Source organism: Geotrypetes seraphini, chromosome 9 (assembly GCF_902459505.1).
Source record: "Geotrypetes seraphini chromosome 9, aGeoSer1.1, whole genome shotgun sequence".
NCBI lineage: Eukaryota > Metazoa > Chordata > Amphibia > Gymnophiona > Dermophiidae > Geotrypetes > Geotrypetes seraphini.
The window spans coordinates 176,193,017-176,253,964 of NC_047092.1; the positions used below are offsets into that span (position 1 = coordinate 176,193,017).

A 60,948-nucleotide genomic window follows, 5' to 3' on the forward strand; every position below is an offset into this window, starting at 1 on the left:
TTGTTCTTTTATGTTTTGAAAGTTTGAAGAATCTGTCCCTCTCTACTCTCTCTATGCCCTTCATGATCTTGTAGGTCTCTATCATGTCTCCTCTGAGTCTCCGCTTTTCCAGGTTAATAAACGGACGTAACACAATTTTATGTGAAACAAATCATAAATACAGAAAAAACGGAGAAAAACAAACCTCAATTGCAAGCAGCCGGGACTACACAAGTACCCTAAGCCGCTTGCATCATCACAGGTTCTCGAGAGGTGTTAGCCCTATTATTGGTGTCTTACAAAAGTGTGGAGAAGATTGGACATTAATGGATCCCCTGAAGTAGCCAGTTTGGCGAAACGGGAAGACTTTTCTGTCGGGAGAAGAAGTCAGATTTTTGGATAAGAAGATTTCGGTTGAGAATATTTGGAGATAAGTGATTGCATTTCCTTTTATATCTGACATTAGTACTTCGGGTTCCGTGCTGTTAGACTCTGTTTAAAGCCTGAATTGGAGTTGTTGCCTCCCTTCATATTTTAGATTGGGCTCTCATTCACTTTTTTTTTTATATTTGAAGATCAACGGAACACTAAGAACATAAGGCTTGTTGCACATGAATGAAAATATTGCACATGAATGATTGAAAGTGAAATATAAGTGTACGGAGATTTTTTTTAGAAATCTGTGATGATGCAAGCGGCTTAGGGTACTTGTGTAGTCCCGGCTGCTTGCAATTGAGGTTTGTTTTTCTCCGTTTTTTCTGTATTTATGATTTGTTTCACATAAAATTGTGTTACGTCCGTTTATTGACCTATGTGGTATGGATGAATGAGACCCTTCTACTAAATCTAATTTACAATACGTTTTGAATCATATGATTATCATTTTATACGATTGTATCGCTTGATATATTTACATGTTTATTTGAAAACATTACAAGCATGATTTTCAGATTTGTGTCCTTTATTTTTGCCCCCTTCTTCAATCTTGTCCCTGGTAAGCCACCATATCCTTCAGGCAGCTGGAAGGATTCCATTCTCCTATTAATTGATTTAAAGGAGGTTTTGCTTTGGAGCAGTGATAATAAAGCAAAAATACCAAGAATCTATACAAAATGCTGCAAGGGGTGTACCAGTCAGACTTTATAAAGAAAAACGGCACAGCTACATATCAGAGACCTCATTTCTTCTTTTGAAAATTTGGAGATATTGATAATCTATTCTGTATCTTCCGGGAACATTGCAGGGATTCTGCCTAAAAGAAAAACAAGAATACAATACTGTCCTATTTGGGAGAGAACCGAATGAATGAAACTAGGACCATTAATCATTGCCAATAAATTGCTTTGTGTGCAGTGAATTAGGGGGAATTAGCTGAGCGGGTTTCCTCCAGCCACATTGTTACCTGTAGGGGTGATGCTTCAGTGTTGTGTTTTGAATTGCTGGGGACAGATAGGTTCCCTGGAGTTCTGCAGAGCTTGCCTGTCCCTCACTATTGGAAAATGTGATAGTGAAACAGCGCCCCCCACTGGCAGGACTCCTGCTCAGCTCAGTGGGGACAGTAAAGGGAGTGGTCTAGTATTTAGAGTGGTAGACCCAGGGAAGCCAGGGATCAAATCTTCCTACTCCCACCAATGCTCCTTTACAACTGCGGCTCTGAGTAGGGTTACCCTTTGGAAAATCCGGACCCCTAGACCTGTCCCCCCCCCATGCCCGCCCAGTTCCACCCATGCCCGCCCTTGTATGCACGTAAGTGCATCCATAACTTACGCATACACAGGTCACTTTAGCTTCCACTGCAGATTTAGGGAAATCTCAGCTCTATGTGCCAGGAACTCATCTTGGATTCAAGTCTGGACATATGAGCAATTAAATCCAAGTCCTTTTACAGAAGGATGACCACAAATGTTCTCATTAAAGTGGTATAGGAAACTGTGGCATTAAAAAGCCTGTTTACAAAACAATCTGTCCTTTTACTCGTGGGCATGGTCTTGCAGTCCTGGAAAGTTGGCATTCTACTGTAGGCTTTCTGTGCTGTGACATGAAACATCAAGCGGTGCTTCATTAAAAGCGTGAAAAGCAGGACTGCTTTTTTTAAATGATAACAGTATCCCTGTGTAGTAGCATTCTTAAAAATAAAGGTGGCTTCAATGACAATATGGAAATAATAAATGTGAAGCTAGATTTATTTTTATTTTTTACAAAGCTCATCTTATCTGTTCCTTCTGCCTTCCTCGTATTGCGCTTACCAACCTGCCCTCCAAACCTGAGCTAACCAACCAGTCATCCCATCTCACTGCCGGTTTCCAGCAGCTCCCCTCACCCCCAGCCTTCCAGCCCCCTCCCAGACTCCCTGCCAGTGTACCAATCCCTCAGCCCCCCCCTTTCTCACTTTGCTCTGATGCATATTTGCCACCTCTGCCCCCTGCAGAGTAGCTGTTGCTTCCATTTTCACGCGGCCTTTAGTGAGTTTGAGTGGACCCACACTTAGGAAGTGACATCACAGGAAGAGCTGACGGTGGGGGCGACAGCAGCTTGGGGGTTGCAGCTTGCACCAGGAATGTTACAGAGGTACAGGGAAGGGAAGTGGCGCGCGTCCGGCAGGAGGGGGCGAGGAAGGAGCGTGTGGAGGTGGGGGAGGGGCACCTCTCACCCTTGCCATGCAACTGTGTGTCATAACTTCTAGGTGCACCTATTTAGGCCAAGGAAAACCTGGCCTAAATGCCTCGGCCTAAGTTGTGTGCAGATCGGTGCATTATCTTAAAACTTGCACGTAACGTAAAAGAGCGCCCATGATCTGTCCCTAGCCATGTCCCGTTTTCCACAAAGCACACTTGAAATGATGCAGCTGGCAAGTTGTGTGCGTAATTTTCCATTCAATTCCTATTAATGTTAATTATGAGGTATTAATTGACAATTATCGGTGCTGATTAGGCTTCTTAAGCAATTAATTTGTGCATACACACAACTTCAGGCACTGTTTGTAGAATTTGGGGGTGTATGCGTAAGTTATGGATGCACTTGTGTGCATACAAGGGCAGAACTGGGCGGGCATGGGGGGGACAGGTCTAGGGGTCCGGATTTTCCAAAGGGTAACCCTACTCAGAGCCGCAGCTCTAATGGAGAGGTTCTTCCCAAATCCCCCAATGACAGCGCCAACACTTCTAAGTAAAGTGGGGGGTTCCCCCCCCACCCCCTCTCGGAGCACTTTAAAGTTACCTTTTAATCCGGCGCTCTGACGTCTTGCGCGCATTTGTCATAGCGGCTTTGTCCTTGCGCGTTTTCATCTATGAACCTACCTTTCTACCTCAGGGAGGAGATTGCGTTAGACAGATTTAAAGGTTCTCTCAAAAGCTTTCTCTTCAAGGATGCCAGTGAAACTCAGCTTCATTCCACTTTCTTTTGGTGTATATTTTCCTAACTTCCCTTTTCATTGTTTTTTATTGACCCCCCTCCTTTTGTTCACACCTTCAATGTCTCCTGTCCTTTAAAATTGTAGTTCCTCCCTTCACCCCCCCCCCACTTGTTTCAAGTAAGTCTAGTTTTAGTGAATGTCCAGACATGTATGGGTTTCGTGTCCCCCACTTTTTATTGATGTACATCGCTTAGAAATATTAATAAGCGTTTGAATCAAATTTTAAATAAAACTTGAATCATACTTAGTGGCACGTAATCAGTCTTAGACACTGTGGTCACCACTTTAGCCTAACACAGGCAAGGCCAAGACACAGGTGACTACAAACACAGTACTTTTTGCGTGTGACCCGGACCGGAGTCACCCTGCAGGCTGGATTGGAGTTCAAATACAAAACAACAAAAAAAACTTAATCAAATGGTTGAAAATATCTTTCAGCTTTACTCTGGATCGATATACAGGTAAGTCGGTCATCAGCAGTGATATCAATGGCAATGGCCAAACTAACAGTCCCAAAACATGTCCAAAACACGGAAAAATAAAGTTCAACACAAACTCAGGCTGAAAACTCAGCTTCTCTTTGTCAGTCCAAAACTTTCAAGTCATTTGGGTAGCAGCACAACACACAGTCCAGTGCACTGCTTTGCAAAACAACAGTGCTTCAAACAAAGAAAAAACAAGCCTCTGGCAGGTTTGAGACAAATACCAGGAAGAAGGAGATAGCTCTAGGTTTTGCAATTTAAAGCAAAAAAACAGCTTTACAAAATTCCCACCCAGCTGGAAGCAAAACCTCTCCCCGTCTCTCCAAGTTTTTCACAGTAATTCTCAACTCGTGTGTTATATGGCAAAAAAAAAACAAAACACTACCCAAACATTTCACTGTAAATTCCACTCACAGTTTGTGGCAACAAGCTAAGTCCACCTGCATTCTTTCAGGGTAATCAACTTCCACAGCAGCACAGGTTTCTTCAAAATCCATAGGCTCTTCCCTGAGCCTGGACAAGTCCTCTGCTGGCTCAACTTCACTCCATTCCATAGGGACAGGACGATTGACCCTGTTTGGCTTGGGAAGCACCCTAGGGAGGCAAGGCACAAACTTCCTCCCTAACCTGTTGCCCTGTTTGAAAGCCACTGTTGGCTTTTCTACTCTTGGGGAGTGTCCTGACCTAGCAGTGTCAGCTGACGACCAGGGACCTCTAGAGCTCCCCTGGTGGTGATTCCTATTATCTTCCTCACCTTCATCTTCCCAGATCCTGGACTTTCTCTGCCGGGTTTCTAGTTTAACCCTGGGGTTTTTTATTTCAGCTAAAGCTTGGGTCGGGCTTACATCTGCTTGGTCACAACACCAATAGGCATTGAAATCTTAGTTGCACCTAGGCTAGGGTTTTCTTGGTCTAAATGAGTACGCCTAAGGTAGGTACTACTGGTGCTTAAGTCATACCATGTCCAAAATCCACCCACAATACATCCCTTGGGATAGATGTCTACCTTAAAGTGGTAGACACCTACTAAGTTAGGTGACTACCAGATAATTAATTCTGTAACATAACATAAGAACATAAGAACTGCCATCACCGGATCAGACCCTGGGTCCATCAAGTCCGATGAACCGCTCACGCGGAGGCCCAGCCAGGTGTAACCTGGCGAAAAACTTAGTCACCCGTAACCCTCTATGCGCCTTCCGAGAAGATGTGCATCTGACTTGCCCGTAAATCTTAGAACGGTGGGTTCCGCAGCAATCTCCACCGGATGCCTAAGTGTGAATGACATGCAATAGGCACCTATCTTTTTTGGACGCCAATTACAGAATCCGGCCCTGAGTGCATGCTGGGTAAAGAGGGTGGGAACTAGCAGGTTAGGCATGGAGAATGGGCATCAACTGTGGATTGCTCGTGGTACTTACTACATGCCGTCAGTGTGCAGCTAGCCTGGCTGCTATCGACTTCCTCAATTGCAAATAGTCTTCATGTGTTGTAAGGAACTTTTATGTGCAGCAATTGTAAGGGGCTTTAGGAGAAAGGTTCGTTACTTTCACGGTGTGTATAAGCAGCCAATGAAAAGGGAGGTCCAAAAAGTGAGAGTCCACAGACGTGAGGATCACAACAATTTATTTGTAGATAAACAGTCACTGGAATATGCAACGACGCCTGAAGACATAGGACTCAACACGACCATGTTTCAGCATGGAAGCCTGCATCAGGGGTCAATTAAGCTATAGGTACTGTAAGTTCAAATTCAGATCAAAGGAAATACTTACCCCCTCTTTTACTAAGGTGTACTAACCGCGTCCATAGACTAACATGCATGCGTTAGCGTTTAGCGTGTGCTAAATCAATTAGCGCACCTTAGTAAAAGAGAGCCTTAGGTGCTGAGTGTCAAGATAGAGAGTCAGACTAAAGAGGTTAGGGCTGAGGGGGAGATACAAAATCCTGAGTGGTGCAGAACGGGTACAAGGGGATCGATTTTTCACTCCGTCAAAAATGTCAATGACTAGGGGACACTCGATGAAGTTACAGGGAAATACTTTTAAAACCAATAGGAGGAAATATTTTTTCATCCAGAGAATAGTTACCGTAAAAGCTCTGTAACGCGTTACACAGGATGTGGTAAGAGTGGCTAATGTAGCTGGTTTAAAAAAAAAAGTTTGGACAAGTTCCTGGAGGAAAAGTCATGTTGAGACAGTCATGGGAGAAGCCACTGCTTGCCCTCCGTAGAATGCTGCTACTATTTGGGGTTTTGCCAGGTACTTGCGACTTGGATTGGCCTCCTAGAAGACGGAATACTGGCCTAGATTGACCATTGGTCAGAACCAGTAAGGCTATCCTTATGCTCTTATAAATTTCAGCACCAGCGATAGAGGTTTTGCAAAAATAACCTATTTGGAGACTTTGTCCCCTTTGCACTTAGCTTTACTTAAACACTTTTCTAAGGAAACCTATAACACTTTTTGCATGGACTTATTAGGAGTTTGCAGAGGAAATGTTTTCTTTGCAATATTATTTCATATATGAGATTTTCTTTTGCCTGCTTCATTTTGCTTTAAAACAAAATGAAAATGCTCATATGTAAGATTTATCCTGAGAAATAAAACTGGTTTTGTCTTCAACTGAGGCCTTAACTAGATGAAAAATCAGCAGACCGATTTCTAAGCAGAAGTTATCTTCAGCTTCCTATAGTCAAAATAATGTCACACAATCTGCAATGAATATCACAGAAAATTTAAGAATACTTTGTAGAAATTATCGATAATAAAGCTGGGTAACCAGTAGAGACCACTTCAATTTTCTGTTCCGGATTTTGAAGCTATCTGATCATTGCTCTGGGTGTGATACAATCGGTATTCTATATTCTATTTAAGTATTTTATCCATTTTGCAATCAATCGACTCTTGTAAATTACAAGAAATTTCCACACGTGGCACAATTAGATTGACAATAGCACAGTCCACTTGGAGATGGATAAACCAATCTGAAGTTGTCCCTGATTGAATCCAATAGAGCCCCTCCTTTACAAAGCCACGCTAGCGTTTTTAGCGCTGGCTGCCACGGTAACAGTTCCGACGCACACCTATTCATGTGGATTTTGCAATTTTAATATTTTGCAATTTTAATATTAATAGATGTGCATTGGGCTTTCACCAACACTATGGGTTTCTTTTACGAAGGCGCGTTAGGGCCTTAATGCGTGGAATAGCGTGCGTTACAATGCTGCTATTCCACGCATTAGTTTTTCGGCAGTAGTTTTTCGACTAGCGTGTGCTAATCTTGTGCGTGTGCTAAAAATGCTAGTGCACCTTCTTAAAAGGAGCCCTATGTTTTATTAAAGAGATCACTAGTCTCCTCGTGGACTTTAATATGATGGCATCGGTCACCCCCTATATTCTTTAGATGTTTCCACATTCTTCTTGTCATTTGGATCCTATTTTATTTCACTCTCACACAGCACATATTACATTATATATATCATTTATACTTATTTACCACATATTTTTATCTATAGGACCCCTGAAGAAGACAATAGTGTCGAAACACGGACTGTGTTGGGTCCATGTTTCCAGAGGTTCAGACCCTAGACATTTTTATGTGGATTATTTATTTGTGTTAATAAAGCCTTCATCTTGGACATCGACTCTCCACAAGTTTTTTTTTTTTTTTTTTGCTTTGGCTTGTTTTTCCTTTTGTGGAGGAATCAGGGTCAACTTTCTTGGTTGGCATAATATTCTCTAATCATGGCACATCTTAGTGAGAACGCTGAGGCTTCAAGTAGCTTACGCGATATTAGTATAAGATTCTCTTTAGATTTTTTAAAATTGAAAATCAAACACTTATCTGTGAAGAAAAACATCCTATAGCCTTTTAATCAGATCCGGAAACCTCCACAACGGCCGGGCTTGGAGCTCATGGGAAAGGCCTTGGGCAATGTTTGCACCTCATTCCACAGGAGCTGGCTTCAACCACAGCAGTACTGAGTGCCTTCTTATAATAAAATTATCAGGCCATGTTTACCTCCTAAACGCACTCAGGATGGCAAGTAATGGTACATGTTCCCAAAATATGACACTGATATATATTTCTAAAATATGAGGTTACATCTGGGTTATACAGAATGGATAAAACCAAGACATTTATCATACAGAGGAGAAAAAAACAGGTCATGGGAGTTCTGGCCAAAGGCTCAGTCTAAACAACAGATCTCTCACATTCAGTTCCCAGCCAGCACCAAGCACAAACAGGCAGTCTTAGTTAGTGTCAACTAGAGAATGGCGCGGGGACAAATTTGTCCCTGTCCCATTCCTGTAAGCTCTGCCTTAACTGCACAAGTTTCAAGTTTCAAGTTTTATTAATTTTGATATACCAACCATCAAGTTAATATCTGGCTGGTTAACAATATGTTTAAAAGAAAGAGAAACTAAAAAAAAGAGGTATTGTGTATATACAAATAACATTACAGGACGAACTAGACCGTGAGGATAGAAGGGAAGGGAGGGTGAAGTTACATATTTGAGAAGAAAATGGAGATAGTGGGGTTAGGATAAAACATAATGGAGAGGGACGCTTTAAAGAAAGCAGTTAGTGTTGATGAATAGAATAATAAAGAAGAAAAAAAAAAAAAAAAAAAAAGAGATGATGGCTCTAAGTGTTAGCGAAGGCATCGCAAAATAAAAAAGTCTTTAAATCTGTCTTAAATTTATCGAGTCGTGATTCGTCGCGGAGTTGCTGTGGCAGGGAATTCCAGAGGGTAGGGGCAGTTACTGCGAAATTTACTTTACGTGTATTGTAGAAGTCTTTAATAGAGGGGATAAAGAGAAGTTTTTGATCGGTTGATCTTAGAGTGCGTGAGGAGCAGTAGGGAATGAGAAGTTTGTCAAGGAATGAGGGCAAATGAGAGAGTTTTATTTTAAAGGATAGTAAGATAATTTTAAAGGTGATGCGGTGAGTAATAGGGAGCCAGTGTGCTTCTTTTAAGAGAGGGGTAACATGGTCGTATCTGCCTACTTTATGGATAAGTTTTATTGCAGTATTTTGTATTAGTTGTAAACGACAAATTTCTTTTTGGGGGAGGCCATTTAGAAGAGAGTTACAGTAATCGAGATGAGAAATTACTAATGAATGTATCAGGATAGTGATTGAGTTAGTTTCAAGGATGGAAGTTAGGGATCGGATGATGCGTAATTTATAGAAACAAGTTTTAACCACTGAACTTATGTGATCATGAAAGGTAAGGTCTCTATCAATGATTACACCTAAAAGTTTTATCTTAGTGTCCATTTGGATTGGTGTAGATTTAATAGAGATATTGTCCAATAAAAATTCTGTGGAATTGATGGGGAGTAACAAACTTCGGGATTTGTCTAGATTGAGGGAAAGCTTGTTTGTGTACAACCAGTCATATATGGTGTTTAGTTTGTTATTAATGTCTTTGATGTCTGAAATGTTTAAAGTATTGATTGGGTGGAGGAGTTGTATGTCATCGGCGTATGCAAAAATAGTAAATCCGATGGATTGAGCTAATGTAAGGAGAGGAGATAAGAAAATATTAAATAGAAGTGGGGATAGGATAGAACCTTGAGGGACACAAGCCTCGAACACTTATGATTTTAAAGTGTTTGAGGTTTGTGCAGATCAAGACGGAGCTTGCAGGAATGGGGCAGGGACAGGAAAAGAACTCGTGGGTACGGGTCGGGAAAATGAGTTCCCATGGGGATGGGGAAAAATTTGTCCTTGTGTCATTCTCTACTTGGAAGAATAGTATAGAAAATTTAATAAATAAATATTGTGAAAAGCTTCAGACTCTGATAACCAGAGCTGGTATTGTGACATCATAATGCCTCATTCCACCAATAAGAGCCAACCTCATCAATGATGTCACAATGGCTTGATTGTTCTATACTTGGCTCACTTTTACTCTATTTTGATTTCTAGAGTGGTGCAGTGTAGAGAATGACATGGGGACAAATTTTTCCCCATCCCTGAAGGAACTCAATTTCCCCATCCTGCCCTCTCAAGTTATGTCGTTGTCCCTGTCCCATTCCTGTAAGCTCTGTCTTAACCACACAAGCCTCAAACACTTATGATTTTAAAGTGTTTGAGGCTGGCGCAGATGAGGACAGAGCTTACAGGAGTGGGGTAGGGACAGGAAAAGAACTCGTGGGGACAGGAAAATGAGTTCCCGCGGAGAACGGGAGAAAATTTGTCCCTGTGTCATTCTCTAATTGTAGCTGACAAATGCTGTGATCACAGAGTGCCCTCTTGTGGACTACCAAAACATCACAATCGTGATAGAATTTAAATGACCAAGAGCTGATAATGATCAATAGTGGCAATATCTACATAGGTTACCATATTCAGCAGCTTAACCTAACTTTATACAGATAATTTTTTCATATAAAGTTAGGCTGCTACAGTATTTTTGCAGTCTAACTTACATGGTTACTTTATATGGGCAACAGTCAAATATTGCTACTATGCCTGAAGGTTCTGTTCTTGGGCGTTTTTTAAAACATTTTTATAAATGATATTGCTGAAGGGCTGTCGGGTAAGATTTGCCTCTTTGCGGATGATACCAAAATCTGCAATAGAGTAGACACCCAGAATGGTGTGAATAACATGAAGAAAGACCTGGTGAAGCTCGAAGAATGGTCTGAAATTTGGCAGCTAAAATTTAAAGGTAAGAAATGCAAGGTCATGCATTTGGGATGCAAAAACCCGAGGGAACGGTATAATTTAGGAGGTGAAGAATTTATGTGCATGAAAGAAGAGCGGGACTTGGGTGTGATTGTATGTGATGATCTTAAGGTGGCCAAACAGGTTGAAAAGGTGACGGATGCTAAGGTGCCTAGGGAGAGGTATGGCCAGTAGGAAAAAGGAGGTATTGATGCCCCTGTAGCGTCTACTACTACTGAAGGAGTCTGGGACTGGTTTTCTTAAGTGTTGAACTAAGTTTTCTCTTTAATAAAATGCTGAATTATGTTTAGCTGCAGACCTAACTTATCTCATGTTCTAGCCTGCCTGTCTTGGGTGTTAGCTTGGACATTCTAACTTCTTATGGCTATCTCAGCATAAACGACATGTAACAGAAAGACTGCAGGGCTTAGATAAGTGACCTGCTAATGACCTGCTAGTGTGAGCTTAGCACCAATGATTGTTAAGAAAAGTAACACGTGAAAAGTTTTTTCTAGAATTCAGGTGTATAGCCAGAAGAATGTATAAATATCTCTGTAACGTCCTGTTTTCAGGACTTCTGAAGCCAGCTTGGAGCTCAGGAGTCGCATATGTATGCTAATAAAACCTGTTGCTTTCTTCAAGTCTCTAAGTTTTGTGGCTTCCCAAAGTGAGCTTTCACTTCATGTTGGCATCTGAACAATGTATTGAATACTTATATAAGTGTTCTTTCATTTTTAATCGATTCTTAATATACCACCTTTCTGTAGTAGAATCAAAGGTGTTTATATATAGGTACTTTCTCTCCTTTGAAGGCTCAAAATCTAACAGATCCTCTTACAACGCTACGTTACTCACCAGTGCACCTTTGTAAAAGCTGGCCTAAATTTTGTACCTGGGGCAATGAAGGGTTAAATGACTTCCCCAGGGCCACGAGGAGCAGAAGTGGAAATCAAACCTAGTTCCTCTAGTTGTCAGGCCACTACAATAACCATTAGGTTCAAGTTTCAAGTTTAATTAATTTTAATATACCGACCATGTTGATATTTTGGTTACCTGTTTATTTCTCACGCACTAAAGCAGTGGTCTCCAACTCAAACCCACATTCTGGATTTGTAGGTACTTGGAGGGCCTCAGAAAAAATAGTTAGGGCTCCTTTTACTGAAAGGTCACTTGGACACACAAAGTCAGAGGCGTGAAGAAAGTACAAGAGGTTTATTACAGCATGCCGGACTCTAGTACAGTGAACAGCCTGCTTACTAGAATGTTAGAATCAGGAAATGCACGGACTTTTATGCTCTTTTCACTAAACATATGCTAACTAATACATGCAAAAACTACAACTTCTCATTTGTTACTTCTATAACTTTTCTACAATTATTATTGGTCCTAAGCCAGCACTTATGATAGATTCAGGGCTACAACTTATAGTCCTATAGGAAACTAGCTCATTTCTCTGCTTATCTAAATCTTACAGTTCTAAATGTTACATGTACAGAAGGGCAGGGTACATCATGGCTCAAACTCTTATCTATTTAGCTTACAATGTGGTAAGGCAGGGACATACATTTTAGGCAGATGAGGTCAGTAGATTGTACACTGTTTTCAGCTATGTAGGCCAGAGCAATATTTTAAACAACAGTTAACCATTTCATGACCCTACATTACGAAGCCGCGTTAGTGGCTTTATCGCACACACCTTTTTAGCGCACGCTAACTCCCGCGCTAGCTGAAAAGCTACCGCCTGCTCAAGAGGAGGTGGCAGCAGCAAGCGCGGCCAGCAAATTAGCGCGCGCTATTGTGCGCGTTAAACCGCTAACGTGTATTCGTAAAAGAAATCCTTAATGTCTTATTAATAAAATGACAATTTTGCAGGAGATAAAAACTCTTCCTAGTTTATAAATCTTTCCTTTTATTGTCATTGATAGCTAAAAAGACATATGATCAAGAAATTCTTTGATTTTACTTTGGTGATTATGATAAACAGACCGAGGGACCGCGAGCTTGAGACCACTGCACTAAAAGAAGCTTTTTTTTTTTTTTTTTTTTGGAGGGCCAGAATGAGGCTTGGAACGCACTGACAGAAGCTATTGGTCCACCAGAACGAGGCTTGGAATTCAAAGCAAAGACAGCCGGAACAAGAGGAATGAAACAGTCATTGGTGGAATAGCGAATGACCCCACCCCCCGGAACAACCGCACACGCGGCAATATAGTGTATTCCCCCCCCCCCCCTCCGCAATTCCCGTCGCCGGCCTTCGGCGCGAGCCCCCTTTGGCGGGAAGCGCGCTCGCCTGAGCAGCGGCGTGTAGGAGCCAGAGCGAGGCTAAGGCGCGCACGTTCCCGGGCTTAGGGAGCGAGGTGAAAGTGCCCCGGGAGCCGGGAAGCGCGCGACGCCGCCATGGACTGGGACCTGCTGCGGCAGTGCCTGGCGGCGCACGGGCCCTCGCTGCTCTCCCTGCTCCGCTGCGAGCAGAACGAGACCCTGCCCTTCCGCAGCCTGCTGGGCGACGTCTCCAGAGGGCCGCCGGGCAGGTGAGGGGGCGACTGAAAGCAAGGCCTTTCTGATTGGACTCTCTTCCCCGGTGGAAATGGCGATTTTAGTCATTAATTAGGCTTTATATCCTCCCCGGGGAGCTCGGAACGGGTTTCCAGTTTCTCTACATGTTAAAGGGTTTTTATACAAGGTGTTGGCAAACGTGGCATGGCAAAGCACAACACAACATGGTATGGGGAGACATTGCATGACATACCTAGTACTGCATTATATATACATCCGTAACATGTACACACGCATAGCATGACATACCTAGTACTGCATTATATATACATCCGTAGAATATACACACACATAGCATGACATACCTAGTATATATACATCCGTAGCATATACACACACATAGCATGACATACCTAGTATATATACATCCGTAGCATGTACACACGCATAGCATGACATACCTAGTATTATATATACATCCGTAGCATGTACACATGCATAGCATGACATACCTAGTACTGCATTATATATACATCCGTAGCATATACACACGCATAGCATGACATACCTAGTATATGTACATCCGTAGCATATATACACACATTGCATGATATACCTAGTATTATATGTACATCCGTAGCATATACACACACATAGCATGACATACCTAGTATATATACATCCGTAGCATGTACACACGCATAGCATGACATACCTAGTATTATATATACATCCGTAGCATGTACACACGCATAGCATGACATACCTAGTACTGCATTATATATACATCCGTAGAATATACACACACATAGCATGACATACCTAGTATATATACATCCGTAGCATATACACACACATAGCATGACATACCTAGTATATATACATCCGTAGCATGTACACACGCATAGCATGACATACCTAGTATTATATATACATCCGTAGCATGTACACATGCATAGCATGACATACCTAGTACTGCATTATATATACATCCGTAGCATATACACACGCATAGCATGACATACCTAGTATATGTACATCCGTAGCATATATACACACATTGCATGATATACCTAGTATTATATGTACATCCGTAGCATATACACACACATAGCATGACATACCTAGTATATATACATCCGTAGCATGTACACACGCATAGCATGACATACCTAGTATTATATATATATCCGTAGCATGTACACATGCATAGCATGACATACCTAGTACTGCATTATATATACATCCGTAGCATATACACACGCATAGCATGACATACCTAGTATATGTACATCCGTAGCATATATACACACATTGCATGATATACCTAGTATTATATGTACATCCGTAGCATATACACACACATAGCATGACATACCTAGTATATATACATCCGTAGCATGTACACACGCATAGCATGACATACCTAGTATTATATATACATCCGTAGCATGTACACACGCATAGCATGACATACCTAGTACTGCATTATATATACATCCGTAGCATATATACACACATAGCATGACATACCTAGTATATATACATCCGTAGCATGTACACACGCATAGCATGACATACCTAGTATTATATATACATCCGTAGCATGTACACACGCATAGCATGACATACCTAGTACTGCATTATATATACATCCGTAGCATATACACACGCATAGCATGACATACCTAGTATATGTACATCCGTAGCATATATACACACATTGCATGATATACCTAGTATTATATGTACATCCGTAGCATATACACACACATAGCATGACATACCTAGTATATATACATCCGTAGCATGTACACACGCATAGCATGACATACCTAGTATTATATATACATCCGTAGCATGTACACACGCATAGCATGACATACCTAGTACTGCATTATATATACATCCGTAGCATATACACACGCATAGCATGACATACCTAGTATTATATGTACATCCATAGTATATACACACGCATAGCATGACATACCTAGTACTGCATTATATATAAATCCATAGCATATACACACGCATAGCATGACATACCTAGTATTATATGTACATCTGTAGCATATATACACACATAGCATGACATACAATGCAGGCGTTAGCGGCTAGCGTGGCAGGCGGTTTAACACGCGTTAAACCCCTACCGCAGCTTGATAAAAGGACCCCCTAGTATTATATACATCCGTAGCATATACACACGCATAGCATGACATACCTGGTATTATATAAACATGCATAGCATACCTAGTATTATATATACATCCGTAGCATATACACACGCATAGCATGACATACCTGGTATTATATATACACGCATAGCATGGCATACCTAGTATTATATATACATCCATAGCATGGCAAACCTTTCCGTAGCATATATACACGCGTAGCATGGCATAAGTAGTATTATATATACATGCGTAGCATGGCAAATATAGTTTTATATACTACATGCGTAGCATATATACATGCTTAGCATGGCAAATCTAGTATTAATTACTTAATTAATTTTATTAAAAACAATCTGCCCTTCCTGAGCTGAGCCATGGTTTTTTGAGTTAAGGACATTCTTTGGGAAAACTGGGTTAACTTACACATTAAAAAGTGGACGCCTTTAGAGGTAACCTTACTATGATATATGAGTTGCTGTTGGATGTGTTCTCGAGGCTGCAGCTTTTTTTTTTTTTTTTTTTTTACTGAGTTGCATGACATTGCTTTTAAATGTCTCCATTTGTGCTTTGGCATGCTGTTTTGTGCACCAGTGGAAGTGAGGGTGCTTTCTACGGAGCCATTACCACCCTGGGCTATGACTGTGATTTCTACTTAACTCTGATCAACTCCTGAACAAGCTGGTCCAGTGTTATTGATACCAAAAAGTACGTGGAGATTTAGCCCTACTTTTTCACAGAAAATTGGAACTACAAATTGGAAATGGGTAAAACTTGGATCCTCCAGATCTTATGCCTTCCATCTTTAAATGCCACTAGAGCTATACTGGATTCTCTGGGTCACAGCTTCAGCAGCTTTTCAAGTTGAAAGCATAAGATCTGAAGGATCTGATTTCCTTTTGTTTTCCGCTGGCTTCTAACCTTTTTTTTGACAGGCTGCTGGAGAAAGCAGCACTGCTCTGTCAACTTTGGGGGTTCCTTCTTTTAGTCAGATCCACTGGTGTACCAGAATAGTATTAACTATATCTTATATTTTGTAATTCTAAAACGGGAATATCCAAGTCTTTTGAAATCCAGGTATGTGTAGAGTGTGTGTGTGTGTGTGGGGGGGGGGGGGGTGTGCATGAAAATCTTGTCCTGTTGTATGATTTATACTCATGAAAAATGTATAAATCTCTCCTGAAACTGACGTTAATGCTTCAAAATCATGTCCTTGTTTATTAGGAAAAACCATTTGGGCTAAAAATCTCAAGTGGACTGCTTTCTAAAGTGGTGCATGTGAAATGGTGCTTCGTGTCTTGTTGGTACATTTATCCCAGGACTTCAGCTGTGCCACTCGTAGAAACATGATGGCAAATCAATGCCAAATGGCCCATCCAGTTTGCTCATCCACAGTAACCATTATCTCTTCCTCTCACTAAGAGATCCCACATGCCTATCACAGGCTTTATTGAATTCAAACATAGTCTCTGTCTCCACCACCTCTTCCAGGAGACTGTTCCACGCATCTGCCACCCTTTCTATTAAAAAAATATTTCCTTAGATTACTCCTAACTTAATTACATTACATTAGAGATTTCTATTCCGCCATTACCTTGTGGTTCAAGGTGGATTACAAAAGAGTTATAGACGGAGGATTACAATGGAAGATCATTGGTCGCTTCTAGAGAAGGTAAAGAGTAGATCAGATAGTATCTGTGAGGAAGGAGGGTATTTGTGATGTTAGAGCTGTTTCAGGAATTTCTTGAAGAGTATAGTTTTTATTTCTTTTCTGAATATCTTGTAGGCTGGGGTAGTTATCAGTAAATTGGAGATCTGGTTATCTAGTTTTGCTGCTTGGGTAGCTAGGAGGCCATCGTATAGTTTCTTCTGTTTAACTTCTTTGATTGAGGGGTGTGTGTTTTTGTATGCCTAGTTGAGATAGTTTGGATGAGGCGGTTGTTCAGGTAGGTTGGGCTGTCTCCATTTAAGGTTTTAAATAGCATACAGTAGAATTTAAATAGTATTCTTTCTTGGATTGGTAGCCAATGTGAGTTGATGTATGCGTCTGTAATATGGTCGTGTTTCCTCAATGAGTAGATGAGTCTCAGAGCTGTATTTTGGATTGTTTGTAGTTGTTTGGCCATTGTAGCAGGGAAGGGGAATTAGAGGATGTTGCAGTAATCTAGTAGACCTAGTATTAGGGATTGTACTATGAGTTGGAAATGTGTTCTTTCAAATAATTTTCGGACTTGCCTTAAGTTTCTCATGACTGCGAAGGATTTTTGGATTGTTTTATTTATTGGCGGTTGCATGGTGCAGCATCTGTCTATAGTCATTCCTAGTATTTTTAGGGTGGTTTGAATGGGGTAGTTGATTGAGTTGATTTCTATGTTGGTTGTGGTTGAGACTTTGTCATTTTCGAGGAGGATGAATTTAGCTTTGTCTGGGTTGAGTTTCAGTTTGTGATCTTCCATCCAGGTCGCTACAGTTTCTAGTGTTCGGTGTAGTGGGTTTGTCATGACGGTCTTTGGTTTATCAAAAGGTATGAGAATTATAATGTCATCCGCATAACTATAGGTGGTTATGCCAAGATTGTCTAGGTATGTCCCAAGGGAGGCAGTGTATAGGTTGAAGAGAGTAGGGATAGTGGGGATCCTTGTGGTACGCCACATGGACTGGACCATGGTTCAGATTTTACTTATTGGATTTTACTCTATGTTTTGGATTTTAGGAAGCCCTCAAACCAGGAGTATACTTTATCTGAGATACCTATTGTGTCCAGAATTTGCAGTAGGATGTAATGGTCTACCAGGTCAAATGCTGTGGTCAGGTATGATAAGCATTTTTTTCCCCTGTGCTGAGGTGTTGTCTGGCTGTGTCAATAAGGGAGCCTAGTAATGTCTCTGTGCTGAAGTTGGTTCTGAAGCCAGATTGTGTGGGGTGAAGTATGTTATGGTCTTCTAGATAGTTGGTGAGGAGTTTGGCTACTAATCCTATGCACTCTCATTCCAGAGCTTCCTTCCAAATGAAAGAGACTCGACTAATGTGCATTTACGCCACATAGGTATTTAAATGTCTTTTATCATACCTCCCCTCTCCTGCCATTCCTCCAAAGTATACATATTGAGATCTTTTTCTGTCCCAATGCGCCTTATGATGAAGACCACGTACCATTTTAGTAGCCTTCCTCTGGACCGACTCCTTCCATTTTATATCTTTCTGAAGGCTTCCAGAATTGTACACAATATTCTAAATGAGGTCTCACCAGAGTCTTATACAGGGGCATCAATACCTCCTTTTTCCTACTGGCCATACCTCTTCCTTTGCACCCTAGCATCCTTCTAGCTTTCGCGAAGGAGATGTCTCGCATTGGGACAAGAACCTTTTCAACCTGTTTGGCCATCTTAAGGTCATAACATACAATCACCCAAGTCCCGCTCTTCTGTTGTGCACATAAGTTCTTCACCCCCTAAACTGTACCGTTCCTTTGGGTTTTTGCAGCCCAAATGCATGACCTTGCATTTCCTAGCATTAAAGTTTAGCTCAAGGCTTGGAATTTCTCATAGCTTTAAGCTTTATGCACTATCATTGTCATTAGTCCCTTATTACTAATATTCATCCCTTATTTTCTTATATAAGAATGCTTAAATATTAGTTTATTGTTACCTATCTTTTTTGTTATGATCTTAACGACCAGGGAGATAGCTTATATGGCTTTATCAAGGACATTCTCTGCTAATAATACAAAGCATTATCTTAATTTTCATATAAATTTATACAGTATATACATTTATATATATATATATCTTACATAGTAACATAGCATAGTAGATGATGGTAGATAAAGACCCGAATGGACCATCCAGTCTGCCCAACCTGATTCAATTAAAAAAAAAAAATTTCTTAGCTATTTCAGGGCAAGAATCCAAATCTCTGCCCAGTACTGTGCTTAGGTTCCAACTACTGAAGTCTCTGTCAAAGCTCACTCCAGCCCATCTATACCATCCCAGCCGTTGAAGCCCTTCCCAGCCCGTCCTCAACCAAACGGCCATATAAAGACACAGACCGTGAAAGTCTGCCCAGTACTGGCCTTAGTACTTAAACATTTGCTATTATTTTCTGATTCTAGATCCTCTGTGTTCATCCCACGCTTTTTTGAACTCTGTCACGGTTTTCCTCTCCACCACCTCTCTCGGGAGTGCATTCACTCTTTTAAATTTCACCTTTTAACATTGCAAACACCATACTCGGAAAATAGTTAAGCTCTGGAACGCGTTGCCAGAGGTTGTGGTAAGAGCAGATTGTGTTGCTGGCTTTAAGAAAGGTTTGGACAAGTCCCTGGAGAAAAAGTCCATAGTCTGTTATTGAGAAAGACATGGAGGAAGCCACTGCTTGCCCTGGATCGGTAGCATGGAATGGTGCTACTCCTTGGGTTTTGGCCATGCACTAGGGATCTGGATTGGCCACCATGAGAATGGGTTACTAGGCTATTCTTATGTTCTCCCCAGCTCTCATGAGGTCAGAATGGCAGCGGTGAAAAATGCTTTTGAAAAATGTGCTCCACCCATTCACTACCAAAAGTCATTAGTCCCTTATTACCAATATTCATTCCTTATTTTCTTATATAAGAATGCTTAAATTATTAATTTTAAAAGCCTCCTTTTTTCTCAAATTGCTTTGTTTTTGGTGGAAGTAAATTATTATGGACTCCTCAGGTGGTTTAGACCCCATATCACGCCAGTTTTGTGCTGGATTTCCGGCTGAGGAGCATACATGCCCTGCGAGCTGCGGTGCACACAAGAGCGGGGGGGGGGGGGGGGAAGAAAGAGCCATAGCTCCCTGTAGACTCTCCACAGGTCAGGAGGGCAGAAAGCTCAAGATCCGAGTCATAAAACCCTGTTAGAGCCTCTAAACCATGACTCGGCGTTGTCAGTGAAGTGCTTCTGCGCTGATGCCCCTGACCCTGAAAGGAGACGTGTGGCAGACTTGACAGAAGTCCCTGTAGCTTCCAGTTCAGGCCTTTGACCAAGATTTCATGTCTCTGATGTATGCAGCTTACCAGAGGCATAAAAGGTTGTCAGCTCTCTCTGTGAGCCAGCCGGTCAGTGCTCAGAGGAGTTTCACTATAGAGCAAAAAGGTAAAAAGGGTCTGTGTGCATTTCTGTACAAAGACTGTGGAATACAATGTTCTTGAACTGTCCTTTATTGTAGGATAAAGTCAAATAGATCCACCGTGTTGAACAGCTGACCTTGTTGGTGGTAACGGACCCGACACAGTCCGTGTTTCGGCTCAAATGAGACTTCCTCGGGGGTCCAAAGCGGTCAAAAGGAAGAGTGGATGTATGTGCAAAATCAAAAGCCTCCTTACGCGATGGAGATGTCTTGAATTGGGACAAGGCATCGCAGCTGCTCCTTGTCCCAATTCGAGACATCTTCTCACAATCTATCTAACGTACCTGGGGCTATAGAGGACTGAGTGACTTGCCCAGGGTCATAAGGATTATCCATAAGTCTTGCAGTTTGGGGGGTTTCAGAAAATAAGCCAAAACCATAAAGGTGAGCAAATAAAAGCTAGCAAGAGCCACAAGAGAAATTCAGTTTTTCTCCACAGAGCGAGATCTTGTGACAGGCAGTAGCCCAGGGGTTGATAGTAGCCCTAGACCAGGGAGAAGATCCAATGCTGTGAAGGCTATTTAGACTGGCGGATCTAACTGAAGTTATTACAGTCTCTCAACGGGAGTTGGATTTAGAGTCCCCACAAGTTCTTGCGGCCCAGCAAAAGGAAGAGTGGATGTATGTGCAAAATCAAAAGCCTTCTTATGTGAAGATGTCTCGAATTGGGACAAGGAGCAGCTGCGATGCCTTGTCCCAATTCAAGACATCTCCATCGCGTAAGGAGGTTTTTGATTTTGCACATACATCCACTCTTCCTTTTGACTGCTTTGGACCCCCGAGGAAGTCTCATTTGAGCCGAAGCACGGACTGTGTCGGGTCCGTTACCACCAACAAGGTCAGCTGTTCAACACGGTGGATCTATTTGACTTTATCCTACAATAAAGGACAGTTCAAGAACATTGTATTCCACAGTCTTTGTACAGAAATGCACACAGACCCTTTTTACCTTTTTGCTCTATAGTGAAACTGAATTTCTCTTGTGGCTCTTGCTAGCTTTTATTTGCTCACCTTTATGGTTTTGGCTTATTTTCTGAAACCCCCCAAACTGCAAGACTTATGGATAATCCTTATGACCCTGGGCAAGTCACTCAGTCCTCTATAGCCCCAGGTACGTTAGATAGATTGTGAGCCCACCGGGACAGATAGGGAAAATGCTTGAGTATCTGATTGTAAAAACCGCTTAGATAACCTTGATAAAGCGGTATATCAAATCCTAATAAACTTGAAACTTGATAATCTCAATGATGATTTTAAAGTTGAACATTTTACAGTACTCACAAATATGAAAGCTGAGAAATTAATACAGTTCAGAGAGAAAATGCCTCACAGGTACAAATCAGCTAAAATGTATTGCACTCAGGCCTGTGGGGTACTAGGACAGGTACTACTCGAAAGGGTCCAGAGAAGAGCGACAAAGATGGTTAAAGGGCTGGAGGAGTTGCCGTACAGCGAAAGATTAGAGAAACTGGGCCTCTTCTCCCTCGAGCAGAGGAGATTGGGAGGGGACATGATCAAAACATTCAGGGAATAGACTCAGTTGATAAGGACAGGTTGTACATCCTCTCCAAGGTAGGGAGAACGAGAGGGCACTCTCTAAAGTTAAAAGGGGATAGATTCCGTACAAACATAAGGAAATTCTTCTTCACCCAGAGAGTGGTAGAGAACTGGAACGCTCTTCCGGAGTCTGTCATAGGGGAAATCACCCTTCAGGGATTCAAGACAAAGTTAGACAAGCTCCTGCTGACCCCGAATGTACTTAGGTAGGGCTAGTCTCAGTTAAGGCGCTGATCTTTGACCAGAGGGCCGCCGCGTGAGCGGACTGCTGGGCACAATGGACCACTGGTCTGACCCAGCAGCGGTAATTCTTATGTTCTTATTTGTTTGTTTCTTTATTAGGAAAGAAAAGAGAGTCGATAATATTGAGATACAACAGTTTATTGCAAGAAAAGCAGATCTCCTTTTTTCTGTTTCCTGGAAGCCTACTACTGCAGCAACCTCTGAAGCAAGGGAAGAGACTGAAGGTGATGGAAAATTGTCAAACTACAGTGGTACCTTGGTTTATGAGCATGCTCGTAATCCAAAGTACTCGTATATCAAAGCACATGTCCCCATAGGCCACAATGTAAACTGAAACAATTCGTTCCACAACCAAGGTTTACTATGGTGGCCCAGGGGTGGGTACCTGCCTGTGGGTGCTGCAGCCCTTGCAGCGTGGTGGTTTCCTTTCCCCCGGGGTCCCCGTGCGGCTCTGCGGCCGATGCCTCTGCCGTCCACCAGCGCCTCCCAGCTTCCGATTCAAGCCGGCCGCCATCCTCCAGACACATGCGCTGGACCTCTGAACTCCCCCCGTCAAGCCGGCGCCGCTCCAACAACACGCGCACCACGTACAAGCACCTCTGGGCCACCATAGCGAGAGCTCGTGTAGCGAGTCAACACTCGTTTTGCAAGACGAAAGTTTGCTGAGTGTTTTGCTCGTCTTGCAAAACACTCGCAAACCGGGTTACTCGCAAACCGAGGTTCCACTGTATAACCAAAATTAATTGTGTGGTTCCAAAATAGTTAAAATGCTTTCCTCTTATATATTTGCTAAAATAGCAAGTGCTTAGAATTTTAATAAGAAGGAGTGAATCGAAATTCTCAGCATGACTAAATAATCCAGATTATCTAAATTCATTTAGTTTTCTATACTATTCTCCCAGGGGAGCTTGGAACAGTTTTATTTAGGTACTCAAGCATTTTTCCCTGTCTGTCCTGGTGGGCTCACAATCTATCTAATGTACCTGGGGCAATGGGGGGATTAAGTGACTTGCCCAGGGTCAGAAGGAGCAGCGTGGGTTTGAACCCACAACCTCAGGGTGCTGAGGCTGTAGCTTTAACCACTGCACCACTCTAGAAATCGAAATCTATTAGAAGTAAGCCAAGTAAAGGGCAATCAAGCCATTGTGACATCACTGATGAGGTTGGCTCTTATTGGTGGAATGAGGCATTATGATGTCACAATACCAGCTCTGGTTCACACTATTTATTTATTCAGTTTTCTATACTGTTCTCCCAGGGGAGCTCAGAACAGTTTTATTTAGGTATTCAAGCATTTTTCCCTGTCTGTCCTGGTGGGCTCACAATCTATCTAACGTAACTGGGGCAATGGGGGGGGGTTTAAGGCCCAAATTCTGTAACCAGCGCCTAAAGTTAGGCACCTATTTCGGAGGCGCCTATCTAAATTGAATAACAAGCTCAATTAAGCTTTTTAATCGGCACTGATTGAAACATAGGCGCCTATCAAGAAAGCGCAATTCTGTAACAAGGCACCTCTAAAAATTTAGGCGGCCTTCAAAACAATAGGCGCTATGCGCGTTGGGCGTGGCTACATGTTAGACACCTTGTTGCAGAATCACTGCTCTTAAGCGTGCATATGCGCTCAGCTTGGCGCCTAACTTCTAGTTGTGCCTAGAGCTGGCCTATTTCTTGGGCGCCTCCAAAATAGGTTCCACTCAGCGTGATTCATTAAACAGCACCCCAATTTTACTTGAATCGCGCTGAACAGTGTCTAATTAGGCGCCTAACTTTTGGGCGCTTCTAATAGAATTTGCCCTTAAGTGACTTGCCCAGGGTCACAAGGAGCAGCGCCGGGTTTGAACCCAGAGCCTCAGAGCTCTAGTCACTGCACTACTCTAGAAACCAAAATGTAGTAAAAATGAGCCAAGTGTAGGACGATAAAGCCATTGTGACATCACTGATGAAGATGGCTCTTAGGCATTGGTAGAATGAGGCACTATGACGTCACAATACCACCTTTGGTTATCAGAGGCTGAAGCTTTTCACACGGGAAACTGCACGGGGACACCAGGAAATTCTTTTTCACTGAAAGGGTGGTTGATCGCTGGAATAGTCTTCCACTTCAGGTGATTGAGGCCAGCAGCGTGCCTGATTTTAAGGCCAAATGGGATAGACACATGGGATTTATTCACAGAGAAAGGTAGGGGAGGGTCATTGGGGTGGGCAGACTAGATGGGCCATGGCCCTTATCTGCCGTCTATTTCTATGTTTGTTTATTTATTCAATTTTCTCTAGTGTTCTCCCAGGGGAGCTCAGCATGGTTTACATGAATTTATTCAGGTACTCAAGCATTTTTCCCTGTCTGTTTTGGTGGGCTACAATCTCTCTAATGCCTTGGGCAGTGGGGGGGGGGGGGATTAAGTGACTTGCCAGGGGTCAGAAGGAACAGCATGGGTTTGAATCCACAACCTCAGGGTGCTGAGGTTGTAGCTTTAACCCCTGCGCCACACTCTCCACCAAATTGTCACTAGAAATCAGTTCTCCTAGTACTACAAGTAATCTTAACTGCTGTGAAACATGAAGTTCTTTCTGGTCTATAATATAGACATCTTCTATGTCCTCTTAATTTCAGATTTATATGCCATCATGCCACCACTGGAGCAGTTCATGGAAGTTCCCGTAAGGGACAAGCGAGAGTTGTTTTTCCGAGACCTGGAACGTGGTGATGTCGTGATTGGACGAATCAGTTCCATTCGAGAATTTGGGTTTTTCATTGTGCTGGTCTGTCTAGGCAGTGGGATTGTCAGAGATGTGGCACTGCTAGAGATCACTGTAAGAAATCTTTGCGGGATAAGAGAGCGACTGGTCTGTGTCTTCATTAATGTGTACAGAACAAAATTGAAAATACCGGGGAAACCTGTGAAAAATGTCATGGTAGGGTCTGTGGCTTCGCTGCTGTCCAGTCGCAACAATGGGGGTTTATCTACTAAAATGTGCTAAGTCCTAATGTGTGCTTAGCTCGTGCAAAAATGTTTACCTCAAAATGTGTTTTACAGTAAGTAAGTTTGGGTGGGGTATTCATTTTTTTTTTGGTTACTTTTCTGGGAGGGGGGGTGTCAGTGGTGAATGGGTGTGGATGTAGTTTCCAGCTGGCCTGTTCTGAATACTGCAGATCCATAAAAAATATACTGTACTATAAATATCTATTAGACTGGCTGAACTACTCAGTCGAAAAAGGAATACAGTGGAACCTTGGTTTATGAGCATAATTCGTTCCAGAAGCATGCTCGTAAACCAAATTGCTCGTATATCAAAACAAGTTTCCCCATAGGAAGTAAGGGAAACTGCTTTGATTGGTTCCACCTCCTCCCCCCCCCTCCACGAGGCTACCAGCGCTGCTCCATTCTCCCCCTCCCCCTTGAGGAATCCAACGCTGTTCCAAACCCCTCCCCGCGATCCAGCTTCCCCCCCCCCCTGCGAACCAGCATCACCCCCCGCTCGCGTTGCCCCCCTCCACCGCGATCCTACTTTCCCCCCTCCCGAGCAGTCAATGACACCCTTTACCCGACTTGGCGCCCCCCCCAGCGATCCGGCATCCCCCCCCCCCCTGCTCGCAGTCAATGACACCCTTTACCCGACTTGGCACCAGTGCCGGTGCCCGAAGATCCTCTTCTGGCGCGGCTGGGCGGTGCGTCGGAGATCCTCCTTCTTCTGGGCTGGGCTGGGCTGGACTGGCTTTGAGCATTTGCACATGCTCAAAGCCTTCTAGTCTTGCTCTCTCCAGTTCAGCCCAGCCCAGCCCAGCCCAGCCCAGAAGAAGGAGGATCTCCAACGCACTGCCCAGCCCAGGCCGCGCCAGAAGAGGGAGGATCTTCGGGCACGGGTGCCAAGTCGAGTAAAGGGTGTCATTGACTGCTCGCGGGAGGGGGGGGGATGCCGGATCGCTGGGGGGGATGCCGGATCGCTGGGGGGGGGGCGCTCGTACAGCGAGGCAAGCTCGGTTTACGAGGCACCAAGTTTGCGAATGTTTTGCTCGTCTTGCAAAACACTCGCAAACTGGTGCACTCGTAAACCGAGGTACCACTGTATTCCCCAACCACCTGCAAAAAATCATTCTATAACCCATCCCAGAAGATCAAAATGGAGAAAAGCTCTGTAACGTAAATAGGCCATACACACTTCAATTCAGGATTGATTCATTTAAATATTTCTAGCCCACATTATCTCTAATACTAAGGGAGCTCATTTTCAAAACACACACACAAAGTACCATATGTTTCTGTAGTACTTTGTGTGCCTTATGTGCTTTAATAATGAGCTTCAAAGTGAGCTAGTAAAGCTTCAGTGCTTTTGTGCTGTGTCAGATTTGCCAACTAGTAGTCAGTCCAGTTGAAATCCTTAGCATTGAGCTTCAAGTGAAAAGATGGGAGCTAATTCAAACATCACAAAGAGGTATATGCAATTCATTTAAAAATGTCATTGTTTAAATATAAATATCAAAAGAACTAAACTATATATAAATCTCAGAATATCAAATCAATGTAAAGAGCACTCTCAAAATTCTAGGAATACAATTAGACAGACGCTGCACTATGCAGACACAGATACACAAAGTCATACAGAAGGCATTCTTCACCATGCGAAACCTAAGAAAAATAAGAAAGTTCTTTACCAAAGAACACTACAAGATCATTGTACAATCCCTCACACTCAGTACCTTAGATTACTGCAACAGCCTCTACCTACCATGCCCAAACAACATGATAAAACAACTACAGACCGTTCAGAACACAGCCATCAGACTCATCTACTGTCTCAGCAAATTTGACCACATCACTCCCGCCTATGTAGACTCTCACTGGCTTCCGATAAAAGCAAGAACTCAATTCAAGTTCTATTGTCTACTATTTAAAATAACCCATGGAACTGCCCCCTGTTACCTAAACAACCGCCTATACCGCTACCACTCATCCAGATCAAGAAGAACTCAAAACCTATTCACCTTCCCCCCCTCATAATGGAACCCGACGTAAGAAACTATACGACAGCCTTCTAGCGACACAGGCAGCGAAAATTGACCCCACCATCACCAAACTAATGATCAACACAACAGACATCAAAGTGTTTCGAAGAGAAATCAAAACATTTCTATTCAAAAAACACGTCCTTACCAACTAATATCCTCCCCTTTCGCACAAGCTCTCCCTCTATTGAATAACACATTAGTCATCTCCTAGAACCTTTCCTTCCAAACATATTCTGACTCCTATATAAGCATTTACCTCACTATCCAACAAACTTCTTACGTCATTATTAGGTAACTTCTAGTCTGTAACCCGTATATACTGATATTCTCTACTGTATCCTGTTATCACTTGATTCTCTGCTATGTAATTCTTATAATTGAATCCTCTACCACACCATGTAAAGTACATGAATCACTGTTATGTAATTTCTCTAGATAATCGTTGTTACGCAATTCTCTCGGTAATGTCCAGATCTCTTATAATTTATAATCCGCCTAGAACCGCAAGGCACAGGCGGAATAGAAATCACTAATGTAATGTAAATGACTCCTATAGGAAGATTACAATCGTCCAAAAACGTAGAGAAAAACAGACCTCAGAGAAGTGACCCCCACACCATATAGTACATTAAATCGTGCAAACTAGGGCTATAGTACAGACATTGGTCTAAAAAAACCTCCACCAACCACATAACTTCAAAACTACCGCTCAATAAAGATTGCAAAACAGTGTTCTTTCACACGGACATACTGCAGGACAAATCCCTTCACAAAGGGAAAAAAAAACCCTCTGTTGTAAGGAGGCAGTCCCCAAATCCAAATTTTATCAGCCAGACCTCAACAGCGGTCCTGTTGCGCCCACGGTTGTCTCAAGAGTCCTGGCCTCTTTACTCCTCACAAAAAAAAACCCTACAAAGAGCAAAAATAAAAAAGAGAAAATGACCCCATAAAGCAGGGCTGCCCAAGTCCGGTCCTCGAGATCTACTGGCAGGCCAGGTTTTCAGGATATCCACAATGAATATGCATGAGAGAGATTTGCATACCAAGAAGGCAGTGCAGGCAAATCTTTCTCATGCATATTCATTGCGAATATCCTGAAAACCTGGCCTGCCAGTAGATCTCGAGGACCGGACTTGGGCAGCCCTGCCATAAAAGATCATTTGCTCATTATGGGGATAGCTTCCTTTTTGCATGTTTTGAACTACTGCATTAAGCAGGATATCAGATGTACAATAAACAATATAGAGATGTGTATGGACAAAAAATATTTTGCTCTATTGACCTTTTTGCTCAATTTTCAACTCTTTGTGCCTACAAATCAAATGTATGAGTGTTACAACTTAGGTTTATGCCTGTACAATTATAGACCCCTCAAAAACAAACAAAATTGCCATCCCTATAGTTTAGAATTTTGCAGCTGCTGTGTTAACTCCATTTATATGGGTGGTTCATTCGTACTTCAGTAGAGTTTATTTTCTATTTCTTTTATGCTCCACCTTCATAATTTTTATCTTTACTTTTTTTTAATGTTATTCTGAGGAGCCACATTCAGTTAGATGATAGTGTCTTGTAGGTTCGTCCCTTCCCTGCCTTACTACAAAGGAGGGCTGTTTCCCTATGACCAAAGAATAATGCAATGATATCTTTTGGAGTTTGTTCATGTTTTTGATGTTTTCCATTGCAGGCTCTTTGCCCACTAAGAGATGTGCCTTCCCATGGTAGCCATGGTGATCCGTTGTCATATTATCAAATTGGAGATCTTATACAAGGTACCTGCTTTTATTCCAAAACGCACGTTCAGAGAGAGGATGGAATGCCCTTTCTGGCATTTAGAGATTCTGTGGGAACTTAATACAGTTTAGAAAATAATTGAAGACCCATTTTTTTGCCCAAGCTTTTATCTTGGTATGAAGAGATTAGATTTATTTCGGCTGATGAAGTTTTGATACCTCTATGTCTTGTAAAGCTTTAATGAGAATGTTCTTTTCATTCACCTTCCACAGTTTTATTGTTTTTGTTTCTTATTATTGCTATTGTTATGTATTTTTATTGTTTGTTTGTTTATTTATCGCTCACCCTTAACCAGGGCGAGTTACATGTTAACATACAAAATAAAACATAACATTTATCATACAAATCACATCGAGAACACTATAACAAACTATTCTGTTCAACTTTTCTTGTATTTGTTATAAATCAGTTTCGGGTTTGTTACCAGATTATCTTGTGTCTCATTTCTCTTTGAGTCACGCCAAAAAGACCCCACGTAGAGTGCACTTGTTTTCATACCCCTCCATAAAATCCTGTCGTTATAAGAAGTTCCTTGAGAGGACCCTCTCATTTCAAGCCGCTAAATTGAATGTATGACTTGGAAAAATGATGTTAGAGGTCTCTTCCTATTTTAGAAAATTGTTAAAGACTCAACTCTTTGATAGGCTCTTTGATAGGCTGGTATCTTAATGCATTCTGCTTCATTTTTGCAATCACGTTCCTTATATTCAGCTTGACGTATTTGATCTGTTCTATGTATTACTTCTTTCCCTGCCGTGCCGGTATTTTCTGCATTATATTGTAAATGCTTTCTGTCTTTATCTGTTTTTAAGTCCGTCATTTTAATTTGTATTTTATCTGTATCTCATGTATTAGCTCACCTTGTTGTGAACTGCCTAGAACTTTTTCGGATGGCGGTATATAAGAATAAAATTATTATTATTATTATTATAACAAACTAAATACATACATATAAAAATCAAATTGCATCAATGACGAATGTCGTTTAAGGCCAAGATACGGGCCAACCCTATGGGCTCCTTTGACGAAGGTGTTCTAGTGGTTTTAGCATGTGCTACAGTGCTTTGCACGCTAGACGCTAACGCCTCCATAGAGCTGGCGTTAGTATTTTCCGTGTAGCACGGGGTTAGCGCGCACTATAAACACTAGCACACCTTCATAAAAGGAGCCCTTTGTTTATGAATCGCTTTGGTTTAAAGCAGAATGCAAATGTTGGAGTTTTTCAAAAAATTTATTTATAGATTTATTCATTTATTACAACAAATAAAAACTTCAAGCAATTTCACAAAATTTCAAAGAAAATATTACAACATTAAAAAAATATTTCTTACTCAAGCCCACATCATTAGGGCTGCGTTGTCTCATAGAAGAGAGAATCACATATAGAAACAGGAAATAAAATACATTTATATCAACAAGCAGTTAACATCAAAATCTTTCACTTTTATCAACCACTGCATTAGTTTCAGGTAATTTATCTAATTTAGGTTTATCTTGAAGAAAATTTCCAACTGAGATGGATCCATGAAAACATACTTATTGCTCTCATAAGTCACCAAGCATTTACATGGAAATTTGAGGAAGAATAAAGCTCCCACAGCCAAAACACGAGTCTTAAGCTGTAGGAACTGTGTTTGTTTGGAGACATTTGGAAACACATTTAATAATAATAATAACTTTATTCTTCTATACCGCCACAATCTTGCGACTTCTAGGCGGTTTACAGTCAGGAGAGCTGGACATTCAGCGAGTTACAATATGCAGATAGTCAGAGGAAATATAGAGTACAGAAACTTTAAGAAAACGAAAAATAAAATAAACAGTTGGTTAAGAAAATTTCCAAGAGGACCTGTTTGAGAGATGTCGCGAATTACAAAGAATACAGCGAATGTTACAAAAATACAGCGAATTACAAAAAATGCAGCGAATGTTACAAAAAAAATACAGTGAATGTTACAAAAGTATAGCAAATTACAAAAAATACAGCGAATATTACAATATACAGTTTGTTAAGAATTTTCAGAGGGGACTTTTTAGATGAAAGGTCCAGAAATTACAAAATATAGTTTGATTAGGATTTCAGAGGAGGCATATTGGGAAGACAAGAAAGAAAAAAGAATTTGGTGCAACTTCTGTTTAAGTGATATATCTATCGAATAGGGCTGTTTTTATGAGTTTTCTAAAAGAGTTGTAGGTCAATCTAGCTTTATTAATGTAGTTGTTTAGCCAGGGTTGTTGTTTGTTTGCTTGGTACGCAAAAGTTCTATCCAGAAAGATTTTGTATTTACAATTGGTAATGCTTGGATATGCAAAAAGATAGCGGTTTCTGCTTTGTCTTATAGGGCTGTAGAATATGAAGTGAGATAGCAAGTACGTAGGAGTTAGTCCCCAAACTAGTTTAAAACATATGCAGGAGAACTTGAAAATTATTCGTGCCTCGACTGACAGCCAGTGCAGTAATTTGTAGTAGGGGGTGACATGGTCACTCTTTTTTAATCCAAATATCAAGCGGACCGCTGTGTTCTGAATAATTCTAAGTTTCCTCACTGTTTGTTTTGTTTATTTAGGGGGGACATTTGGAAACGCATTTAGAGGGACATTTGGAAACACATTTAGGGGCACATTTGGAAACACATTTAGGGGGACATTTGGAAACACATTTAGGGGGACATTTGGAAACTCATTTAGAGGGACATTTGGAAACACATTTAGGGGGACATTTGGAAACGCGTTTAGGGGGACATTTGGAAACGCATTTAGGGGGGCATTTGGAAACGCATTTAGGGGGACATTTGGAAACGCATTTAGGGGGACATTTGGAAACGCATTTAGGGGGACATTTGGAAACGCATTTAGGGGGACATTTAGAAACGCATTTAGGGGGACATTTGGAAACGCATTTAGGGGGACATTTGGAAACGCATTTAGGGGGACATTTGGAAACGCATTTAGGGGGACATTTGGAAACTCATTTAGGGGACATTTGGAAACGCATTTAGGGGGACATTTGGAAACGCATTTAGGGGGACATTTGGAAACGCATTTAGAGGGACATTTGGAAACGCATTTAGAGGGACATTTGGAAACACATTTAGGGGCACATTTGGAAACACATTTAGGGGGACATTTGGAAACACATTTAGGGGGACATTTGGAAACTCATTTAGAGGGACATTTGGAAACACATTTAGGGGGACATTTGGAAACACGTTTAGGGGGACATTTGGAAACGCATTTAGGGGGACATTTGGAAACGCATTTAGGGGGACATTTGGAAACGCATTTAGGGGGACATTTGGAAACGCATTTAGGGGGACATTTGGAAACGCATTTAGGGGGACATTTGGAAACGCATTTAGGGGGACATTTGGAAACACATTTAGGGGACATTTGGAAACGCATTTAGGGGGACATTTGGAAACGCATTTAGGGGGACATTTGGAAACGCATTTAGAGGGACATTTGGAAACGCATTTAGGGGGACATTTGGAAACGCATTTAGGGGGACATTTGGAAACGCATTTAGGGGGACATTTGGAAACGCATTTAGGGGGACATTTGGAAACGCATTTAGAGGGACATTTGGAAACGCATTTAGGGGGACATTTGGAAACGTATTTAGGGGGACATTTGGAAACGCATTTAGGGGGACATTTGGAAACGCATTTAGAGGGACATTTGGAAACGCATTTAGGGGGACATTTGGAAACGCATTTAGGGGGACATTTGGAAACGCATTTAGGGGGACATTTGGAAACGCATTTAGGGGGACATTTGGAAACACATTTAGGGGTCCTTTTACTAAGGCGCGCTAGCTGTTTTAGCGTGCGCTAAACGCTAACGAGTCCATTATAGTCTATGGGCTGTTTTAAATAAATAAATAAAATTTGTTCTACCTGTATTCCTCATACCATGCTGAAGCTGAACTAAAAAAATGTCTTGATAGTCAACTGGTGGTGAAGTAATACTTTGGGGAAAAGATTAAGATCAAATTGGACAGAGCAGGGTTTGTTTTTTTTCTGATTTTTGTTTACTTTGAGAGTTGTGTTTTGTTTTATTATGCATGTTTTATTCTGAGCCGCTTAGGCTTTTAAGCAGATTATAAATATTTTGAATAAATGAATAAAACAACCCTGACATCTGTTGAACTTTCACTGTCTCGCATCAAGGTGAGAAACCTATAGAGAACGGATCCTAACGCCACTCTCTGCTTGTGTATTTTAGCTGCAGTCAAGGATATCGATCGCTATCATGAAAAGGTTACTGTGTCTTTGCACAGTGCAGCTCTTCCATCTCATCTCTCGTCTCTTAAATTGGGAGTAATTAGTTCTGAAGACCTGCCTGTACATTACAAGTGAGACTAGGCTTGTTGATTGATTGTGTTACGATTTATATAATTCTCTGTTACAAAACATTGCGTTTCAAAAGTAAGAGGAGGAAACTGTTCCTTTTGCTGTTGTTTTACTGGTATGTAGAAATGTTGGTTGAGGAGGACGGGGATATTGGCTGACTTTATAATGGGACGTCTGTTTTATAAATGGTCAACAGGAGAAATATTGGTGCCAGGGGACATAAATAGGGTGAATAGAAGTTTATTGAATGAACACAAACCTGCATCAGGGGTATAATTTCTACAATGGGAATTTAAATAAACACAACTTAAAGAAATTTTAAAAATACAAAAAATGCAAATAACAACTACACTGGTTAGAAATATAAAAGCATGAATAATATTATAATTGTACAAAGGGCAAAGCTAATTTTAGTTTAAAAAACAACAGAAACCCCACAGCAAAACCACACAACACACACAAAATTATTTGTGTACAAGATGCCAAAGATATAATATTTGTTATTAAATATGAATGATATATTAAAACATAGAAAAATTTATGTTGTATTTCTCTACCATTCTGGTGTTCCACTGCCATCGATCTTCCTCCTGTTGACCACTGATTTTGTTGTTCCTCATATTTTATTTGGATTTATTAATCACTTTTTTTTCATGAAGAGATTCATCTAAAGTGGTTTACAATTACACTGAATAGTAACCAGGTACTCTTAAGTATTTTCTCTATCTGAATCGTAAGGCTCACAATCTTAACTGTGGTACCTGGGGCAGTGGAAGGATTAAGGGCTAGATTCACAAAGCGTACCGATCGGTTTGCGACCGCTTTGCGGCCTGATTTCCCTCCGGCCCAATTCCCTTACATCTCTGCTGTCCATCCTCCAATCCGTGCATGCAGATAAGGGCAATGGCATGCAAAGTAGGCAGGGACGCGATTCACTAACCAAACCCTGCAACACCGACTGGGCTGGCCGAACACAAACAAGCGACTGCTGAGGACCAGTCGCTCAAGCCCTTTCCGATTGCCCTGCCTTCTGCCGCCCTGCTCTCTGCCCTGTCAGCCCCGATCTCCTGCTGCCCTGAACGCCACCTGCAGCCCCAACTCTCCCGCTGCCCCGATCTCCTGCCTGCCCCGAACACCTCCTGCAGCCCTGACTCTCCCGTCTGTCCCGATCACCTGTGTGCTCCGATTGCCTTCCTGCCTTGACTCTCCCACCTTTCCCCGCAGTGCAAGCCTGTGGTTTTAACCCGTGGGGTTAAGCGGGTTAAAACCACGGGCTCCAGAAAAGTTTTTTAAACAAAATCTCTGCCGGGCCCGGAGGTGCAGTGCATGCGCAAACCATAGATGGTCTGCGCATGCGCTGGGATCGCTATAGAGCGATCTGGGCAGGCAGTTGGGGGTGTGATTCTAATCGCCCTCCGATTCGTGAATCAGCCCCCCGGACATGGATTGGATCTGATCCCTCACGGATTGGATTCGATCTGTGCCCTTAGTGAATCTAGCCCTAAGTGATTTACCCAGAGTCACAAGGAGCCGGCTGGGATCGAACTCTCAACCTCAGGGTACCAAGGCAAAAGCTCTGACCACTAGGCCATTCCCTCCTTCCTTTGGACCACAGCCTATTTAGTAAAGGCATAAGGACCTAAGGGGTCCTTTTTCTAAACTGTGGTAAACACTAGTATGCACTTATTGTATGTTAAAAGGGCTTCTAGTACAATGTGTTTAGTAGTCCTGAACATTAGGGTTTTGCATCCGAACTCGCAAGTTGCTTGCAGATTGATATCGGTCATCTTTCAACTTTGCCTCCTTCCCAATAGGCTTGCTCCTGTACCCTCAGTTTTTTCTTCTGAAAGCAAGTTGCTCAGATGTTTCTGATCTGCTTTGTGGCTTTATTATTTTTGGGGGTTTTCCTGTCTTTTATGTTTGAGGCTCTGTGCCCAGAGGTTTCCTCTTGTTAGGACCTCTGCCTGGGAGAAGACGCAGACTCGCGCAGTGGAAGGCTGCTGTTAGCAGGATCAGCCCTCAGGGACACTTGTCTAGCCAGCCTGCTGTAATATTTTTGAAGCTTGGGGCCATCCCCCGAGTTGCTGTTCGTATCCCTGATTTATCAGGAGCTTGAGCACAGGCTGTTTGGCTACTTCTCAGGATAAATAGTGGGCTGGCTGCATGGGCCCTTCCCCTGTTGTGGCAAAGGAGTTTCCAGGGGTTGAGGTTCAGTCTGACTAGCAACCTGAAGATCAAGTTCATAAAGCAAACCTGTGAGGCAGAGTAGTTCTCCATTTGTTCCAGCTGCACTTCTGAGCTGAGACGGGTAGACACCACATGGCACAGTGAGTAAGGCTATTATAGCCTAAGGGGAAAATCAGTAGTGGTGGGGTGTCTGACAAAATGATTTTTGAAGGTTTCTGGGGCCAGAGCCAGGGACCCCTCCTCCAAAACCCCTTTCCCTGTAGTTTTGAACTTCAGGGGAGCCCCCTCCTGGGCCGTTTTTGGCACAGATTCTAAACAGTACTTTTTTTCTAAAGCCTCCTTCTTCTTCCAAGCCCTCCCCCCCCAGATTTTGCTTAAAATTGATCAGGATGGACCGCCTTTCTACCCCGTATCATGCCAAGTTTGTGCTGGATGGTTGGCTCAGGAGCATCCATGTGCCACGGGGGAGGGGCAGGAATCTTGGGCTCAGCCTCCTCCGAGTCCTCCAGGGTTGGGTATCCACAGGAGGCTTGATCCCAGGGGACGAGACCTTTGCCAGAGCCCTCCAAAGGAGATTTGGTGAAGCGCAGATTCGTGAATGCTGCAGAGCCCAGGAGGACCTTCAGGAAATCCCTGCTGGGATCATAGAGACCCCTGTGCAAGGCTTCACCCCAGATTTTGTGAGCCTGATGTGGAATGCTAGTGTTTCCTAGCATCTGCTGAAGGCACGACAGTTGTGGTGGCACCGGGGATTGGTCTCAACCCGCGCTACGTGCAGACGAGGACCCAGAGCTGGACCAGATGGTCCAGTCTGACATAGATTAGGAGGATGGGAGGTCCGATTTCATGCCCTTATTGTCCCAGGATGCAGTTTCTCTGGCAGAGTCTGGTTCTCTGCATGAGATCAGTGGTGACCCTGGACCAGGAGGAAGACCTCATGGTGCGTAGGCTGTTCAAGACATCAGCGTGCCCGGGCAAGATAGCTAATTCACTGCGTGAATTGCAGATGGAATTTCCACCAGCCTCCACGTCACAGTGGTCAATTATGAGCAGCTCAGTGACTCTGACTACGTTCTTTCCCTCTCATCCTGACATCACAAAGCTAGTCAATGACCCTGTGAGTGGCCATGCTATATCCCATTGCTCTGGATTTTCAACAACTGTTTATTCAGCCGAAGGTGGATTCACTGGTTGTGCAGGTCACCAAGCAGATTTCCTTGCCCAGTTAAGGAGGTGTGAATTTGAAGGATACTCAGGACTGCAAGGTAGACGTGGTTCTTGAGGCAATTTGAGACTTTAACCTTAGGAATTAAAGCGAAAGCTGTGATTTCCTTTCTGGCATGTGCTTGCCGCACTTGGCTAGCTCAGGTCCTGGTCTCAGAGGAAGATGAGGACCTTCAGATGATACTTTCTGGGGTGAATTATGTAGCAGATGCTCTGTATGATGTCGTGAGCAAGGTGTTGCCCTATTCTATCTCTGCCCAACAGATGCTTTAGATCAGATAATGGGCTGGAGACTCGGTTTCTAAGGCCACCCTCAGCAGTTTTCCCTTCAAGGGGCAGATGCCATTTGGAAAGGGTCTGGACGATCTGATGACCAGTGTTATGGACCATTGCCCTAAGGCCTTGCTGGACTGCAGACCCCAGGCGGCTCGGAGCTTGGGATGTGGGAACTTTCAAAGCTCTCAGAGATTCTGTTCTTATGCAGGAGGCCAAGCGACGCAGAACTCCTTTTAGGGGTTGTGAAAGAGGTTCAGTGGGGGCAGAAGGCAGCAAGCCTCTTTCCAGCCTCCAAGGAAGCATACTCCCCCCCATATAGGGGGCAGGCTGTCCATTGCCAACAATTAGCCTAAGGGTAAGATACAACAGAGAAGAGGATTTTTCAGTCTGCTTGATTAATATCACTTTCATATCAGTGACTGAAACATTTTAAATGTGGCAACCTTTTTTCAGAATGTCTCCACCAGCAGCATTAGCTTTTAATGACATGTAATACTGTATATACTTCTATGTAAATGTATTTTACTAAACAGTGCATTGTATTTATCTTTTCTAGTGCAGTGTGTCTAGTGGTCCTGAAATGATAGGGTTCTGTATCTCAACTCACAAGTTGCTTGCAGAAAACTATCAATCATGTTTTCAACTCTGCCTCCTTCTCAGGAAGCTGGTCTTGCCCCCTCAGTTTTTCTGCAAGCAAGTTCAGAAGTGCTTCTGATCTGCTTTGCAGCTTTATTCTTTTTGGTTATTTTTCTCAGTGTTCGTTTGGATGCCTGGTGCCCAGAGGTTCCCACTTGTTGGGACCTCCACCTGGGAGAAGGCGCAAGCCCACGTGGCAAAGGTCTGCTGCTAGCAAGATCAGCCCTTGGAGACACCTAGCTAGCCAGCCTTCTTTTTATTCTTTTTGAGCTCAGGGGCTGCCCCCTGTATAGCTGCTTGCCTCCCTGATTTACTGAGAATCTTGAGCACAGGCTGTTTGGCTCCTTCCCGTCTCAGCGTGGTCCTCCTCCATTCCTCCCCCCCTTTTCTGGCGCTGTCTTTCAGGGGTTGAGGCTGTTTGACCTCAGTCCAACTGGTACCCAGAAGACCAGGTTCAGCCAGTGAATCTGTGAGACAGATTTCTTCTCCATTGATTTAATCTGAAATCCTATGCCAAAGCAGGCAGGCACCACAAGGCACAGTGAGTAGGACTATTGTAGCATATGGAGAAAATTGGGGGGTCCCCAAAAGTTGAATTTAAAGTTTTCTGACCACAGAACTGAGGTTCCTCCCATCTCTAAACCCCCCTTTCTCTGTGGTTTTATCCTTTCAGAAAGGTCTCCACAGGCCTTTTTTGCATGATTTTTCTGGTGGCAGCCATCTTGGATTTTAATCAATCTTTTTTTTTCTGCAGTCTCCATCTGCCTTAAAACCCCTCAGTTTCACTTAAAATTGATAGAGATGGGCTCTCCAGGCTTTTTTACCTCTTTATCATGCCAAGACTGCGCTGGATGGATGACTGAGGAACTGAGAGGATTAAAAAAACCAACAAACCAACAAGAGATAATGCATAGGAAAATCCCCAGGACCATACAGTCTGGTTTGTCTCTGCTTGTTAACAGGACATACGAGTAGCTATGAGCTCTATAGTTAATGCTGGTTGCAAAAGTTTGGATGTTATAATGTTGATTATTATGTTTGTTACAGAGCAGAACAGAATTGTAGTGTTGGGGATTTTCCCTATTTCCTTCCTTCCAGTTATGTCTTGTATTACAGTGCTACTTGATTGCTTTTGTACGAACTGAGGGAGCAGGAGCAGCTCCTTGGGAAGGAGGCAGAATTGAAAACATGATTGACAAGCAACTTGCGAGTTGAGATATGGAACCCTATCATTTCAGAACCACTAGACACATCTACAAGAAAAAGATGACCGAGATAAGAACCTAATCTTTCTTTAGTTTTCATTTTTTGTTCTGCTTTGTTTTGAAGGCAAAGTGCTGCTGTGGCCAGCAGTAATTCACAAATTTATGAAAAGACATTGGAACAGTCCTTGGGATTTGCTAATCCATCCACAGTTGAATTCCTGCTAGGGAAGCTGGGAATAAGTGAATCTGACCCACCATCGCTGATGAGGGGCCTGCAAAGGTAGCTTTTTATTTAGGAACTTTTGTATTGCCGTGAGAAACAAAGACTGGAGTATAGCATTATGGCTTGAAGTTAGATCCTTTAAGGGGGGTGGGGGAGGGGGCAGGTTGCCACAGTATATGACAATTTATTTTCTTTATAATGCCTGCATCATTTCTGCCTTTTATAAATAATATAGAGTAGAATGCAATGTTTTTATATTGCCGACAAAATATTTTTTTAATATAACTTTTTTAACCATAAAATATATATTCAACGAAGAGCCTTCACATCCATACGCTCGGGAAAGCCCTGTTGGCTCCACCCACTTTGATATGTTTGCATCAGAGGGGTAGTACCAACAGGGCCTCACGAGTGGATAGACTCTAAGGCTCTGCGTCAGTTAAGCTAGCGTCAGTGCCGGGCCTTGTATAGATTCTGGACTGCCTAACAGGCAGCGAGAGGGTGGCAGAAGACAGAGGGCTCTTCATCGCTGGAGTTAGCTTGGTGTTGCCTGGACTGTGGGACCACCCTGGCTGACCGGCTTCCCTCCCCAAGGTTTAGCTTCGCTCCCCTCTTTCTTCCCTTCAATCCTTCGCACCTCTCTTCCCTCTCTCCCTCCACCTAACCCATAGCCAGGGTTCTCTCTCCTCTCTAGGCCCTGACCCTTTAATCTCCCTCCCAACCCCACGATCTCCCCCAGGTGCATAGATGTTACTCCATTGCAGTATATCAAGCAACAAATAAACTTGGAATTAAAGCTGGAAGTTCCTCCAGCTTCTTCTCAATGCTCCGATATGAACAATTCTCTGGTGCCAATCGTGTTTTTTCCCTGGCATCCGGACATCACTAAGCTGGTCACTGACCACTAGAAGTCGCCTTCACGTAACTAAAACTGTGGCCAAGCTCTGTCCGATGGCACCAGATTTCAGCTCTTGTACAGGCTTCCCCCATGGCCCATGCGAGGTTGAGTCATTCGCAGGATTGTGAGGTACCTGGTGGTCCAGCGGGGGTCTTTATAGGAGTGTGGCCCTCTCGCTCTTGCCTCCATGTGGCTGTCTTCTAAAATGGTTGCCGTCACCTTTTGTGGCTACTCACGGCACTTCCTGTAGTACCGCGAGCTGTCGTGAGAGGTTGTGGCAGCTATTTTAGAAGGCAGCTGTGAGGAGGCAGGAGCGAGAGGGCCATGTTCCTGCCATGAAGACACCCCCCCCCTCGCTGGACCACCAGGTACTTTGGTAGGCCCAGAGAGGGGGGAATCATGGGGTTGGGAGGGAGATTAAAGGATCAAGGCCTGGAAAGCCGTAGCCACATGGCAAAAGAGCTGCTTGTTGCTCACGAGCTGCAGGTTGCCAACCCCTGCCATAGCCAAAGAAGATATGGCCTTTAGTATGGAAGAGTTGCAGAGGGGCTTCATCTTCCCCCCCCACCACTCATCCAGGTACTGCTCCTGTAAATCCCACTTTTATATGGACTGGTGTGGCAGGATGAAAAGGAAGGCGGAATTTATTTTCACCTGTTAATTTTCACCAGTAGCATAGTTGTGGCGTATATATGAAAGTTGGAAAAAGTGTGTTTTCTGAAAATTTAATAAAGGTTTGGAACTTTAAAAAAAAAATACCTGTTTCTTTGAATCTAGCCACCCTGCTCCAAGGTCCACCTTGGAAGACAGGTACAGGTTTTAGGGTTGCTGTCTGACTCCTACTAATTCTCAAGGTATATCTATGGATAAAATTCTTCAGTAGGTCAATTATGGATCTGTGCAGTGGTTGCTCTTGAGTCGCTGGTTTTTTTTTAAATTGATCTGCTTTGGTAATTATATTCAAAGATTTACAAGCCAGCACCAGCTCCTTATAGTGGTGATTTCACTGGTTGAAATCAGTACCTTGACTGCCATCTGCTGGTAGGAAGGAACACAACCCATTTGTCTGGATTGGTATGCCAGGATTCAAGGAAAGGAAATTAACAGGTATGAATAAATTTCACCTTTTGAACAATGGCTGATTACAAAAAATTGTAATAAGAAACATTTATAACTTCTTTAATAATTATACACGATGTGTTAGTAGTAACCATTGTCCAAATACTTAGATAAACCTATATCCTACATCTGGCATTTTTTGTAATGTGTGACCTTGCCTGCTTGTTTTATTTTTTTGTGGTGGGGGTAATTTTAAACTTTTATATTGCTCATCTCTTCATCTAGGGATATTTCTTTTTTCTCCGGACACACTATGGCTGAGAATTAAAACTGGAACATATGACCGTTTACTTTTTTTTTTTTTTATATCTATACAGGACACATTTCAATGACGAGGATTATGCTTCTACATTACGGAAAAAACAATCTGCTTCTTGGGCATTGAAATGGTACGTAAAGCTCTCAGTTCCTCCTTTTTGATAATGCACATGCCCACATGCTGCGTTTTATTAGAAAAGACCTGCGGCAGTGCAGCCATACTCTGCTTCATGCGGTGGTACCCCTCTGACCTGCTTCCTGTGATGCTCATTAGCCCTGCAACTGTCTTGTTTAGATTTATCCCATGTTGGGCTAGGGCAGGGGTGGGCAATCCTTTTGACTTGTGGGCCACAATTGGTTCTTAAATTTGACAGAGGGGCCAGACCAAGAGCATCTTTTTATCCCTCCATCCCTCTGTGCAGCAGAACCCTTGCCCAGCTTCTATCCTTCCCTCCCTCCCTCCCCTCGTGCAGCAGAACCCTTGTCCAGCTTCCGTCCTTCCCTTCCCTCTCTCCCTCCCATCCCTTGTGCAGCAGAACCCTTGCACACCTGCCCCAGCCAAACAGCCGAACCCTCGCTGACCCTCCATCCTTCCCTCCCATCCGAACTCCGCCAACCGCGAGCCCTACATAACTCCCTCCAGAGCAGCGTTGGGCCGGCAGCACTCTAAACGGGCTGCTTCATGGCCTTCTCTCGTCTGGGCCTTCCGTGTGCCATGTTACTGACGACATCATCAGTAATTCGGCAGAGGAAATTCCCTGACAAGAGAAGGCCGCGAATAAACCTGTTTAGAGCGCTGCCGGCCTGACGCTGCTCTGGAGGGAGGTATGTAGGGCTCGCGGGGTTCAGATGGTTAGTGGGCCGGATTAAAAAACTAAACGGGCCGGATATGGTCCGTGGGCCGTAGTTTGCCCATGTCTGGGCTGGGGTGACTGGAAAGCAGGAAATTTTGTTGCATCTCGTGCAAAATGACATTCCCTTCTCCACCACTAGATCTGTATTGAATAGCGTATCTTATTATTCAGCTGAATAGGAATGATGCAAAATAGTATTGAGCTAAATATGAATAATGGGCATTGAGCTTTAACATAACAAATAAAAGACTCAACTTGAAGTTTACTTCAGTAGGATTTAGCACAGTGGTACCCTGGATTATTCATATTCAAATTTAAATCACTGTATAATGTATTTGGGGCACTAGTTGGGGCCAAATTGAATATGAATATTTGGTACAGCCCTACTCCCAACCAGAATCCAAATTGTTTTTTAGATGAAAAGACATGTTTTTGTTGCAAGTTGCCAAAATGTGCTTTCCTATGTGGTTGCAGGAAGAACACTGGGCCTGTGCTCCAGAAAGGTATCGGTCAAGTCTGCATAGTGATTGGTCTGTTCTGAGAAAGTGTCCAAATGCTGAAGCTTTAGCTTATGAACGAAGTATAAAACTCTTGAGTCCAGGGAGTAGCCTTGTCTTTCTCCAGACACTATTGTGCAATTCACTTTACAAGGGTATCACGCAAAAAGAATTAAGACAACTCCAAATAATTCAAATTATTACAAAATCTAGAAAATTCGACCACATTGCTCCCCTTTTGAAGAATGCACACTGGCTTTTAATTTCACATAGGATTACCCACAAGATAGCATTACTAACCTTCAAAACATGATTCTCCAAAGACTTCTCATACCCTATGCCCCTTCACAAACGCTAAGATCAAATGAGCAACACTTGTTGTCCGTCCCTTCATTGAGAGTTATTAACACATGGCGCTCTAATGTCTTCTCCGTCACAGCCCCGCAATTTTGGAACTCCCTACCAGCTTACCTCGGAGAGGAAACATCCTTAGATAGATTTAAAGAATGCCTAAAAAGTTTCATATTTAAAGACGCTTTCGGAACCTAAAGCCCTTTTAAAGGATCTCTTTGCATTTTTATCTTTTCCCAATCTCTAGACCATCCTAAATTAATATTCTTTTCTTGTCCCTTATATGGACAACCCACCCTAGTGTTTTCATCTTCCATGTTCTTCCGTCCTGTAACTACTGTAGTTCTTTCCCCTCTCTACCTTGCTCTGTGTGTTTGTCAAAAATGACAAAGACTAGTTACAGGGAAATACTTTTAAAACCAATAGGAGGGAATTTTTTTTCACTCAGAATAGTTAAGCTCTGGAATGCATTGTCAGAGGTTGTGGTAAGAGCGGATAGCATAGCTGGTTTTAAGAAAGGTTTGGACAAGTTCCTGGAGGAAAAATCCATAGTCTGTTATTGAAAAAGACACGGGGGAAGCCACTGCTTGCCCTGGATCGGTAGCATGGAATGGTGCTAGTATTTGGGATTCTAAAATCTTGTTACTCTCTGGGATTCTGGAATCTTGCTACTCTTTGGGGTTTGGCCAGGTACTAGGGACCTAGATTGGCCACCGTGAGAACGGGCTACTGGGCTTGATGGACCATTGGTCTGACCCAGTAAGGCTAGTCTTATGTTCTTATGTATTTCAGCTTCACTGCAGGAAGATTAAATACTCGGGTAGTCTAGTGCAGTGGTTCCCAGCCCCGTCCTAGAGGACCACCAGGCCAGTCGGGTTTTTGGGAATAGCCCTAATGAATGTGCATGGTGCAGATTTGCATGCCTGTCACCTCCATTATATGCAAATCTCTCTCATGCATATTCAATAGGGCTATTCCAAAAACCCAACTGGCCTGGTGGTCCTCCAGGAGGGGTTTGGGAACCATTGGTCTAGTGGACCCGCTCACCTTCCGATCTGATTTCTCCATCTGCCCCCAAATGTTTTAACACAAAACAAAATGCCTCCCTGTCTACTGACATCTCCTAACCTAAGTTTCCTCATACCATGTGGTACATCCTGGGGAGGTTTGGTAAAGGAGTCGGGGGTTGGCGGTACCACAAGACACAGTGAGATTTTTTTTGTCTATATGTGTGTGTTGATGGGGGGTGGGGGTGGGTTGTCAATTGTATGTACTTGATTTTCAGGGCTGGAAACGTACAAATAAACTTTTGTTTGGATTTAACTCGCTCCTTTTTCACTAATATTTCAAGGTGAGTTACATTCAGCTGCATTCTGACTTTTTCTCCCTAACTGACATTTTGGAATTCTTGTTTTCCGTAGCGTGAAGAGCGGGGTTGACCATTTTAAAATGGGACGTCACGTAGAGGCAATGAATGAGTACAACAGAGCCTTGGAAATAGATGCTAAAAATGTTGAAGCTTTGGTGGCTCGAGGTGCACTGTGAGTAGGTTTTTTTTACCTCTAAAACAGGCAGAATTCCCATGAAAGTGTTTATTGGGAAATAGCAGCATCGATTTCTGGGGTTTATTATTTTATTATTTATGTATTTGGCTCATTTTTATGATGATCGTGTGCTTTTGTATATTATTTCTTATTGTACTCTGCCTAGAACCGAAATTAAATTAAATTCTAGTGGTACATACCTGTGACCTGCCAGGCGCAAGTGTTGTGTGTTTTGTAACCCATTTGATGAAAGTTTTTTGAATGAGGCAATCACATCTTTCTTTTCTTCAAATGACTTTGTTTGCATGAATGTGCAAATGCAGTATTTACTTGCATTCCATGATAAAACATAAATCTCTATTACTTTCCTTCTGTTTTAGCTACGCCACAAATGGAAGCTTAAATAAAGCAATAGATGATTTTGAAGTTGCATTAGAAAACTGTCAAACTCATCGAAATGCAAGGAAATACCTTTGCCAGACTCTTGTCGTACGAGGAGGGCAGTAAGTAGTGAAAGTGCATTTTTATTTCATGCTTGGTGCAATTTAACCTTCTGTCTCTTAGATAATGGTCTTAATGTCAGAACACATCATAACACCTCATACTATACGAAGGGGTGCTGAAATGTTATCTGCCCAACTAATTTCCTAAATTCTGAGTGTTGCCACTGTAGCTGAAGAGTGCTATTTTATTTTGCAAATTGCCAATTTGCAGAATCATAATGCTATGTTTTGACATTGTTTCAGATCATTGATTGAACCATGTCAACGAAAAGTGTGGAATTTTCAAATGTGGGACTCTGAGCCGTCATGAAGTTCCTATTCCTGCAGAAGAAAACTCCAAAGGAAATCCATGAATGTTATTGAGTGACAAATGTTTTACTACTTGGGATCTGGGTTGGCCACTGTTGGAGCAGGATACTAGGCTTGATAAACCTTTGGTCTCTCCCAGTATGGCAATTTTTATGTTCTTATCATACTCCACAGTGAAGAAGTAGTGTGCAAACTTTTAGCGTGGAAATTTTGAGACTGAAGATGCAGCGAGGCATTGACCAGACTGGCAGCCTGAAGATCTGTATTGCTCCATGGTGTGACCTCATCTGGAGTATTGCATTCAGTTCTAGTCTCCTTATCTCAAGAAAGATATAGCTGCACTAGTAAAGGTTCAAAGAAGAGCAACCAAGATGATAAAGGGTATGGAACTCCTCTCGTCTGAGGAAAGACTAAAACGGTTAGGGCTCTTCAGCTTGGAAAAGAGACGGTGAGGAAAGACTAAAATGGTTAGGGCTCTTCAGCTTGGAAAAGAGACGGTTGAGGGGAGATATGATTGAAGTCTACAAAATCCTAAGTGGAGTAGAACGGGTACAAGTGGATCGATTTTTCATTCCGTCAAAAATGACAAAGACTAGGGGACACTTGATGAAATTACAGGGAAATACTTTTAAAACCAATAGGAAGAAATATTTTTTCACCCGGAGAATAATTTAACCTTGAACACATTGCCAGGGGTTGTGGTAAGAGTGGTTGGTTTTAAGAAGGATTTGGACAATTTCCTGGAGGAAAAGTCCATAGTCTGTTATTGAGAAAGACATGGGGGAAGCCACTGCTTGCCCTGGATTGGTAGCTTGGAATGATACTACTCTTTGGGTTTTTGCCAGGTACTAGTGACTAAGATTGGCCACCATGATGATGTTTTACTGGGCTTGATGGACTATTGGTCTGACCCAGTAAAGCTATTCTTATGTTCTTATGTAAAGACATAATTGACATCCTTCTATTACAGTTGACAGATAGGGTGTATTCACCTATCGTCTGGAATCCTTTGCCCTTCTACTACTAAAAAAAATATCGAGGTGAAAACCTAATTTCCCCTTTAAAAGATGAGTATTTGATTCTTCTCAATTTTATAAAATTGAAAAATTAAAATTAGTCAAATGTTTTCTTGATAATTTGTACTGATGACAATTATGCTGTGTAAAGCTCTATGAAAGCATGACACTTCTGAAGGTCTGGGATATTTACAAGATTTTTGTCTAGTAAGAATGGTGAATTACATTTCATAAAATGTAATGTAATGTAATTTATTTCTTATATACCGCTACATCCGTTAAACATGCATGTAAATCACAATTGCACATCGCAGGAGTGCCTATGCAGATTGCATAAAAGCATGCCTATTCTTTTTGGAAACCGATGCCTTTTTGAATTTCAGGTTAGAGGAGGAAGATAAGCTGTTAAATGCTGAAAGTTATTACAAGAAAGCTTTGACAGTGGATGAGACCTTTCAGGAAGCAGAAGATGCACTGGTGAAACTCCGTCAGCGCATACAGGTGACCCTTTATTGTCTCTTAATATCAGTCTTGCTCATACCATTTCCTGCAGAAAAGAAATCTGAGGCCCGATATTCAGGACTTAGTCTGGGTAGGAACAGCTTTATCCAGATAATGCAACAGAACATCCTCTTTGACTGCTTTGGCACTGTCTGCCTAGTGCCGTGGTAATCGGGGGTGGGGGTGGGGGTTAGATTTTCGGGCTAGCTGATTAGCAGTGATATTTGGTCCTCTAATTGGATAACTACCCATATAAAATCAGGGCAGCAAAAAGAATGTCCCAAATTTGTTGGGTTAGTTGACCAGGTATCGGTCTGAATATCGCTGGTACATGGATAAATGCCGATGGCCAAATTATACATCAAAATTCACTGTTGGCTGGTATCTGGATATTGGCCCTGAAAATAACCAGCCACTATATTGTGTGTTTTTTTTTTGTTTTTTTTGGGGGGGGGTTGTTTTAAGTCAGATGCTGACTGCTGCAGATGAATATTGGGGGCAAGATTTTTCAGGGTACTTAGTAGGGGCAGCCCAAAGAAATTACAGAGACCAAGGGATTAAAAAACTGATTTTAACATCAAAGCACCAACTCAACCGACATGGGCTGGTTTTGCTGTTAACTGCCAGTGTCAGAGGTCAAATAATATGTTGAAACATAAACAGAAATTATAAGCATAAAAATATATATTTGCAATGGCAGTAGAACATACATGTAATGACAAAGAGTCATTCAACAAATCAAACTCTCCCTTCCTTCCAGAAAAGGAATTAAAGGAGTTAAGATCTTTAGTCAATCTTTGGCTTTTAAATTTTCGCAACTATGGTATGAACTCCCCTTAACTCTGAGGAGCCCCCAGTCCTTTTCAATCTTTTCGTAAATGTCTAAAAACTTTTCTATTTGCTAAACATTTTGAAAATTAATTTCTTTTGAAACCTTTGTTTTTACTTTCTTCAGTTTTTAATTGTTGTAAACCGAGTCGATCTTCCTTTGGTTGTTGACCCAGTATATAAAGTTAAGCTTTAGTTTAGTTTAGCTATCTATTACAGATAATGAAGACAAAAAAACTGATTTAATCTAAGATACGGCATTTAACTAGCAAGGTAAAAATGATAAGCACTTTTTTTTTTTAATTATTATTTTTATATGCCCCCACAAGTATTGTCACATGCCCTCCCTCCCCAAAGAACACCAGCGCCACTATCCTGCCACCCCTAAGTTGACCAGTGCTGTTGCCCTCCATGTGCATCCCTCCCCCCAGCTGACATCGCGCTTACCCATCAGCTCTTGAAGAAAAAAAGCTGCTGCCGCCGCCATTGCTCTGTGTTGATCCGAAGCGGGGCCTTGAGCATCTGCCTGTTCCCAACCCCTCCGAGATGCTCGGATATTCTCAGAGGGGGCGGGAGCTGTCAGGCCTTGGGCAAGCGCAGATGCTCAAGGCCCTGCACTGGGTCAACACCTGACATTGGTGGCAGCAGCTTTTTCTTCAAGAGCTGATGGGTAAGCGCGATGTCAGCTGGGGGAGGGTTTCGCATGGAGGGCAACAGCATGGGTCAACTTAGGAGTGGCAGGAGAACATAAGAGTTGCCGCTGCTGGGTCAGACCAGTGATCCATCGTGCCCAGCAGTCCGCTCACGCGGCAGCCCTCTGGTCAAAAACCAACGCCCTAACTGAGACTAGCCCTACCAGCGTACGTCCTTGTTCAGCAGGAACTTGTCTAACTTTGTCTTGAATCCCTGGAGGGTGTTTTCCCCTATGTTCATGTTTCGACTCAGGAATCGCTGGAGACTTTTCAGCAGTTAATCATCTGAGTTGACAGATTGGCCCTTGCTTTGCCTTGCTGTTTTTGTCCCTGAGACATCCTGATTACAGCCCGACAGGCCCTTAATGATGTTTTATTTCTGATGCAACTCACTTTAGCTTGACAGAGATCCTGTAGAAATATGAGTTTAGATTTACAGTCTACTAAGGCTATCAAATTTCTGAGAAGTGCAGATGCTTTTGTTGATTCTGAGATTTGACTTTAAGACTGTTTGTCCTACCATAATTTCTATTTTCCTGTAATACTGATGATATGTTTTTTTTGTTTTTCTGTGCATTTTCTCCTGAATTGGACCATTGCTGCTGTAACTGTGATACCTGTCATTGCTCACCATAAACTACAACGTGGATCGTTAATGATATAAACTACAATTCCAATGGGAATGGGATGAACTTTAAAACTGGTTTGTATGGTAACACGTCCACCACACTACTTATTAATGAATATTATAAATGTGGATTTGTCATCTGCATTCTGTTTTAAATATATATTGCATTCATCCTTTTTATAATGTTAAACATATTTACAAAAATTTCATATCTATATAAATCAATTTTATAATTTTGCTATTTCTGTTTTGGCCATCTAAACCTTTGTGGGCACCACATGTGCTCTTCTGGGTATGCATAACATTGCAATGGGTTGCACATTTTTATAAACGGGCTATATACTGCAACATGGTCTTCAAACCAATTCTGATCATCCTTATGCTTTAATGCCAAACTTCTGCACATTGAACTTGTGAATATACTTTCTGGATTTCGGATCCATGTTTACCTTTTGGGGTGGGGGTTTTATTTAATGCTCGATGGCGATTTGTTTGTTTGTTTAATTATGTGATATTTGATGGCTGGGGTTAAAAAAGAAATCTTTGGAAAAAAGAGAAAAACAAGCAGAAAGACAAGCTGAAAAGGAAGACAAACAGAAACAAAAGAGAGTAGAAACAAGTGCAGAAAAACTGCGTAAGCTGTTAAAAGAAGAAAAAAGGTAAACGTCCCTTTTTTCATGAAATCATCTTATAGTGACTTGAGCCAGCAATGAGAGGTACATTTGTACACCAGCAGGATGCATCAGCTGTGGAAGTGGATAATGCAAAGGCATATACAGTCAAACCTCGGTTTGCGAGTAACCCGGTTTGCGAGTGTTTTGCAAGATGAGCAAAACATTCTCGCAAAACGTGTCTCGCAAACCGAGTGTTGACTCGATTTGCGAGCACCCCCCGATAACCGGCATCGCTCCCCCCCGCTCGCAAAGGGCCCCCTCCCGCTCAAATCGGCTGAGAGGGTGAATTAGAAGGGCTTGAGCATGCGCAAATGCATGCTCAAAGCTGGCAGAGACTGGGAAGAAGATCTTCAAGCGGCACCGGCACTTGTGGGCTGCGTGCCGGTGCCAAAGGGGGGGTGAGTTAAAGTTGGTCGGGCGGGGGGTTCCTGTTCTCGCGGGGGGGGGAGGGGGGGTGCTGATTCAAGCGGGGGGGGGCCTTTGCGAGCGGGGGGGGAGCGGTTCTCGTGCTGGTGCCAGATGGGGGGGTGAGTTAAAGTTGGTCAGGCGGGGGGTGCCGGATCACGCGGAGGGGGGGGGAGCAGCGCCCTGGCCTCGGGGGGGTGGTTGGGGGGGTGGGAACGTATCAAAGCGAGTTTCCATTATTTCCTATGGGGAAACTCGCTTTGATAAACGAGCATTTTGGATTACGAGCATGCTCCTGGAACGGATTATGCTCGTAATCCAAGGTACCACTGTATTAAAAAGCCACAGGAAAACCTAAAAAGCTTTTTCTGGCATACTCTTGACTTGGGTCCCTGCTGCCATTGTAGGGATCCCCTCAGCCCAGTTTTATTTCTGGTTTTCATCACTCAGTGTGATTAGGGGGGGGGGGAGAATATATATATTAAATTTATGGCTATCAGTTGATAAAAACACAAGACTGACAAATATGAAAGATGCTTTTGTCCGCCTTAGCGCTGACTTGCTTCTATTGGGGTTTGTGGGAAGATATTTGATAGATTCTGCTTTTTTTTAATTATTATTTATTTATAATTTTACAATAAGTATCAAGCATAACTTGTACAGAAAGCAAAATCCAAGCCAAGAACTTATCAATATAGGAAACATATAATCAAAAGTAAATCAAACAAATCTGCTTAAATTTCAGTTCAAGTCCTCATTGAGATCCAAAATGTAACCTAAAGCGAGATTTTTAATTAACAATATGTAAAGAAGTAAAGGACAACTAGTTATACTGAGCGCGAGGGTGCCCCATAAATATTCTATCTCGGGCTTGTCTTTATCCCCAAGCTACATCACCCCTCACTTTATCCTAAACCACAACTATAAGACCTCCCGCAAAATCCAACTCTTGGCCTACCCCTCCCTAAAACTATGCCACTCAAAAAAATTCCTTGACAAAACCTATGCCTTCCAAGCTGCCAAACTAAACCCTTGGCTGGCCCAAATGGTCCTCAAAGCCCACAACTACCTCGACTTCAGAAAAACACTTAAAACCCACCTATTCCGAGAGCAAGACCCTTAAAGTCCCTAATGCCCCTTCCTTCAATCCTCCTCCTCCCTCCTACCGAAAATTCTCCCCCCCGTCTCCCCCCTCTCCCCCCTTCTTCCTCCTTGTAGTTCGTAAATCTATGATCAATTTGGAAGGTAACCACTTGTAACCACTTTTTCCTTACTATTCGCAACTCTATGATCAATTTGGTATGTACCCATTTGTAACTTCTTTCTCCTTGCTGTTCGAAACTCTATGATCAATTTGGCATGTAACCTCTTGTAATTTGTTCTAACCAATGTGAACCGCCTAGAACTCTTCTGGGTATGGCGGTATACAAAAATAAAGTTATTATTATTATTTTATCTTTCTCCTTTTCCAGGCATGACAACTATAGAAACGTTGTCAACTGGAAAGGTTCAAAGAAAACATATTTCTTTGAGGAATAATGCACAATACATTTACATGGATGTAGAAGATAAAACGACGCCCCTAGGGCCAACACTCCCGGTTTTAAAAGTAAAAATTCTCTACAACGCCTCTGGGTATCTCTAGCCAAGTCTGGATACATTTGTATTTTCATTCCAAGAAATTGTTTCTGCTTGTTTTTGAAGAAAAGTCTCAATAGCCAGTTCTTATCTGGTGCCAAAGCTACTGTTAATAGTAAAGTTGCTGGTATCGCTATTTCCTTATCGGAAGTTCCAATAAGGTGGATACATTCATATTTTCTTATATAATTCCTTGCTGTTGTTTTTGTTTCTGTTGATTATTAGGGAGATAGTAAACTTCAGCAAGTGGAGGTATCATCTCCGTTATTTCTAAAATTTCTAGCATGTATTTCTTCAACGTTTCCCTAGGCGTTACCATCTGAACCCTAGGAAAATTCACTAATCTTAAATTATTACTATGAGAAAAATTATCAAAAGATTCAAGCTTCCTTCTGAGATTAGTAGGGTCTTTAGATTCTGCTTTTAAGAAAGAACGTGAACTGTTTGTGTGGTTCTTGTTGCTCATTATCACGGTGTTCTTCAGGTCGGTTTTGGTTCCTCCTTTTTAATCTTTATCCTAGGACAAGCAGGCAGCATATTCTCACATGTGGGATGACATCATCCATGGAGCCTGGTGCTATACTAGGCTCCGTGGATGATGTCATCCCATGTGAGAATATCTGCCTGCTGTTATGCTCTTTATAGTCCATTAGCAGCCTTGGTTGAAACATTTATTCTCCCCCCCCCCTGTTTACAAAACCGCGCTAGTGACTGCCATTGTGATAACTGCCCTGAAGCCCATAGGAGGTAAGTTTTTTTTTTTGTTTTTTTAAACTGTTTTTGGCACTAAAACACTGCTAGAGTAGCCATCTTGGATTTCCAATTTTTTTTCCCAAAGTTCTCCAGCTCCTTCAAATCACCTTGTTTTACCTCAAAACTGGCAGGGATGGAGTCCTCATGCTCTTTTACCCCTAATTCATGCTAGATTTGTGCTGGATGGATGCCGGAAAAGTACCTTTGCACCACATGCCACAGAGCACACGAAGGGAGGGGGGATGGAAGAATTGGACTGAGGATCCTTCGGGAGGTCTGTTTACTGGAAGAAAATCCTTCCCAGAGTCCCGGAACAGCGGCATACCTAAGTGTAAGAGTATGGAAGCCACAGAGCTCAAGAGACGTAAGGTGCAGTTACCTAAAGGAGACTCGGGGCTGCTTAGAAACATAGAAAAATGACGGCAGAAAATAGCCCACCAAGTCTGCCCATACCAAAATACCCGCCCTCCTGACTTTACTCCCCTAGAGATCCCACGTGAATATCCCATTTTCTCTTAAAATCTGATACGCTGCTGGCCTCAGTCACCTGCAGTGGGATTTCGTTCCAATGATCCACCACTCTTTCGGTGAAGAAGTATTTTCTCCTGAATTTGTTCATTTGATGTGGAGTGCTTATTTGGAGAGCCAGGATCCTCATCTGAGGTCTGTCAGCGAGTCAGGGGTCACGCATAGGGGCTTGGACTCCCAGGGTGCCTCAGGGTCAATGGCAGAGGCTGACCAGGATCTGATGTACCTTTCTGACAAGGATTCGGAAGACGAGGGGGTCAGTCTGAATGCCCTTGCTGCTACAGAGCCAGTCTTCCCTGCTGGGTGATATAGGATCACAAACAGGAGCAAGTAAGCAGGAAGCAATGGCGGCCCTTGACCCACAGTACACTGGCTGTTCAAGCCATCGGCGCTATTAAAGTTGCAGTGGAAGTTGCAGTTAGACTCCCAGCAGGCTCCTTCCACTGAATGTTCTATCCTAAGCAGAGTGAGAGTGCAGCCCATGTCCTTTCTCTGGCATCCTGATATGAGTGTTTTAGTCATGGAGCACTGGGATGATCCTGAGGGCTGTTTAAAGGTAGCCAAAACATTGTCTAGGCTGTATCCTATGGCACAGGAGAATCCTAAGGTGGATTCCTTGATTTCTCAGGTAACCAAGCACACGTCCCTGCCAAGTGAGGGAGGCATATTAAAGGATCGCAGAGCTGATGTGGTATTTAAAAGGCAGTTCGAAGCTATGGCCTTAGGGATCAAAGCAGCTGCAGCAGCCTCTTTTGTGGCACGCGCTTGTCATACCAACATGTATGAGCTCGCCCTGACAGAGGACAAGCCTTTGCCCTAGCTTATGCTAGCAGGGGTGGATTATGAAGCCGATGTTCTCTATGACATCATCAAAGTCATGAGCAAAGTCTCAGCTTATTCCATTTCAGCTTGCAGAATGCTCTGGATCAGGCAATTGGCAGGAGACTCCACATCCAAGGCTACTCTCATCAGACTCCCTTTCAAAGGACAGATGTTGATCGGAAAGGGTCTGGATGATCTGATGGCCAGCATTGCATAACGAAATGCTCCCAATTCAACCTTTCAAGTCTTAAGGAGATTGAACGTCTCATCCAGAGCATCAATATTAAAGGATTGCATGCTGAATCAATCCCTCCTTTCATCATCAAACGTTACTTCACCATATTCGGTCCAAGTGTTGCAGATCCTGGACTGGATAGTGAATTTTTGAAGGAGCCAACTGGTTCCGTCCCAATCCCTGGAATACCTGGGCATGGCAGAAGGCCAGGTCTGTTTTCTAGAGGCAGACAGTCAGAAGCGTTGCACTCTTGAGAACGGACATGATGGCTAAGTTAGCTCCGCTTGCGTGGCACTACCTCCAAGTATTAGGCTCTATGTTAAGCCCCTACAGTTGTAGTTCCTTGGGCGAAGTCTCACATGCACCCTCTCCAGAGTGAACTTCTGTCTTGGTGGTCCCGACAAATGGATTCCCTTCAAATGACTCTACCATGGACTCCGGAATCTTTCTGCAGTATGCTTAGTGGCTCCATCCACAATTGTTATTACGGGGCATTTCCCTCAGAATAACTTTGTGGATGATTCTCACAACAGATTCCAGCCTGTTTGGTTGGAGAAGCCATTGCAATGGACGCCCAATCCAGGGGTGGTGATCGGCCTCCCAGAGCTTTGGGCCATTTGATTGATGTTACAAAAGCTGGAAAACAGTCTTGGAAGGACAGGTGGTCCAAGTCTTCTCGGACAATACTATAGCTGTGGCATATGTCAATCACCAAGGAGGCACTAAGAGTGTGAAGCTGAGCCTGGAAGTCCACTTATTGTTCAGGTGGGCAGAGCTACACCTACAGGCGATCTCCATGGCACATGTAGTAGGTATATATAATGTCCAGACTGATTACCTCAGAAGGCAGACCTTAGACCCGGGGGAATGGACTTTATCTGCAGCAGCATTTTAGTCTATCTTCGATGGAGTTAACCAACTTTTTATCTGATGGCTATAGCAAAGATCAAGAAGGCGGACCATTTCTTCAGTTGAAGATCGAGCCTGGAAAAGATTTTGGAAGAACAGGACAGGAGGATGTTTAGTCTTATATTATATCTCAGTATATTTTGACTATGTATGTTTTTATTGTAACCTGTTTAGGTATTAAATGGGGAAGAAATTTTTAAAATAAATAAGGTCTGGATGCCCTAGTCCAGTCGTGGCCAAAGAATGAGCTTGTGTGTCTCCTCCTTGGCCCATGATTGTGCAAATACTTCATAGAAAAGCAAACCACCCGGGGAGAGTGGTCCTCGAAGCACCGGATTGGCCATGCAGGCTGTGGTATGCGGACCTAGTATGTTTTCAGAGGGACCGGGGTCTCAGACTACAGGTGCAGTCTGATCTTCTTAGAACTGCCATAGAACTGTCCAGAATAACACACCTGTTGCACTAGAAAAAGAGATTAGATTCTTATCTTGGTAATAACTTTTCTAGTAGATAGGTGTGTCATTCAGGAACCATGCCCTGTCAGTATTTACTCTGCCTGCCTACTGTCTCAATTAAAAAGGTTGAGTCAAAACTGAGATTTTGACGTTAGTCAGTCTTTAGGAATATGAAGTATAATCTTTATTTCTATAACACATTGGGGGAATGTTTGAGCTCCATAAATATTTCTGATTGGTATGGTTATTTTGATATTTCAATTGTTCAACTAAAATGTTTTAACATATTTGTTATACTTTCAGAGCAGAACAGAGTTTTACATCAGGGAGTCTCTCCGTACTCCTGCTTAAGTGTTCCTATATAGGGCTGTTGCCTACTTTGGTACAAACTGAAGGGGTCAGCAGAATCTTCTGAAGAAGGAGGAGGAGTTGAAAACTTGGAATGGATTCTTTTTGCATGGCTCGCGAGCATGGGGAGAATACCCTACTGTCCAGAATGACACACCTAACTACTAGAAAAGATAGACAAGATATTAGCAAGGTAAGAACCTAATCTCTTTGCATTTTCTAATTTTAAGTTATTGATAGTATCGTAAACTACTTTGATATGGTCTGTCAAAGAGCAGTTAAATACATTTTGGAATAAACTAAACTAAAAACTGGATTAGTCAATAGGGAGAAAGGGTACATTTGATAGAGCTGTGCTGGTAACCTGTCTTCAAGATGTTGTAACTCTTGGATCTTCTTGCTGATAGGCTGCACCTGAACATTGGACAGTTTAAACCCTGAACTTAGGAGCCATCCATCTGTGTACATGACTTGCTCCTGCTTGTCAGTGGAAATGCATATTTCTCACCTGTACCAAGTGTATTTTGTAGAGAGCAGGTACATAATCTCTCCCACCTCACTGAGAATTACATTCCTCCTTTGAGCTGCTGAGGAAGGAGATCATCGCACACAGCAAGGGCAATGCATTACACACTGTTCTGAACTCTGGGGAAAGCTATTTATCTAAGCAATGTGTGATGTCACCCATTTATAAACACTTGATCAATTCTGCTGATGATGGAAACACTTGCTACAGGTGAATTACAAAGCTTTTTTTAATGTGTCAGATATGCTTTATAAATTTGAAGAGGTGAGTTCCAAAAACCAGTTAAGTACACTTTTTTTTTCTTTCAAAAACTGCTTTTATAGAGGGCTATATATAGGTTGTGTGAAATTTGCACTAAAAGGCATTTATTTGTAATATATATGACATTCAGTGTAAAAAGTTTTCCTATGTTGGATAGAATTCTTGAAAATAAAAGCTTGCATTTATCTAGAAAACAGGTTTTCAAACACACCTCTTAAATCACACCCTTGTTTATACCGAGGGCGTTCTGCTTGGTTGATGTAGCATGGGAAGTCTCTTGTGCAGGCCAGGAAAAGCATTTTAGGATTTTCTACTAGCTTCTAAGAAATAACTCTGTGCCATATGACATCACTCACTTATCTGGTTGATCATCCTTTTGAGCAGAGAGAACATCCACTCCAGGAAAGCAACACTGCTTTATTGCCAAACTAGCTGACAGTTTGCCCTTTTCAGATCCATCAATAGCAGACATTTTTCTACATTAGGTCTTTTGTATATTGATATGATTTGAAGGTTATCCAATTAAAAATATCTACCATTTTTTATAAAGGTTCTTTTGTTTCAGAAAAAGGAAGCCCTTTATCTTTGGATCAAAGATCACTGTCTGAACATCCACTATAGCAAATCTTAAGTATTGTTCTTCAGTCTGAAATGCTGTTCGTCACATTAAGGGCCAAATAATGCAATTTAAGTCCCTAGCACTGCTTGATGAATTCTCCCCCCTCCACACACACACACACTCCACCCCCTCCACCCTTAGAAATTATAGGTATAGGCTACATTATACCTATAATTTCTAAAAATAATATACAGTATAATCTTGTTATAACGGACTTCAAGGGACCTGGAAAAACGGTCTGTTATATCCAGAGTCCGTTATATCCAGAGTTGCATTTATTTAGGTCAACTTGAAACAACGTACAATCAATGAACAGTTCCTGCACAAGCATATCAGCAACATCAAGAACAAAACTCAACAAAACATTGGTATGGCACGAAATGATTGCAAAACCAGAACACTAAAAGATGTTCTAAAGCATTATGTCGCACTGTGCTGGAAAGAAAAATACTCTTATCTTTTTCTTCTGGGCCGCATTTTGATACTATATCATTGGCATGCCATGTGCCTTGTAGGCGGAGCCTGCATGTCCATTATAGCCGAAAAAAATTACAGCTAAAAGTGGCTCTCAGGACCAAAATAGTTGTCTGTTATATCCGAAAATCTGTTATATGTGAGTCCGCTATATCCAATGATTTTCTGTATGTTTATAATGGCACTCGGCTGGGACCAATGGACCTTATCCGCTATAGGCGAGGTTCCGTTATAAGCGAGTCCGTTATAACGAGATTATACTGTATAACCAACAAAAATTCCCACTCTTCAAATCACATTAAAAAAATCTTAATCCAGCCTAATCTAATTTCTGGGTCACTCTATGCCTAATTAAGTTCAAGGCGACTTATAATTTAGAGAATCACAAAAAGAATAGGGAGCTAGAGAGAGGAGTAACTAGAAAGTCTTGGGCGAGGTTGAGGAAAACAATATTGAGAAACACAAAACGGTCATTAGATATATAGTGGTATGAGGTACAGTCAAATGATTTAGTAACGGAGGGGGGGGAGGGAGGCTCAGGCATCTCTTTGGCTGACAGGGCTTGGATATCTCTGACAGCCATTCTAGTCTCACAGCATTTCCCTCAAATTATAATATCCTGCATCTCCTCATTGACTTCACAGTACTCAGTTTGGAAACTACAGATTTAATATAGTGGAGGCATGGCCTAGTGGTTAGAGGAGCTGCCTCAGCACCCTGAGGTTGTGAGTTTGATTCTCACTGCAGCTCCCAGTGACTCTGGGCAAGTCACGTAATACTTCATTGCCCCCAAGTGCAAAATAAGTATACAAGTCCCAGGAGATTACAGTAACATTCCCCATAATATAGGCACCTCTTTGCAAGATTATTTTACGGTTTAGTATATTCTCGAGCACAGGGGCATTGTCTGTTTCCTTCATTGTGTCCAGGGGAGGGGTCATTTTATATTGTGTTCGACACCCCCTATCATTTTGGCATGTTGGTGCTTTTGGTATTAAATGGAAAACAGTTAAAGTATTTGTTGTCACATTTAAACTGTAGAATTGCATAGCATATAAATTGCAGTTTGGGAGTATTGCTGGGGCTTCTATAAATGTGGAAAGTATTGTAGATAGTTCACAGGAGGATTCTGGGAATATTTCATAAGCTTATTGATATTTTGTAGGTTGAGAAAGAAAAGGAGAAGATCAACGTCCTCATCTTCTGCTTCAAGTGAATCCACCTCTAATGTATCGCATTCCTCCTCCTCCTCTTCCTCTTCCTCCTCCTCCTCCTCTTCCTCTTCTTCCTCCTCATCCTCTTCTGGTCACAAAAAGCACAAGAAAAGGAGGAGGACATATTCTGAGTCCTCTACCCATTCCATGAAGCGTTCATCTAATGTTTCTTCACATCAGAAAGACTACAATTCAAATGATGGATGGTACCCACCCCCTGCCAATACTTCTGCTTCTTTCCTTAACCAAAAGAAGGAGATGGAAAAATTACTAGAGCGGCAAGATAGATTAGTTTGTCAAAAGGCAGCTGTAGAACAGAAAGTAAGGAGCCGCTCTTCATCTTCAGTTGAGATCTTGGAAACCACTGGAGGTAGGTCTGAAGAGTCAAAGGGTTCTTATAACAGCTCTAAGACGTGGGCCAGTGGCAGCAGAAAGGCAAGTGATGTAAGAGCAGAGAGACTTGTATCATGCAGGAGGGATTCCACAGGTTCCTCTAATACTAAATCAGGTGAAAAACAGATGAGGGATGACAAAGAGCTGGAGGAAGGAAAAGGGCATGGAGCATCTGAGTCCAGTCATGAAAAGCATATACCTTTTTTGACTGAAAGGTATAAGCATGTCCAATACACTGAACCATATGCATCCAGTAAAAAGAAAACTCATCCGGGTGGATGTGAATTTATTCCAAATGAATATCCAAGAAAAGATCATAGAGATAGTGAAGGTAGATCGAGAGAAAATCTTAACGCTGAGGATCTTGAGGAACAAATACCACATAATCAGAAAGGATATGGTGAGACATCTGTCAAAAAAAACTTGCCCCAGAATTTGCTAAATATATTCAGTCAGATTGCTGAATTTGAGAAATTAAAAGGAAATAAACAAAAAAACAAATAAGCTGGTTAAAAATGACCTGCTTAAGCAGATCTAAACATGATCATTTGTGATGTGATTAAAAAATGTTAAACTAGTATAGGGATTCCATCATACTCTACAGTTCTTGGTTCTTTCGAAATAAGCAGTTAGCAATAGGGTGAATGGTCTATCAGTACGCCTCTGCCATGGAAAGAGGTTATCCAATTACAACTGAAGAAACTGAGGTTCAGGGAGGGGAATACTGGCCCAAGTTCACACAATGTAATGAAGGGAATCTAGTACATACAGTTCTGTTCTTTGATTGCCAGACTACAACTCTTCATAGACCATATAGTTTGTGCTATTACTCGAATAAGGTCTAGTTTTGTCAGCTGCCTCTTGGCTCTGGGCAAGAGATGATCTTCTCTTGTACAAGATCATTTTGATTGCAGTTACAAAGTAGAGAATGACACGGGGAAAAATTTGTCCCCATCCCCGCAACCGTGGTCCCCGCCCTGTTCCCACGACCACCATCCCTGTCCCCGCGACTATTATCCCCGCAGCATCCATACAAGCCTCAGTATTGCAATATTTAGCTTATTCCTTCCTTATAAATCAAAGTTCTGGCTGCTGAACTAGAGAAAGAGATGTTCAGCTGGCAGGGCTTTGTTTATAAATTTTTATCAAAACAACTAATATACTACTTTATCCTAAATCAAAAAAGAAAATACAGTGGTACTTTGGATTACGAGCATAATCCGTTCCAGGAGCATGCTCGTAATCCAAAATGCTCGTTTATCAAAGCGAGTTTCCCCATAGGAAATAATGGAAACTCACTTTGATGCGTTCCCCCCCCCCATGAGAACCGGCATTGCTCCCCCCGAAGGCCCCCCCCTGCGATCCAGCCCCCCTCCCCCCCCCCCCCCCCCGCGATTGGGCACCCCTCCGCCACGATCCGGCACCCCCCCCGATGCGATTGGGCACCCCCCGCCACGATCCGGCACCCCCCCTGACGCGATTGGGCACTCCCCCCGCCGCTTCTTACCCTCATCTGGGCACCGGCATATCCTGTGCTTGGTCCCGGTGCCCGAAGATCAGCCTCCTCTTCTGCTGGGCCTTGAGCATGCTCAGATGCTCAAGGCCCAGCAGAA

General features: G+C 42.5%; 1 protein-coding gene across 3 annotated transcripts; it reads left to right on the plus strand.

Annotated features, from left to right (window-relative positions):
- The first annotated feature begins 12,800 nt into the window (after positions 1–12,800).
- TTC14 (tetratricopeptide repeat domain 14) lies at positions 12,801–60,419 on the plus strand. 3 transcript variants are annotated; one of them, XM_033959672.1, is made up of 12 exons: positions 12,801–13,085; positions 22,284–22,408; positions 24,796–24,995; positions 28,874–28,958; positions 33,205–33,334; positions 38,985–39,140; positions 41,418–41,489; positions 44,482–44,601; positions 44,985–45,107; positions 46,816–46,933; positions 49,619–49,740; positions 58,894–60,419. In XM_033959672.1, the coding sequence occupies exons 1-12, from the start codon at positions 12,952–12,954 to the stop codon at positions 59,837–59,839; spliced, it is 2,331 nt and encodes a 776-aa protein (XP_033815563.1). In that variant the 5' UTR covers positions 12,801–12,951; the 3' UTR covers positions 59,840–60,419. The 3 variants fall into 3 exon arrangements, with proteins under 3 accessions (XP_033815563.1, XP_033815564.1, XP_033815565.1); XM_033959673.1 differs by lacking the exon at positions 12,801–13,085 and adding an exon at positions 16,182–16,307; XM_033959674.1 differs by lacking the exons at positions 12,801–13,085; positions 22,284–22,408 and adding an exon at positions 16,244–16,307.
- Positions 60,420–60,948: the final 529 nt, after the last annotated feature.

Coding starts and splice junctions, on each gene's coding strand:
- TTC14 (XM_033959672.1), top strand. CDS start 12,952: ATGGACTGGGACCTGCTGCGGCAGTGCCTGGCGGCGCACGGGCCCTCG. Junction 45,108..46,815: donor CTTGTCGTACGAGGAGGGCA/GTAAGTAGTGAA, acceptor TTTGAATTTCAG/GTTAGAGGAGGAAGATAAGC. Junction 49,741..58,893: donor CTGTTAAAAGAAGAAAAAAG/GTAAACGTCCCT, acceptor GATATTTTGTAG/GTTGAGAAAGAAAAGGAGAA.